The sequence below is a fragment of the Bos mutus genome, chromosome 15 (genome assembly GCF_027580195.1).
Source record: "Bos mutus isolate GX-2022 chromosome 15, NWIPB_WYAK_1.1, whole genome shotgun sequence".
Taxonomy (NCBI): Eukaryota; Metazoa; Chordata; class Mammalia; order Artiodactyla; family Bovidae; genus Bos; species Bos mutus.
Genome location: NC_091631.1, coordinates 79081043 through 79153131, shown reverse-complemented (window position 1 = coordinate 79153131; position 72089 = coordinate 79081043). Strand labels below are relative to the sequence as shown.

At 38.0% G+C, this 72089-nt stretch overlaps 2 protein-coding genes and 2 pseudogenes across 2 annotated transcripts; all 4 read left to right on the top strand.

Moving 5' to 3' along the window:
• The first annotated feature begins 7325 nt into the window (after positions 1 to 7325).
• On the top strand, positions 7326 to 8252 carry LOC102283837 (olfactory receptor 4C3D). The gene has a single exon (XM_005909096.1). The coding sequence runs from the start codon at positions 7326 to 7328 to the stop codon at positions 8250 to 8252; it is 927 nt and encodes a 308-aa protein (XP_005909158.1).
• A 27748-nt stretch (positions 8253 to 36000) lies between these two features.
• On the top strand, positions 36001 to 36888 carry LOC102283554 (olfactory receptor 4C13). The gene has a single exon (XM_005909095.2). It carries the CDS (start codon positions 36001 to 36003, stop codon positions 36886 to 36888), a length of 888 nt encoding a protein of 295 aa, XP_005909157.2.
• Positions 36889 to 54889: 18001 nt separating this feature from the next.
• Positions 54890 to 55786, top strand: LOC102283272 (olfactory receptor 4C13-like; annotated as a pseudogene).
• A 15580-nt stretch (positions 55787 to 71366) lies between these two features.
• The window catches only part of LOC102282986 (olfactory receptor 4C46-like), a 911-nt pseudogene continuing 188 nt past the window's right edge, over positions 71367 to 72089 (top strand).

Sequence of the window (72089 nt, the reverse complement as noted above, 5' to 3'; positions counted from 1 at the left end):
CAAGTAATCTATCCAATTTCAGAGACAAAATCAGTATTCAGATCTGCATCCTTCTAAATCCAAATTTTATTCTTTTCAACCATTTAAAAGGGTATCAGAGAAGTGATAGAATTCTAGCAGGACCTCTCTTGTTTTGTAGTAAGTAAAAAGTTTTCCATAGTAATTACATACTTTCATAATGTGCATTTATATAGAAGCAATTGGTTCTCAGAAAGTTATATGGCCTACTATATAAGATGATATCTAAGATGGTGTGGAATATAAAATAGAAAGAAGACACTTATCAATATCCTCTTAATGTATTTTTAGCACAACTGATATTGAAAATTATATTGGATTTCTTAGTCTCTTGGGAAACATTAGAGATTATAAAAATTATCAAATTTATGGGGAAAAAATTGAGATGTTTTCAAATGGTCACAACATTACAAAATTAAAGTTTAGTGTTCTTATTTACAGAAAAGACATCAGTTCAGAAAGGTTATATAATTAAATCATAGAATATGGAAGTCAGCATAGGATCCAAAATTTTAATTCCACATCTTCGGATCTTTCATTATACAGAATTCCTGGGACTTGGTATATAATTATGATTTAGTATATAAAAATCCTTTTAATTACATGACATAGGAAGTGACCCTTCATTAAGTCAACAATTATTTGCAAAATTAAATGCAAGATTTCTCTAAAGCACACAGTAAAATATATTTTTAAAACAGTTTTGTTATAGAAAGATAGCTTTATACTTAGTTCCTTGAATCTGAAATCCTCTTTGAAATCTGCTTTAGAATATTATAAGGAATACACATATTAAAAAAATATCATGCTACATTTAATCAAAGAAAGTACTTCTTGACTAAACAATTTACCTATGTTATATGACTTTATTGCAATTAATTTAAAATCTTTTCAAAAATAAATTCTATCAAAATTTAAATGCATAAATATTTCACAGATATGTTTATAATCTCCTTTTTGTTAGAAAAATCCAGCCTCCTACTACGTGGGTACCACAAACTTAATTGAATAAATCAATATACATCATGATGTGAAAATATTTAACAAGAGTATCATGGTAAGGAAAACATGATGGTGAATAACAGAACTAGTGTTAGGATCAGGAGCCATGAGCTTTATTTCTCACTGTGCCATCATATTCTTCCTTAACCTTGAATAGTTTTCCCCATTTCTATGAGTAGTTTACCGAGGTAAATTGCAATGATGTTCCAAAATTTTGTTGTCCTGGCAAAACCAATACACTTACTAACATAAATATTGTTATATTTTCTCCTACTTCAATTTGAGTTAAAACTGGAAGGCTTATGAGACCACAGTCCACCTCCCAAAATCTTTCCATTCCTGGTAAACAACTTAAGAGGTGTCCTTCTGGAATGAAAATTTCCTTGGATTAGATTAATACAATATGAGGTCTGCCCTTGAGTGCTTTGTTATTTTGAGAACATATTTCTCTACATATTGGAATGTATGGAGCTGTCATAAGAACACGTTGACAGGTACCTGGTTCTTGTTAAATTTATTCATGAATCTATCAAATGTCTAACTACATCTCATCTACTTTCTTATCAGCAGTGGTAAGATCCAGTATAAATTTTCCTGCTTCCATTCTAGTTAACTCTTCAAGTTTGAGAATCTGTGTGGCTGTCTCTTCAGGGTTCTAAAAAACTTTCTCTTGGGATTTATATTTTGGAAACAAATTTTTCTGGTATGGAGCCAGGAACTCCTCTTTTGAGAAATTATTTTCATATACATCCCTTACCTAAATCTGTTCTGCTTCCATTCCGTGCTTCTGTAGGCACTCAGGAGTTTGGCTAGACAGGTGTAGAAATTCTAAAGCAATCTCTCTGCCCAGCATGTAGCTATTTAAGTAGAGGTTGCCCAACAATCAATGGGCCATTGCGAATGGATTTCAATCATTATGAGGTTGTGAATGATGACTGTGTCAGTACATGCTAAATCTCTGATCTGATTCTGTCTTTCATTCCAGAGCTGGAAAAAATGTTCAAGACATTTTCACAGTGACACTTCAGAGAAATCCATATCATTTATAGTTCTTTAGAGAGTTTCAGACTCTCATTCATGCTGTCTTTGGAATCTGAATCACAAATAGCATTAAAGCACTCTAATATTGGAGTGTCCATTTAAGCTAGGGTTGTCCATGTGATTTCCGTTCTTTTAAATCTCTTTTTCATGACACATGCTGCTCACAGTCACATATTCTCTGGAGTTAATCAAGAGTTATGTACAATTTATTTTCCTTCTTATTAACACAGAAATATTTGAACATGGTGTGTGAATGTGGCTCTACATAGGAATACTTCTGAGTTGGACTGAATTACATTTATTTACCAAATAATTTCAAATACTGGTATTTATTTCCTTCAGTAGATAGTTGAATTGGGCCTTACAGTGGTGGTAACATAATGTGTCAAGCCACTTAAAATAATAACTTTAAGATAAGGGTCATCACCCAGAATTTAATGGCTTGGCCTCTTATTTCTTCTTGGCAGATCACATTTTTATTCCCAGTCTTGTATTTTCTTGTTATAAATTGTGAATATTATTGCCTAATTTTTCTATTTCATATGAATATTAAGGTTAATTTTAAATGAGTGAAAGAAATGTATTTTCCCATCTCTAAGTATAATTAAATAATAGAATCATTTTCATCATTATCATGTTAATCTAATTCCAGAACTCACACAAGAAACAACTATTTTGAAGAGGTACTGAAAACTTCACCTGAAGTGCCAATATTATAATAGTGTTCATAGTTAACACTTAAGATATAATTAAAAACAACATTTTATAATGATTTGAATAATGGGTAGATTAAAAAAACAAATTATTATAATAGAATTTAAATATCAGATTTATCCACTTGAATGTTTAATTTGTACACTACTAAATATTCAGTCTTATTATTAAGCTCATATATTTCAAATACCTAAATTCATAAATGGTCAACAGTTGTTTTTTTTTTTTTCTGTCTCGTCATATTATTTTGTCCTCATGTAGACTCAAAGAGGAGTTCAAAATTAAATATAAGTCACATAAAACAGTTCTTCTCTGTTCAGTTTACCTCATGACAAAATTGAATTGTTGGAAAGGTCTGCTACTGATGATGAAATACCCTTGAGGTCCTATTAGCCATAGATAAGAAACTTTACAGAAATGCCCACAATAGGATATGTGGTCATGCTTTTAAGGTTCATCAAAAGGAACCATTTATAAACCAACAAAGACACTCATTATAGCTGGGATAGTTGGCATTTTCAAATCTTGCAAGTTATTTCTTTGTGAGCTAACAGAAGTTGAGCATGGACTTATATCAGACACACACATAGGTAAGACTTTTTTCCCAAGGAAATCACATAATCAGAGACTTTCAGATTTAAATTGATCTTACAAATCATATTATCACTCATATCCTCACCTGACATTAAACTGTGTCTTTCTCAGCATAGAGTACATCAAGAAAGATATATTCAAGAACAATGCTACTAATTTATGTGGTGGTGGTTTAGTCACTAAGTTGTGTCCAACTTTTGTGACCCCATGGATTATAGCCTGCCAGGCTCCTCTGTCCATGGGATTTTCCAGGCAAGAATACTGGATTGGGTTGCCATTTGTAGAAATATTTTGAAGTCTTTTCTTCTTTACTGATATTTATTTAATGCTATGAGAACAGCTGCCTCCTTGGGAAAGACCCTGATGATGGGAAAGACTGAAGGTAAAGGAGAAAAGGGCAGTAAGAGAATGAAATAGTTGGATGGCATCACTCACTCAATGGATATGAATTTGGGCAAACTCCAGGAGTTAGTGAGGCACAGGAAGGCCTGACTTGCTGTGGTCCATGGGATTGCACAGTTGGACTCGACTCAGCGACTGAACAACAAAAACATATATTTAAATTAGTAAAAAGAGTAGAAATATTAATTAGAAGTAAATTAGAATAATTAAACAATTCATATTTGCATCCAAAATTGTCTCCACTTTATTTTACAATTTAAAAATGTTTCTATGATACTGCACATTTTTTTAAAATTTCTTGAAAAACACATATTATTGAAGCAGATACACTATATTCCAATTATACATTTTTTTTTTACACTATTGAGCATTCCATGGTGGTGGTGGTGGTTTAGTCGCTAAGTCATGTCTGACTCTTGCAATCCCGTGGACTGTAGCCTGTCAGGTTCCTCTGTCCATGGGATTGTCCAGGCAAGAATACTGGAGTGGGTTGCCATTTCCTTCTCCAGGGGATCTTTCCAACCCAAGAATTGACCTCAGGTTTCCTGCATTGCAGGAAGATGATTTACCAACTGAACTATGAACATTCCATGCTGTTTCTACATTTTCCACAGTTCTTAATAATTGTGCTGAGCATATGTGTGAATAAAGATTTTTCTTCTTTAAAAATATTTTCCATTAGTAGTTATTTATAAAGGAGTATTGTGAAATTAAAGAAAATTGAAAAAGTAATTTGTATTTCTTCATAGTACTTTTAAAACACTTTTACTATATTAATTACATCTAACTCTTAATTCATGTCCACTATATCCTTTTCTGATCTGTTGAGGTATCCCACTTCAGAATAAGGGAATACAATGAAGTTACTGCATTTTGGTTCCTCATAAGCATAATATCTGGCTTTTAAACAACTTTTATTGGAGTAGATTTGATTTACAACATTGTATTATTTTTGGATAATTAAAAAGCTCTTTAGGGAAAGACATACTGTTAGCAGAATATATTTTATTGTATTTATGTTTTGTCTTATCTTTTATTTGGGAAATATATTTCTCCCAATTTCTCATTCTGTTAGTAATGCAATATCTTGTAATCAAGAATGATGGGATAATCCAATGGAAAGATAGGGGAAGTAGCTATGAGAATGCAAGTAAGAAAAATATGAAAATTGAGAAGATCATAGCTGTCATGAATGGATGACTGTGGCTGTTTGGTTATGAAATTAAAAGTATTAAGGGCATTTAACAGGGAAACTGCATAAATTTGTGAATAGATGTGCATTTATACACTTAGTAAGTGTTTAATAAATATTTGTTGAATGAGTATACTGTAATAGGTACTTATCTTTTAAAATTTTTTTAATTTATTTTTAATTGGAGGATAATTTCTTTACAACATTGTGTTGGTTTCTGCCATATATCTACATGAATCAGCTGTAGGTATATGTCTGGACATACCTCAAGGGGAGGTAGGTCCCCTCTCTTTTGAACCTCCCTCCCACATCTCACCCTGTCCCACCTCTCCAGATTATCACAGAGCAGGACATTCGAGCTCCCTAGGTCATACAGTAAACTCCTGCTGGCTATCTAATTTTACACGTGGTAATGTGTATGTTTCAATGCTACTGTCTCTATTCATCCCGTCTGCTCCTTCCAGCCTGTATCCACATGTCTGTTCTCCATGTCTGTGTCTCCATTGCTGCCCTGAGAACAGGTGCTTACTTTAAGCAATAGATTTTATCTGTGTTGTGTTAATCTGTGCATATATTTATGTATGTATAGTGCATTGTCTATCTTACTGGCAGATGCTTTCTGTTCTCCACATCAGTTTGTACTTTTAGAACTTTGACAATAAGGACTTGCTCTACTTGAAAGATTCTTTTTACTGAAAATATGTTCAAGAGTTTCTTTTTTTAATTCAAGTCTATTAGAATTTGTAAATTTACTGAATATGACTATGTTAAATTCAATGGGAAATGGAATTTTAAAAATAAAAAATCAATTAACAAAAATTATAATTATCTTTAAAGTAAAAAGACCCAGTAACATACTTTTTCATAGAAGCAATTCAATATTTTCACTTTTACCCAATATGCTGTGTCAGAAACTATTAAACTAGAGTGCAGTTTCCTTTCAAATGTTTATTTTTGTTTCTCATAAAATATAGAGTAATGATAAACAGAGTAATAAATAAAGAACACTTGAATTCCTCCTAGATTTATGGTCTGGCGATTCAGGCATATTCTTACCTATTAGCTGTTAGCAGTGGCGTAGGTGCTCAATCGTGTTCAACTCTTTGTGACCCCATGGACTGTTGCCCTCCAGGCTCCTCTTTCCATGTAATTATACAAGCAAGAATACTAGAGTGGGTTGCCATGCCCTTCTCCAAGGGATCTTCCTGACCCAGGGATCAAACCCAGGTCTCCTGCATTACAGGTTGATTCTTTACAATCAGCATCTAATAGATTTCAGACACTGCCAATGTCATGCTGCTACTATAGTAAGTCAGGAACCACAGTTAAATAGTTTATGTGTTCTCATTGGTGCCAGGTAGAATGTATTATCAGTTACTTACATATATTTTCCTAAAACCTCTGCTTAGATTCGGCTTCTCTGGTGGCTCACGTGGTAAAGAATCTGTGAATCTGCCCACAATATGGGAGACCCAGGTTCAATCCCTGGGTAAAGAAGATCCCCTGGTGAAGGGAATGGCAACCCACTCCAGTATTCTTTCCTGGAGAATTTCGTGGATAGAGGAGTCTGGCAGGGTTACAGTCCATGGGGTCACAAATGAGCCAGACAGAACTGAGCAGATAACATTTTTCTGCTTAGATATTTGTTGACCACCTCTTTCTTTCCACAGTGAGAGCTGTGGGTTCAGATGTAAATTCTCATGGATGAGGGAATAACTGTTACCTGTGTAGATGCATATAAGTATTACATACCATGTGTAATCTCACAGACACAGAGGAAAGCTTGGGAGCACGTGACACTGAGATGACTTAGCAGAGTCACAGGCAGTTAGAACAAGAATGAGAATCCTGACCCCTTGTAGACAGCTCACTGTTTCCTCAATAAAGCACACATCAAATGCTGTCCTATAGCTGTTCTACAGGTGACAGATACTTGATATCTGAAGAGATGACAAGCATAATTTTTTCATCAGTAAGAAAGAATTAAAACAAATACTGGGACTAAACTGTGGGCTTGCTCCACAGTTACAGGGACTGTTCTATTTCTTTTTTTTTTTTTCCCCCACAGGTAAGACTATTTTAGTTTTATTTTATTTAACTTTACAATATTGTATTGGTTTTGCCATATATCAAAATGAATCTGCCACAGGTATACATGTGTTCCCCACCCTGAACCCTCCTCCGTCCTCCCTCCCCATACCATCCCTCTGGGTTGTCCCAGTGCACCAGCCCCAAGCATCCAATATCATGCATCAAACCTGGACTATTACAGAAATTCTAACTATTATTACTTCATGATTAATATGTATCGATCTTTATTCTTTTGTAGGTAACTTAGGCTCAGCAGTTTGTAAGTTCCCAAATGAATCTCTGGATACCTCCCAACAATGTGACTGAATTTGTTCTCTTGGGACTCACACAGAATCCACACTTGCAGAAAATACTCTTTGTTGTCCTTTTACTTGTTTTCCTATTCACGGTGCTGGCCAACCTGCTCATTGTCATCACTATCTCCCTCAGCCCCACACTTTCTACTCCCATGTACTTCTTTCTCATGCACTTGTCCTTCATAGATGCCTCCTTCACATCCGTCACCACCCCCAAAATGGTCATTGACCTGCTGTACCAGAAGAGAACCATCTGTTGGGATGGTTGCCTGACCCAGCTCTTTGTGGGACACTTACTGGGAGGGTCAGAGACCATCGTCCTCACTGTCATGGCCTATGACCGCTACGTGGCCATCTGCAAGCCTCTGCACTACACAGCCATCATGAGACAGGGGCTCTGCCAGCTCCTGGTGGTGGTGACCTGGACCGGGGGCATTCTGCATGCCACTGTGCAGATTCTTTTCACCATGGACTTGACCTTCTGTGGTCCCAACGTCATTGATCACTTCATGTGTGAGTTCTTCTCACTGTTGGAACTTTCCTGCAGCGACACCTACAGGCTTGGAATCGTGGTGGCAGCTAATACAGGGGGCATGTGCTTGCTTATTTTTTTCATGCTGCTCATCTCCTATATAGTCATCCTGAGCTCCCTGAAATCCCATGGCTCTGAAGGACGACACAAAGCCTTCTCTACATGCGGTGCCCACTTTACAGTAGTGGTGCTCTTTTTTGTCCCTTGTATATTCACCTACCTGCGTCCTGTGGCCACTTATCCTGTGGACAAGTTGGTGACTGTGTTCTTTGCAATCCTCTGTCCCATGTTAAATCCTATCATTTACACAGTGAGAAACACAGAGGTGAAAAATGCCATGAGGAGTTTACTGAAGAGGAGAGTAACTTAGGCTGTTCCCGATGACAAAAAAAGTGATTTATACCACATAGGTAGGGTTGTACCTGCTACCAAAAAAAAAGTAATAATAAATTTTGCAGATCATTACCATAAAAAAGAGCCTCAAAATTAAAATTTGTTGAGTATTTAATTTTTGATAGACATATTTTAGGCATTTTTGATATTATTTGATATACATTCCAGAGACTTCAACATCGGTGTTTTAGCTTCATATTAGGCAATGAGGAGAACAACTATAAAGCCCAGGACTGATGATTGTAGAATATGTCTTTCCTAGAGTCTTACATCTACTTTATTAAAATTTTCATATATGTTACTTATATGAAATCTTTTCATGAGACATTAATCTCAGAACTTCTGTTTTTGCTTGGGCTGTATTAAAGAGATGAGGTATAGAAATTCTTAGATAAACAAATAGTAAAGGGACAATTGAGCAAGGAAATAACATCTGAGCAATTATTTTTTAATATAAATCTAACACAAGAAGAGAGGCATGCACAAAAGGAGCAAATAATAATTCAGTCTAAGTGCTTCCTTGGCACAAAAAATAAGGCAGAAATGTTGAAGTTAGTCTTCATTTACTCTATTTACTTAAATTGTAAATAGTTGTGTGTGGTACATTCAAGTATATAGACAATAAAATTATCTGCAGTCTTAATGACTCATTTGTCTTTGCAGTAGTTGGTGTCAACATGTTGCAGCCTGTCTCATGTGTAACAGTATATTTCAGCACTACAATTTTTTGTCTTCTTTTCGAAAGTTCAAATTATGCTATTTCATTTACAAAAGCAGCAACATTAGTACATTAGGAGAATTTTTTTTGAAGACAAAATCTTCTCCAGAATTCTTCCTATTAGTGAAAACCAGTACTATGGTTGATCTTTATAAAATTGAAATGTCTAAGATGAACTTTTAGGAAAGTTAGAGATACTGACAATCTCCTCTCTGTACCTAGAGGGCATTGGTTTATCTTACATTAAAATATTACTCTTTATAAATCTTGAACTGCAACACTCTAACTGGTGTTTCTTCTCACCAGTTTGAGAAATGTCACTCTCTCAAACTCAGTGGTCAACTGGAGTGATTTCCTCCATAATTTGACCACAAGCAATGCTAAAACATGGTATTGCTGTAACTCTGTTTACTAAGTTGCAAAAGCCTGTCTCCTAGATGCAAGAATATACACTGGGAAAAAAGGGTGCCTCTTCAACCACATTCCTTTACCCCATATACAAGAATACCCCTCAAATGGATTTAAGACCTAAATGTAAAATTGGATACTATAAAACTCATAGAGGGAAAACCTAGAAAAAACGTAATTTGTGCCACTCTATCATAACTTGCAGCCCGTTTGTTTGTTTGTTTGTTTTGTTTTGTTTTTTTTGTCTCCTGGATATGCCTTTGTTTTGTGGAAGTAAAAGTGTAAAAATCTCTTTGTGATCTCAAATGAAAGTCTTTTAAATCTCAAAGTCCTCTTCATGTTAAGCTTAATTTCCTTAGACTTTATCAATTCAGAATTTGTAATAGTTTGGACAGCATGAAAATAGAGAAACAGATGAGAAAGAATTGTTGGACCATTTTGCTTCAAAACAAATTTTAAAGGAGATTTATGCAGACTAATTATAAAAAATAAATCCAACAAATATAAAACAGAAAATATATAATGAACTAATACATAAAGTACTGTAGCCTATGAGGCTCCTTGGTCCATGGAATTTTCCAGGCAAGAGTACTGGAGTGGATTGCCATTTCCTTCTCCAGGGGATCTTTCCAATTGAGGGATTGAACCCGGGTCTCCTGCACTGCAGGCAGACACTTTACCGTCTGACCCACCAGGGAAGTAATACATAAAGTAAGGATATCTAAATATTTATGAGTCTTTTAATTCTATAGTGGTCATTACTGAAGCGAATTAGCATCAGCAGAGGAAAAAGATGGTAACAATAACCCTGTGTACGAGACAGCAAAAGAGACACTGATGTATAGAACAGTCTTTTGGACTCTGTGGGAGAGGGAGAGGGTGGGGAGATTTGGAAGAATGGCATTGAAACATGTATAATATCATGTATGAAACGAGTCGCCAGTCCAGGTTTGATGCACGATACTGGATGCTTGGGGCTGGTGCACTGGGACGGCCCAGAGGGAGGGTATGGGGAGGGAAGAGGGAGGAGGGCTCAGGATGGGGAGCATGGGTATACCTGTGGCGGATTCATTTCAATGTTTGGCAAAACTAATACAATATTGTAAAGTTTAAAAATAAAATAAAATTTTAAAAAAATTTAAAAAAAGTGAAATGATGACCTTCACAAAATATAAAATGAGCACATGACAAATATTTAATTTAGTTCATGGTTTGGAGAGAACTAGAAAATATTACTAATCACTCAGAAGGAAAATCCAGTGTACCGGTTTTAACAATGTTCAATCAGGGAACTGCAAAACTTGCTTAATCTTTCATGGTCAAAGAAATTATTTAAACTTCCATTTGACACTATTTGCATTTCTATGGACAAGAATTCAGTTCAGTTCAGCTGCTCAGTCATGTTCTACTATTTGCAACTCCATGAACTACAGCACCCCAGGCTTCCCTGTCCATCACCAATTCCCAGAGCTTGCTCAAACTCATGTCCATCAAGTCGGTGATGCCATCCAATCATCTCATCCTCTGTTGTCCCCATCACCTCCTGCCTTCAGTCTTTCCCAGCATCAAGGTATTTTTCAGTGTGTCAGTTCTTTGCATCAGGTGGCCAAAATATCGGAGCTTCAGCTTCAGCATCAATCCTTTCAATGAATGTTCAGGACTCATTTCCTTTAGGATGGACTGGTTGGATCTCTATGCAGTCGAAGGGACTCTCAAGAGACGTTTCCAACACCACAGATCAAAAGCATCAATTCTTTAGCAGTCAACTTTCTTTATAGTCCAAATCTCACATCCATAAGTGACTACTGGAAAAACTATAGCTTTAATTAGATATACCTTTGTTGGCAAAGTAATGTTTCTGCTTTTTAATACACTGTCTAGGTTGATCATAGCTTTTCTTCCAAGGAGCAAGTGTCTTTTGATTTCATGGTTGCAGTCACCATCTGCAGTGATTTTGAAGCCCAAGAATGTAAAGTCTGTGACTGTTTTCATTGTTTCCTCATCTATTTGCCATGAAGTGATAGGACTGTATGCCTTGATACTTGTTTTTTGAATGTTGAGTTTTAAGCCAACTTTTTCACTCTCCACTTTCACTTTAATTCCTCTTCACTTTCTGCCATCAGAGTGGTGTCATCTGCATATCTGAGGTTACAGATATTTCTCCCAGGGAACATGTGTACACCTGTGGCGGATTCATGTTGATGTATGGCAAAACCAATACAATATTGTAAAGTATTAGCCTCTAATTAAAATAAATAAATTTAAAAAAAGAAAATAATAAAAAGGAAATACTTGCATTATTTTCAATTCTCTACTACTTAAATAATTATAAAACAGCTTAAGTTAATAAAAGGCATAAATCCCATGGAATTATCACTCCAAAAGGAGTACTATCTTTTAACATGAGGATCTTTATTTTTTTTACAAGCCTTGGAGTTTAACAAGAAATGGCATATTTAAAAAGGAGATTACAATATAATAGATCCATATATGATAAACTCACAGCAAATATTATCCTTAATGGTGAAAAATGGAAAGCATTTCCCCTAGAGTCAGGAACAAAACACGGATGCCCACTCTTGCCACTACTATTCAACATAGTTTTGGTAGTTTTAGCCACAGCAATCAGAGAAGAAAAAGAAATAAAAGTAATCCAGATTGGAAAAGAAGAAGTAAAACTCTCACTGCTTGCAGATGACATGATGTGCATAGAAAATGATGCTTTCCACCAGAAAATTATTAGGGCTAATCAATGAATATAGTAAAGTTGCAGGATATAAAATTAATACACAGAAATCCCTTGCATTCCTATATACTAACAATGAGAAAACAGAAAGAGAAATTAAGGAAACAATTCCATTCACTATGCAATGAAAAGAATAAAATACTTAGGAATAAATCTACCTAAAGAAACAAAAGACCTATATATAGAAACCTATAAAACACTGGTGAAAGAAATCAAAGAAGACACAAATAGATGGAGAAATATACCAAGTTCATGGGTCAGAAGAATCAATATTGTGAAAATAAGTATACTACCCAAAGCAATCTATAGATTCAATGCAATCCCTATCAGGCTACCAATGGCATTCTTCAGAAAACTAGAAAATTTCACAATTTGTATGGAAATACAAAAAACCTCAAATAGCCAAATCAATCTTGAGAAAGAAGAATTAAACGGAGAAATCAACTTGCCTGACTTCAGGCTATACTACAATGCAATAGTCATCAAGACAGTATGGTATGGGCACAAAGACAGAAACATAGATCAATGGAACAAAATAGAAAGCCCAGAGATAAATCCACAGGCCTATGGACAACTTATCTTTGACAAAGAAGGCAAGAATATACAATAGAGAAAAGACAATCTCTTTAACAAGTGGTGCTGGGAAAACTGGTCAACCACTTGTAAAAGAATGAAACTAGAACACTTTCAAACACCATACACAAAAGTAAACTCAAAATGGATTAAAGATCTAAATGTAAAACCAGAAACTATAAAACTCCTAGAGGAAAACATAGGCAAAACACTCTGACGTAAATCACAGGAAGACCCTTTATGACCCACCTCCCAGAGTAATGGAAATAAAAGCAAAATTAACAAATAGGACCTAATTAAACTTAAAAGCTTCTGCACAACAGAGGAAACTCTAAGCAAGCTGAAAAGACAGCCTTCAGAATGTGATAAAATAATAGCAAATGAAGCAACTGACAAAGAACTAATCTCAAAAATATGCAAGCAACACCTTCAGCTCAATTCCAGAAAAATAAGCGACCCAATCAAAAAATAGGCTGAAGAACTAAACATACATTTCTCCAAAGAAGACATACAGATGGCTAACAAACACATGAAAAGATGCTCAACATCACTCATTATCAGAGAAATGCAAATCAAAATCACAATTACATACCATCTCACGCCAGTCAGAATGGCTGCTATCAAAAAGTCTACAAACAAGAAATGCTAGAGAGGGTGCAGAGAAAAGGGAATCCTCTTACACTGTTTGTGGGAATGCAAACTAGTACAGCCACTATGGAGAACAGTGTGGAGATTAATTTAAAAAACTGGAAATAGAACTGCCATATGATCCAGCAATCCCACTGCTGGGCATACAAACCGAGGAAACCAGAATTGAAAGACACATGTGCACCCCAATGCTCATTGCAGCACTGTTTACAATAGCTAGGACATAGAAGCAACCTAGATGTGCATTGGCAGATGAACAAATAAGAAAGCCTTGGTACATATACACAATGGAATATTACTCAGCTATGAAAAAGAATGCATTTAAATCAATTCTAATGAGGTGGATGAAACTGGAGCCTATTATACAGTGAAGTAAATCAGAAAGAAAAACACCAATATAGTGTGTATATATATATGTGTATATATATATATATATATATATATATATATATATGGAATTTAGAAAGATGGTAACAATGGCCCTATATGCGAGACAGCAAAAGAGACACAGATGTAAAGAACAGTCTTTTGGACTCTGTGGAAGAAGGCGAGGGTGGGATGATTTTAGAGAATAGCATTGAAACATGTATATTATTATATGTGTAATAGATTGCTGGTCCAGGTTCAATGAATGAGACAGGGTGCTCAGGGCTGGTGCACTGGGATGACCCTGACGGATGGGATGGGGAAGGAGGTGGGTGGGGGTGGGTCAGGATGGGGAACACAGGTACACCCATGGCTGATTCATGTCAGTGTATGGCAAAACCCACCACAATATTGTAAAGTAATTAGCCTCCAATTAAAATAAATTAAAAATAATAATAAATAAAATAGGAGTTAGCAAGAGTTATTAAGCATATTAATGTTTACTTGTCAAACAATGGAAAGAGTTAGGGAAACTAATAACAGATGATACAGAACCCAGAAGCTAGTACCTGTAGGCAGCCATTACCACAATAGGACCTGGGAGATCAGGGGAGATAATGGTCTCAGAAACACAGAAGGACCATCTAAAAGCTAGCACTACCTCTCAGCCAGAAGACAAGGCAGCTGATTGAAGCAGACCAGAGAAGATAGCAGCTCAGGATGGAGAGATCTCAATAGGTAAAAGGAGTATATATTTAAACACCCAACCATTTATTCATTTTTCTTTTCCCCTGAAAAGAGTAAGCACTATTTTTGGATTTAGCTTGAAAAAAGGAAAACACTGAGGAAATGAGAGTCTTCCAACTTATTTATTCACTTAATTTTATCAAACACCAGTATAGTCAGACCACTAGTACCACCTCAGAAGCCAATGCAAGAGACACAAGAGATGCAGGTTTGATCCCTGGGTTGGAAAGATCCCCTGGAGGTGGGCATAGCAACCCATTTCAGGACTCTTGCCTGGAGAATCTCATGGGCACCTGGACAGAGGAGTATGGTGGGCTACAGTCCATAGGGTTGCAAACAGTTGGACACAACTAAAGCGACTTAACATGTACATATGCACATAGTCAGACCCTGAAACAGGTGTTGGTAATAAAGAGGTAAATAGAATTAGAGTCTTTGTCTCTTAGACTTCTGAAGTGGCTTTTAAATGGTAAAAGAAGGTGAGTTAGATCAAATTTATGTATCAACAGAATTGATAGTTGCATAAGTATTTTCTTTAATGTGTCAGGAAGTGTTTTTAACATTTATTATTAACTGAGAAGGTATTAGGCTTATTGCATGGTGATCTCCCTGACCCTTGGTGTCCTCCAGCAAAGACCCAGGAACCAGTTGCCAGAGGTGTGGAAGAAGGATTTGAGCACCCTTGTAATAAATTGAATAGAACATCTTCAAAAGTTCACATTTTTCATAAAATAGAAAATGTAGCATGTTTCTTCTCCTGCACACAATGGGAAAAAAATAAGTTTGTATTAATAAAATGTCTTGAGCATGTCTGAAAGCCCAAAATATGAACTTCTCATCACCTGATAGTAAAAATATTATCTTATTTAATTATGTTAATTTCCTGACTTTGAATTCATCATCAGCACTGAAATGTAAGAAGACATGATAAATGTGACTGGATTCATTCTCATGGGATTTACACAGAATCCTCAGATGCAGAAAATTCTATTTTTGGCTTTACTTATTACCTATAGTAGGCTTCCCTGGTGGCTCAGGTGGTAAAGAACCTGCCTGAAGTATGGGAGACCTGAGTTTGACCTCTGGATTGAGAAGATTCCCAGGAGGAGGGCATCGAAACCCACTCTAGTATTCTTGCAAGGAGAATCCCCATGGATAGAGGAGTCCAACAGGCTACAGTCTATGGGGTTGCAAAGAGTTGGACATGACTGAGCAACTAAGCACAGCACAGCAAATCACCTATAGTGGGCTTCCCAGGTGGCACTAATGTTAAAGAACCCGCCTGCCAATGTGAGACGCATAAGAAACGTGAGTTCAGTCCTTGCACCAGGAAGATCCCTGGAGGAGGGCATTACTACACACTCCAGTATTCTTGCCTGGAGAATTCCCATGGACAGAGGAGACTATGGAGAGTGCTACAGTCCATAGGGTCGCAAAGAGCTGGACATGACTGAAGCAACTTAGAATTCATGCATACATCACCTATAGTGTCACTGTCAAGGAAAACCTGTTCATTCTTACTATAATCATTAGCCAGACTTTGAAGTCCCTGATGTATTTCTTCCTGGCCTTCATGTTCATGATAGACACATGTTAATCTTCTTCCATAATGCCCAAAATGCTATCTGATTGGCCCTGTGATTCAAAAGCTGTCTAATTCAATGGCTAAAGGAAGCTACTGAACATTCCTTGGTAGCTTCAGAGGTGGTCCTCCTTGTGGTCATGCCTTTGACTTCTCTGTGGCCATCTCTAGACCTCCGCAGTATGTGCCCATCATGGACCCCCACATATGCTGCTTCCTGGCGGGGGTATGCTGAGCAGTGGGTGTTCTCCACTCTGTTGAACAGAGTCTAGTCACTTTCTTTTTCCCATTTTGTGACTCCAGCATCAAGGATCACTTCATGTATGATGTTTTCCCCGGATACAATTTATCTGCACTGACACTTGACGGTCTGTTGGTTGCTGCCAGTGGTGGGATAACCTCTGTGATCACTTTTGTAATGTGATTGGTATTCTGTGTGGTCATCCTATGCTCTTGGAGACCCATTGCTCTGCAGGGAGGAAATAACAACAACAACAACAAAAAGCCCTGTCTACCTGTAGCTCCCCCATCACAGTTGCTGTCTTCTTTTTTTGGTTCCCTGTATCAAGTTCATGTTCAGTTGTGAGTGATTCTTTGAGATCCTTTGGACTGTAGTCTACTAGGCTCGTCCATCTACGGGATTTTTCAGGCTAGAATATTGGAATGGGTCACCATTTCCTCCTCTAGGGGATCTCCCCAACCAAGGGATAGAACCCATGTTTCCTGCATTGCAGGTAGATTCTTTATCTGCTGAGCCATCAGGGAAGACTGTTCAGTTCAGTTCAGTTCAGTCACTCAGTGGTGTCCAACTCTTTGCGACCCCATGGACTGCAGGAGGCCAGGCTTCCCTGTCCATCACCAACTCCTGGAGTTTACCCAAACTTATGTCCATCAAGTCAATGATACCATCCAACCATCACATCCTCTGTCATCACCCCTTTTTCCTTTTGCCTTCAGTCTTTCCCAGTCTCAGGGTCTTTTACAATGAGTCAGTTCTCTTGATATGCATAATATTTAAAATTATGTTGGATTTCTTCTTCTGTTGGGTAAAAATTGGCAATGATTATTTTAAAAAATTAATTGCACACTATTTAAACTGATGTGAAAATTTTAAAAAGTTCTCAGATTCTGGTCAGGGGCTTCCCTTATGGCTTAGCTGATAAAGAATCTGCCTGCAATGTGGGAGACCTGGGTTTGATCCCTGGGCTGGGAAGATCTCCTGGAGAAGGGAAAGGCTACCCACTCCAGTATTCTGGCCTGGAGAATTCCATGGACTGTATAGTCCATGGAGTCACAAAAAATCAGACATGACTAACTTTCACTTTTAGACGGTCAAAGCTATATTATAAAATTAAAGTTTTTTGTCTATTTTACAGAAGAAAATAGAGAATCAAAAAGGTTAAATAATTCAGTCCTTGAACATGTAAGTCAGCTTTGTCCCAAATACTCTTATTTCACATCCTGTGATCTTTACATTACACAAAATCCTTTGGGCATGGTATTTGATTATGGTTTGATTCATAAAAATATTTTTGATTTTATGCCATAGGATATGACACTTCATTAGGTTAACAATTATTAGTAGCAATTCACTGCAGTTTGTCTGTTTGTTTGGAAAAGCATACTATAAAATGTACTTCTACAACAATTTCACTAGTAGACATAGGCTGTACACTTAGTTCCTTGAATCTGGATCCACTTTAAAAATTGCTCTAGGAGATTATTTATAAGGAATATATAGATTTTTAAAAATCTAAAACCAAAAATCATTATTCTGCATTAGACTAAGGAAGTACTTCTCTACTCAATAATTTCCTTATTTTTAAGATTTTCTTGAAATTAACTTTTCCTCTTCATCTAAAACAAAGTCTGCTACCAAAATATGAACATATGTGTGTTTAATGGATGGGTTTATAGTCTCCACCTTGTCAGAAAAATCCAGTCTCCCATTCCATTGGTACCATATATTTCAATGAATAAATCAATGGATATATTGATGTAACAATATTTGGCAAGCATACTGTGCTTATAAAATTGTGATGGGGAAAAAGAGCACTAGCTTCAGCATCATGAGACATTAATCTTCTTTTACATTGTGCCGGTATCTTCTCTAACTGTAAACAGTCTTCCTTATTTCTACAAATGGCTTACCTATGTAAATTGCAAAGTGTTTTGAAGCTCTCTGGTTCTGCCCAAGTCAATGTGTTTGTTGCCATAAATATTGTTGCATTTGCTTCTACTTCAATTAATAGTAACATTAAAGACTTATGAGAACACAGTCCAACTCTCAAAGCATTTTCTTTTCTGGTAAACAACATAAGAGATGTCCTTCTGGGGTGAACGTCTTTGGATTGGGCTACAACAACATGAACTACACTTTTTGAGTCTTTGTTACATGGAGAATATGTTTTTCTACTTAATGAAGTACATGAAACTTCCATAAGAACACTTTGACAGGTACATGGGTGTTGTGAAATTAGTCCCTGAATCTATCAAAGGTTAAACCACATGTCAGCTAGTTTCTGATCAGTTGTGATATGCTACATATATAATTCCTCCTGCTTTAATTCTAGTTTACCCTTGATAACTTATGGTGAATGGTGTTGGATTCAAGATTTCTGAAGAAGAAGATTTAGTTTGGGGACCAGGGACCAGTCTTTAATCACTCAAGAGCTTTTATGTAGCAGTTTTATTAAAGCGAAAAAGGACAGAGAAACCTCCTGACATAGACATCAGAAAGGGGAAGGAGAGTGCCCCCCTCGCTAGTTTAAGCAAGGGAGTCATCAGTTCAGTTCAGTCTCTCAGTTGTGTCCGATTCTTTGTGACCCTATGAGTCACGGCACACCAGGTCTCCCTGTCCATCTTCAACCCCCGGAGTTCACTCAAACTCACGTCCATCGAATCAGTGATGCCATCCAGTCATCTCATCCTCTATCATCCACTTCTGCTCCTGCCTCCAATAGCTCCCATCATCAGGGTCTTTTCCAATGAGTCAACTCGTCGCATCAGGTGGCCAAAGTATTGGACTTTTGGCTTCAGCATCAGTCCTTCCAATGAACAACCAGGACTGATCTCCTTTAGAATGGACTGGTTGGATCTCCTTACAGTCCAAGGGACTCTCAAGAGTCTTCTCCAACACCACAGTTCAAAAGCATCAATTCTTCAGCGCTCAGCCTTCTTCACAGTCCAACTCTCACATCCACACATGACCACTGGAAAAACCATAGCTTTGACTAGACGGACCTTTGTTGGCAAAGTAATATCTCTGCTTTTCAATATGCTATGCAGGTTGGTCATAACTTTCCTTCCAAGGAGTGTCTTTTAATTTCATGGCCGCAATGACCATCTGCAGTGATTTTGGAGCCCAAAAATATAAAGTCAGCTATTGTTTCCACTGTTTCCCCATCTATTTGCCATGAAGTGATGGGACCAGATGCCATGATCTTACTTTTCTGAAAGTTAAGCTTTAAGCCAACTTTTTCACTCTCATCTTTCACTTTCATCAAGAGGCTTTTTAGTTCCTCTTCAATTTCTGCAATAAGGGTAGTGTAATCTGTATATATGAGGTTATTAATATTTCTCCCAGCAATCTTGATTCCAGCGTGTGCTTCTTCCAGCCCAGCATTTCTCATGATGTACTCTGCATAGAAGTTAAATAAACAGGGTGATAATATACAGCCTTGATGCACTTCTTTTTCTATTTGGAACCAGTCTGTTGTTCCATGTCCAGTTCTAACTGTTACTTCCTGACCTGCATACCGGTTTCTCAAGAGGCAGGTCAGGTGGTTTGGTTTTCCCATCTCTTTCAGAATTTTCCACAGTTTATTGTAATCCACACAGTTAAAGGCTTTGGCATAGTCAATAAAGCAGAAATAGATGTTTTTCTGGAACTCTCTTGCTTTTTGATGATCCAGCAGATGTTGGCAATTTGATCTCTGGTTCCTCTGCCTTTTCTAAAACCATGTTGAACATCTTAAAGTTCACAGTTCACGTATTGCTGAAGCCTCACTTGGAGAATTTTGAGCATTACTTTACTCACGTATGAGATTTGGCATTGCCTTTCTTTGGAATTGCAATGAAAACTGACTTTTTCCAGTCCTGTGGTCACTGCTGAGTTTTCCAAATTTGCTGGCATATTGAGTGCAGCACTTTTACAGCATCATCTTTCAGGATTTGAAGTAGTACTGGTATTCCATCACCTCCACTAGCTTTGTTCATAGTTATGCTTTCTAAGGCCCACTTGACGTCACATTCCAGGATGTCTAACTCTAGGTGAGTGATCACACCATCGTGATTATCTTGGTTATGAAGCTCTTTTTTGTACAGTTCTTCTGTGTATTCTTGCCACCTCTTCTTAGTATCTTCTGCATTGGAAAAGACTCTTATGCTGGGAGGGATTGGGGGCAAGAGGAGAAAGGGATGACAGAGGATGAGATGGTTGTATGGCATCACTGACTCGATGGACGTGAGTCTCAGTGAACTCTGGGAGTTGGTGATGCACAGGGAGGCCTGGCGTGCTGCGATTCATGGGGTCGCAAAGAGTCGGACCCGACTGAGCTGCTGATCTGATCTGATCTGTTAGGTCCATACCATTTCTGTCCTTTATTGAGCCCATCTTTGCATGAAATGTTCCCTTGGTATCTCTAATTTTCTTGAAGAGATCTCTAGTCTTTCCCATTCTGTTGTTTTCCTCTATTTCTTTGCATTGGTCACTGAGGAAGGCTTTCGTATCTCTCCTTGCTATTCTTTGGAACTCTGCATTCAGATGTTTATATCTTTCCTTTTCTCCTTTGCTTTTGGCTTCTCTTCTTTTCACAGCTATTTGTAAGGCCTCCTCAGACAGCCATTTTGCTTTTATGCATTTCTTTTCCATGGGGATGGTCTTGATCCCTGTCTCCTGTACAATGTCATGAACCTCCGTCCATAGTTCATCAGGCACTCTGTCTATCAGATCTAGTCCCTTAATTCTATTTCTCACTTTCACTGTATAATCATAAGGGATTTGATTTAGGTCATACCCGAATGGTCTAATGGTTTTCCCCACTTTCTTCAATTTAAGTCTGAATTTTGCAATAAAGAGTTCATGATCTGAGCCACATTTAGGTCCTGGTCTTGTTTTTGCTGACTGTATAAAGCTTTTCCATCTTTGGCTGAAAAGAATATAATCAATCTGATTTCGGTATTGACCATCTGGTGATGTCCATGTGTAGTCTTCTCTTGTGTTGTTGGAAGAGACTGTTTGTTATGACCAGCGTGTTCTCTTGGCAAAATTCTATTAGCCTTTGCCCCACTTCATTCCTTACTCCATAGCCAAATTTGCCTGTTACTGCAGGTGTTTCTTGACTTCCTACTTTTGCATTCCAGTCCCCTATAATGAAAAGGACATCTTTTTGAGTGTTAGTTCTAAAAGGTCTTGTAGGCCTTCATAGAACCGTTCAACTTCAGCTTCTTCAATGTTACTGGTTGGGGTATAGGCTTGGATTACCGTGATATTGAATGGTTTGCCTTGGAAACGAACAGAGATCATTCTGTCATTTTTGAAATTGCATCCAAGTATTGCATTTCGGACTCTTTTGTTGACCATGATGGCTACTCCATTTATTCTAAAGGATTCCTGCCCACAGTAGTCGATATAATGGTCATCTGAGTTAAATTCACCAATTCCAGTTCATTTTAGTTCACTGATTCCTAGAATGTTGATGTTCACTCTGGCCGTCTCCTGTTTGACCACTTCCAATTTGCCTTGATTCATGGACCTAACATTCCAGGTTCCTATGCAATATTGCTCTTTACAGCATCAGACCTTGCTTCTATCACCAGTACATCCACAACTGGGTTGTTTTTGCTTTGGCTCCAAATAGGAGATAATAGGATTAGCCATTATGTTTTCAGGAAGAAGAAACTGTCCTCAAGCAGGATGCATTGTTGTTATATAATCCTTACTAAGGAATGTAGGGGGAAAAAAGTTTGTCTCTTCTTCCTCCTTGAGAATTCCAGACCTCTTTCTCTTCTCTGAGAGCCCCAGACTCCTTTCCCCTCTTCAGGAACCCTAGACTTCTTATCAAGCTGCCTAGGAATTGACTTTCTCATTCCCCCGTTTTCTTTTAGGAGAATTATGTTGCCAAGGGAAAGGAGCCTCATTTTCATTCTATAACTACTTCCTGCTGTTGTGTGGTGTCATCCTTAAATTGTTGAGGCAACTTATTCTTCGAACCCTCATACTGAGTGTCACTGATCCAGGGGCTCCAAGTAATAGTTGGAAGAGGCTGTGGTACTCATAGGAGCCTGGACAACCATTTGTAGCTTAAAAGCTTTCAGACAGTTAAAAACAAACTCAGTTTAAACAGTTTCAGATGTCAGGCAAAATACTCAGTAAACAAAGTTTATGTTTTATTATGTTTTATAAAACATAGTATTATGTCTTATAAAACATAGTATTATGTTTTATAATACTTTGTTAAAGTATTATATTTTGTGTTTTATAAAACATAGTATTATGTTTTATAATACTTTGTTAAAACAAAGTTAGGATTGTTAGATGTCATCAGATCAAGAAGAAGTATTGCATATGTTTATTGTTGGTGAAGGTATTTGTAGAGCTAAAGAAAGTCCTTTCCTTGAAGCGGAGAAACCCACTATGGGAAGCTTTCAATTGATGAGGTGGTTGAAAAGCTGAAAACTGAGTCAAATAGTTAGTTAATTCCAAGGTTTCAGGATATATGGCAATCAGATCATATCAGATCAGTTGCTCAGTCTTGTCCGACTCTTTGCGACCCCATGAATCGCAGCATGCCAGGCCTCCCTGTCCATCACCAACTCCCGGAGCTCACCCAGATTCACGTCCATCGAGTCAGTGATGCCATCCAGCCATCTCATCCTCTGTCGTCCCCTTCTCCTCTTGCCCCCAATCCTTCCCATCATCAGAGTCTTTTCCATTGAGTCAACACTTCGCATGAGGTGGCCAAAGTACTGGAGTTTCAGCTTTAACATCATTCCTTCCAAAGCAATCCCAGGGCTGATCTCCTTCAGAATGGACTGGTTGGATCTCCTTGCAGTCCAAGGGATGCTCAAGAGTCTTCTCCAACACCACAGTTCAAAAGCATCAATTCTTTGGCGCTCAGTCTTCTTCACAGTCCAACTCTCACATCCATACATGACCACTGGAAAAACGATAGCCTTGACTAGACGAACCTTTGTTGGCAAAGTAATGTCTGTGTTTTTGAATATGCTATCTAGGTTGGTCAAAACTTTCCTTCCAAGGAGTAAGCATCTTTTAATTTCATGGCTGCAGTCACCATCTGCAGTGATTTTGGAGCCCAGAAAAATAAAGTCTGACACTGTTTCCACTGTTTCCCCATCTATTTCCCATTAAGTGATGGGACCGGATGCCATGATATTCGATTTCTGAATGTTGAGCTTTAAGTCAACTTTTTCTCTCTCCTCTTTCACTTTCATCAAGAGGTTTTTTAGTTCCTCTTCACTTTCTGCCATAAGGGTGGTGTCATCTGCGTATCTGAGGTTATTGATATTTCCCCCGGCAATCTTGATTCCAGCCTGTGTTTCTTCCAGTCCAGCGTTTCTCATGATGTACTCTGCATATAAGTTAAATAAGCAGGGTGACAATATACAGCCTTGACGTACTCCTTTTCCTATTTGGAACCAGTCTGTTTTTCCATGTCCAGTTCTAACTGTTGCTTCCTGGTATTCCTGCATACAAATTTCTCAAAAGGCAGATCAAGTGGTCTGGTATTCCCATCTCTTTCAAAATTTTCCACAGTTTATTGTGATCCACACACTCAAAGGCTTTGGCATAGTCAATAAAGCAGAAATAGATGTTTTTCTGGAACTCTTTTGCTTTTTCCATGATCCAGCGGATGTTGACAATTTGATCTCTGGTTCCTCTGCCTTTTCTAAAGCCAGCTTGAACATCAGGAAGTTCATGGCTCGCATATTGCTGAAGTCTGGCTTGGAGAATTTTGAGCATTACTTTACTAGTGTGTGAGATGAGTGCAATTGTGCGGTAGTTTGAGCATTCTTTGGCATTGCCTTTCTTTGAAACTGGAATGAAAACTGACCTTTTCCAGTCCTGTGGCCACTGCTGAGTTTTCCAAATTTGCTGGCATATTGAGTGCAGCACTTTCACAGCATCATCTTTCAGGATTTGAAATAGCTCAACTGGAATTCCATCACCTCCACTAGCTTTGTTTGTAGTGATGCTTTCTCAGGCCCACTTGACTTCACATTCCAGGATGTCTGGCTCTATGTCAGTGATCACACCATCACGATTATCTAGGTAGTGAAGATCTTTTTTGTACAGTTCTTCTGTGTATTCTTGCCATCTCTTCTTAATATCTTCTGCTTCTGTTAGGTCCATACCATTTCTGTCCTTTATCGAGCCCATCTTTGCATGAAATGTTCCTTTGGTATATCTGATTTTCTTGAAAAGATCTCTAGTCTTTCCCATTCTGTTGTTTTCCTCTATTTCTTTGCATTGATTGCTGAAGAAGGCTTTCTTATCTCTTCTTGCTATTCTTTGGAACTCTGCATTCAGATGCTTATATCTTTCCTTTGCTCCTTTGCTTTTTGCTTCTCTTCTTTTCACAGCTATTTGTAAGGCCTCCCCAGACAGCCATTTTGCTTTTATGCATTTCTTTTCCATGGGGATGGTCTTGATCCCTGTCTCCTGTACAATGTCATGAACCTCCGTCCATAGCTCATCAGGCACTCTATCTATCAGATCTAGGCCCTTAAATCTATTTCTCACTTCCACTGTATAATCATAAGGGATTTGATTTAGGTCATACCTGAATGGTCTAGTGGTTTTCCCTACTTTCTTCAATTTAAGTCTGAATTTGGCAATAAGCAGTTCATGGTCTGAGCCACAGTCAGCTGCTGGTCTTGTTTTTGCTGACTGTATAGAGCTTCTCCATCTTTGGCTGCAAAGAATATAATCAATCTGATTTTGGTGTTGACCATCTGGTGATATCCATGTATAGTCTCCTATCCACGTGCAAAAATGGTCTGTGATAGAGACAGTCCCTTCTTTCTAGGGTCAATTCAAGCCGTCATTAAAACTATGGGTAAAACTTTAAACCAACTCTCTTATGTTTCCTGAGTTAATTTACACGGATGTCTCTTAATAATGTCATTAGCCTTTTCAACTTTTGTTGCAGATTGGGGTCTCCAGGAACAGTGTAAGTGATATTCTCTTCCTAGAGCTTTCAACACACCTTGAGTTGCAGTGGTTTTAAAGATGGAGTCAATTTCACTCTGAACTTTAATTTAAGATCCTGCTTACATCAAGAGAAGTCAGTACAGTAAGATTTTGCCCGTTAGTAAACTTTTGAGCTTTAGGCATTAGCAAAACAATAGTAGTAATTCAGTTCAGTTCAGTTCAGTCACTCAATCGTGTCTGACTCTTTGTGACCCCATGGACTGAAGCATGCCAGGCCTCCCTGTCTATCACCAACTCCCAGATTCCACCCAAATCCATGTCCATTGAGTCAGTGATGCCATACAACCATCTCATCCTATGTTGTCCCCTTCTCCTCCTGCTGTCAATCTTTCCCAGCATCAGGGTCTTTTCAACAGAGTCAGCTCTTTGCATCAGGTGACCAAAGTATTGGAGTTTCAGCTTCAACATCAGTCCTTCCAATGAATATTCAGGATTGGTCTCCTTTAGGATGGACTGGTTGGATCTCCTTGCAGTCCAAGGGACTCTCAAGAGTCTTCCCCAACACCACAGTTCAAAAGCATCAATTCTTCAATGCTCAGCTTTCTTTATAGTCCAACTCTCACATCCATACAGGACTATTGGAAAAACCATAGCCTTGACTAGAGGGACCTTTGTTAGCAAAGTAATATGCTGTCTAGGTTGGTAATATCTTTTTTCCAAGGAGCAAGCATCTTTTAATTTCATGGGTGCAATCACCATCTGCAGTGATTTTGGAGCCCCAAATATAAAGTCTTCCACTGTTTCCCCATCTATTTGCCATGAAGTGATGGGACTGGATTCCATGATCTTCGTTTTCTAAATGTTAAGCTTTAAGCCAACTTTTTACTCTCCTCCCATAGACTTTTTTTTTTACAGTAACAAATGAACTCTAATCCTTTGGGCAAACTCAAAATCGGAGCCTGCAAGAGAGCAGTTTGAAGAGACTCAAAAGTCTTTTCAGCCACTGGGGACCAAACCAGCTTGTTGGTTTGGGCCTGCTGAGTTTAAGTTATAAGTTTTTTATAAAGGCAGGGCAAGTTCTTCATAACACAGAATCCAAATGCAGCAATAGCTTATAATTCCCAAGAATCTTTTCAATTGTCTTAAAGTCATATTTGGCTCATTTAAGAATTTCAGACAATAAAGTATAAGGATTGGGTACATAGTATTCATACATCTAAAACAAGTCTCCATTTATCACTTCAAAATTTTTACCTTCAAAATAGGAGTGTTGCATGTACTACTACAGGAAATTAATAGCCCCTGATCCTTTAAATTCTCAATGATGAGTTTTAACCCTTCCTTAACCTTGGGACTTAGTGGGTACTGCTTTTGATGTGAAAATAGGTGAGGGTCATTGAGCTTGATAACCACAGAAACAGTGTTTGGTGATCGACCCAGTTTTTACATCAGCTCACACCTTAGGATTTACATTTTGCTCAGTTAAAACAGCAGATTCCATATTCATGAGAACAGAGGCCTCGACCTTGCTCAGTATATCCCAAGAAGGCGTAAGGGAGACTCTGGCATGATTAGAAACTCGAGAAAATAGCAGAGAGCCCTAGTTGACCCTTGAATTCAGTTCAGTTCAGTCACTCAGTCGTGTACGACTCTTTGCAACCCCATGAATCGCAGCACGCCAAGCCTCCCTGTCCATCACCAAATCCCGGAGTTCACCCAGACTCACGTCCATCGAGTCAGTGATGCCATACAACCATCTCATCCTCTGTCATCCTCTTCTCCTCCTGCCCTCAATCCTTCCCAGCATCAGAGTTTTTTCCAATGAGTCAACACTTTGCATGAGGTGGCCAAAGTACTGGAGTTTCAGCTTTAGCATCATTCCTTCCAAAGAAATCCCAGGGCTGATCTCCTTCAGAATGGACTGGTTGGATCTCCTTGCAGTCCAAGGGATGCTTAAGAGTCTTCTCCAACATCACAATTCAAAAGCATCAATTCTTTGGCACTCATCCTTCTTCACAGTCCAACTCTCACATCCATACATGACCACTGGAAAAACCATAGCTTTGACTACACGAACCTTTGTCGGCAAAGTAATGTCTCTGCTTTTGAATATGCTATCTAGGTTGGTTATAACTTTCCTTCCAAGGAGTAAGCGTCTTTTAATTTCATGGCTAGAGTCACCATCTACAGTGATTTTGGAGCTCCCCAAAAATAAAGTCTGACACTGTTTCCACTGTTTTCCCATCTATTTCCCATGAAGTTATGGGACCGGATGCCATGATCTTCATTTTCTGAATGTTGAGTTTTAAGCCAACTTTTTCACTCTCCACTTTCACTTTCATCAAGAGGCTTTTGAGTTCCTCTTCACTTTCTGCCATAAGGGTGGTGTCATCTGCATATCTGAGGTTATTGATATTTCTCCCAGCAATCTTGATTCCAGCTTGTGCTTCTTCCAGTCCAGCGTTTCTCATGATGTACTCTGCATATAAGTTAAATAAGCAGGCTGACAGTACTTGACGTACTTCTTTTCCTATTTGGAACCAGTCTGTTGTTCCATGTCCAGTTCTAACTGTTGCTTCCTGACCTGCATACAGATTTCTCAAGATGCAGATCAGGTGGTCTGGTATTCCCATCTCTTTCAGAATTTTCCACAGTTTATTGTGATCCACACAGTCAAAGGCTTTGACATAGTCAATAAAGCAGAAATAGATGTTTTTCTGGAACTCTCTTGCTTTTTCCATGATCCAGCGGATGTTGACAATTTGATCTCTGGTTCCTCTGCCTTTTGTAAAACCAGCTTGAACATCAGGAAGTTCACGGTTCACATATGCTGAAGCCTGGCTTGGATAATTTTGTTGCCCCTTAAAGGGTGACAAATAATATCATTTGGCTTGTCTAGACAGCCCCATTACAATAGTGGATTGGGAGGAAAGCAGACCACAGGTTTCAGTGAGCACAGAGAAATTTACCCCAATGTCCAAAAGAAATCAAATGATTGGCCCTTTACAGTTATTGGTACCCAGGGTTTCTCAAGTGTAATTAGGACGAGAGCTCTTGTGGGGACCCCTGGGCACCTTCGGTCCTGATTTTCTCAAGAGCCCAATCTTTGGGGCCTACACCACAGAGGGCAGTCTCTCCTCCAGTATGGTCCTTTGCAGACCAGACATGGAGCCGGGGGTGGCTTAGATACCTGAGGGCAATCCTGCTTGAGATGCCCCTCCTTTCCACAGTAATAACGAGCTCATCCCTTTTAACCTGGGTCCCTCTGGGCATTTTTCTCAAGCCATTTTAGAGCAGGTCTAACAGCCATACTGGGTCTTCAGTCTTTTGTCTGTTTCTTTTTTGCTCTTATTTTTCTCCTCATATTCTCTACCTTAATATAGGGTCTGAACCAACTGCAACAGTTTTTCTAAAGACTGATTTGTTCTGAACACCTGTTTTAATAACTTATGGCAGATATCTGGAGCTAACTGTGTGGGAAATCTATCTTTTAAGATTTTTTCTCCTTCTGAACTTTCAGGATCAATGTCAGTAATCTTGCAGAGAGCCTGCCATAGTCTAGGAATTTACCAGGAGTTTCCTTCTCTCCCTGTTCTATCAGCCAACTTAGCATAAAGTGTTTGTGTGTGCTTGCTTGAGCACTTCAAGAATACATCTGATAAAGTGGCTGTTATGAGAACTGCTTGGCTCCCAGAAGGCAGGGGGTGCTATTTCATGTTCCCTCTTTTCCCTTATCTCACATTCAAGCTATTTATCTCCAAAAGTAGTAGCTTACCCCAAAATTCAAGTTTTTGAGTCAGGGGGTCATTGTCTGTCCCAAGACATATAACCTCTAAATAGTCTAGCGAGACTGAGGCAACCCATCCTAGAAGGGTGCCCCTGATTCTCAGCCTGTTCAGTTGGGAGCCCCAGATACAAGGGCAAAGTAAGAGGACAGGAGGGAGCTGAAGGTTTCACACCCAAATCTTCACCTTTAGGACATAAGTCTGGCATATCTTACAGAGAGATAAAGAGCAACATATATGTCACTTCTACCCATTTCTTATTTTCTACAGAACTGGTCTAGTTGTAAAACAGTGTCATAATTAAGAGACGCTTCAACAGGCCAGCGTCTCCCATCTTCCAAACGATACTATGGCCATTCGGTATCAAAGAAGAAGATCAAGCATATCTTTTTTAAATTCTGGGGTCAAACTTGTCCCAGTTTTTATTTATTTATTTTAATTGCGTATTGATTGCTTTTATTTTTTTTTTTCATTTCATATATATTATCCATGTTTCAATGCCATTCTCCCAAATCATCCCACCCTCTCCCTCTCCTGTCCCAGTTTTTATAGTACATTGTAATGAAGTGGTTCTGGAACTGAGAGCTCCCATCTGTAAGAGAGAAAAAAGTGGCATCCACAGCCATGGCTATTTTACACCAGAAGTGTCCTTGCCTACTGTAGATGGGGGTATAGACAGACTTTCCATTGAAGCTTTCCTTCCCTGTCAGACTTTGTCCCCTACCAACGCAGGCATCTTACTCATTCTTCCCAGTTCTACCACTGAGGCAGGGTGGAATGCACCAGGAGTAGACCTGATGGCATCCCAGATCGATTTTCAGTTCCTTACCACCAAGACCTTTGTTTGATTTGCTCTTGTCTCTGGTGCCATCCAGAGTGTAACAGAGTAGCTTTCCAGAATCTTTCCAAAGCTAGGACTACTTGGGGAAGCATCTGTCTTTCATGTCCCTATGCACATTTCTGAATACAGTCCTGACTGCAGTAGAAACGGTGAGTCATAAAGGGATGAAGGACAAGGAAGATTCCCTTATGAGTGTCATCACACCAGTATAGCAAAAAAGGTGGTGGAGGGTTGGCCAGGGAAGAAAAAGTGATTTTTGTCCTCAAGCTACTAGGGCCAATCCTTCCAGTTCATTCCCACAGGTTCCACAAAAGGAATATCTAGGGAGCTGAGACAAAAGCCACCAGAGTGCCTCCTCTGGTCCACTAAGAGCTAGCGCTACCAAAGGAAGAAGCCCATTGTACTTCCAATCTAACCAGATGCTGCAGTTCCTGATCTGTGTCCTCCAAAACCTCATGGTCACCAGTACTGCTTCTATCCACATAGATCAGAGGCACAGCCATGACAAAGACTCACTTTTTGCTGGCTCCTGAGGCAGGCAGACAGGAGAGTGCTCTCTAGCCTGAGAGATGGTCCTGCAGCTAGAGCTCCGCCTCACTCCCAAACATGCTCCTGTAACTTTCGGCTCCTAGCAAGGCTATGCGCTTCCATACTTAGGGTCTAAGTAACAGTACATAGTAACAGCATGAATCACAATTCCCTTGAATGTCAGTAATCTGATAGATTAAGTTAGTAGTTCTAATTTCCCACACAATTATGAAATGGTCAAAGAGATCAGGAAAGGGTGACTGAGAAAGGAAAGTTCGGTCCACACGCTTTGCCCATCTCTGGCCGCTCCCCTGGGAGGGAGGTTGGGTGTCTCTTAGCATTGGCAGATCAGTATAAACCCTCGACAAGGTTCCCCTTTTTGGAGCTGCCTTCAGTCATTACAAGGCACTGCGAATCCACAGAGCAGGGCTCATCATTTCATCAGGGTGTGTCATTCATTCACACAAGCATACCACAGAGTTAGTAAGTAAAGCAGAAAATATGTATAGTGAGAATGCAGAGAGGCTAGAGCTCTGAGTGTTCTTACCTTGTCGTGAAGATCCTGGACTAACCTTATGGTGAAAGGTGTCAGATTTATGATCTCCAAAGAAGATTTAGCTTCAGAGCCAGGAACCAGGCTTGATCATTCAAGAGCATTTATGTAGCTGAGTTTATTAAAGTGAAAAAGGACAGAGAAATCTTCTGTCATAGACATCAGAAGGGGGACGGAGTGTGCTCCCCTCAGTAGCCTAAGCAAGGGAGTCATACACTTTTTAAATTACTTATTACAATAAGTCAAAGTAATGTCTCAAGGTTGTATAGATCTTACTAGACCCACTTCCATAATTTATATTTTAAGATAAAAGGATTAGCCAGAAGGTTTTCAGGAAGGAGAAGTCGTTCTCAAGAAGGATACTTTGCTGTTATATAATCCTTACTAAGGAATGTAGGAAAAAAAAAATTGTCCTTTCCTCCTCCTTGAGAATTCCAGCCCTCTATCTCCTCTTTGAGAGCCCTAGGCCCTTTTCTCCTCCTCATGGCCCCCTGACTTCTTATCAACCTGCCAAGGAATTGATTCTCTCACCCCTGAGTTTGAGAATCTGTATTGCTGTCTCTCTATGACTCAAACCACGTTGTCCTTGGATTTGTATTCTGGAAACAGACTTTCATGGTATAGCTCCAGGAACTCCTCTTTTGAAAACTTATTTTCATATACAGACTTCATTGATTTAGACCTATAGCTAGCTCCACTCTTTCCCTTTAATGCTACTCTAGCATTTGGGAGTTGGATGAGACAGGTGTATAGGTTATAAAGCAATCTCTCTACCCAACACTGTAAATATTTAAGAAGAAGCTGGATTACCACTCAATGGGCCATCATGAATGGACTTCAATCTTTTATAAGGTTGAGAATGATAACCATGTCAGTATATACTAATTATCTGATTTGATTCTGGCTTTCATTTTAGAGTTGGTAGAAGAGTTCTAGACTTTTTTTATGAAAATACTTTAGCAAAATCCATATCTCCTATAGTTCTTTATATAGTTTAAAATCCTCTTTCAGACTGTCTTTGGCATTTTCCACCACGAATAGCATTATAGAACTCTAAAATCGAAGATCATGGCATCTGGTCCCAGCACTTCATGGCATATAAATTGTGAAAAAACAGAAATAATGAGAGACTATTTTCTTGGGCTCCAAAATCACTGCAGATGGTGAATACAGCCATGAAATTAAGATTCTTGCTCTTTGGGAAAAAAAAGAAAAACAACTATGACAAACCTAGACAGTGTATTAAAAAGCAGAGACAATACTTTGCCAAAAAAGGTCAATATAGTCAAAGCTATGATATGAGACTTAGATCATAAAGAAGGCTGGGAGCCAAAGAATCGATGCTTTCAAGCTGTGGTACTGGAGAAGACTCTTAGAGTCCCTTGGATAGCAAGGAGATCAAATCAACCAATCCTAAAGGAAATCAACCCTGAATATTCATTGGAAGGACTGATGCTGAAGCTGAAGCTCCAATAGTTCGGCCAACTGACATGAAGAGTCGATGCACTTGAAAAGACCCAGATGGTGGGAAAGATTGTGGGCGAGCAATAGAAGATGAGATGGGTGGATGGCATCATTGAGTCACTGGACATGAGTTTGAGCAAACTCAGGGATATAGTGAAGGACAGGGAAGGCTGGTGTGCTGCAGCCATCACAAAGAGTTTGATGCAACTGAACAACTGAACAACAACAATATTTGAGTTTCTGGTTAAGCTAGGTTTGGCCACGTGATTTCATTTTTCTTAATATATTTTCTTTCATAACACATGATGCTCACAGTGACCATATTCTCTGGAGTCAATCTAGAGGTAAGTACAAGTTATTTTTATTCTTATTATTGAAAGCATATCTGAACATGATGTGATGAGTATGGTTTATATAAGAGCATTTCTGAGACTAATTGAATTATTTTTACAAAATAATTTCAAATATTGAAATTTATTCCTCTCAGTAATTTTTATAAATCTTACAGTTTGTAGCAGCATAAATGTTTCATGTCACTTTAGCTACAAATCTGTAATTTAACCTAAGGTTCCTGGTCCAGTATTTATTGTCCTAGCTTCTTATTTACATTTGGCAAATGGCTTTCTCATTCCCTGTCTTACATTTACATGCTATAAGTTGTGAATGTTTTATTTCTATTCTATATGGATATTATACAATGAAATTCAAATGACTGTAATGTATTTTCACATCTCTGGTATAATTGAATAATGTATTTATTTTCATCATTATCATGTTAAGCTCATTCCAGAATTGGCACAAAAGCTACTTTGAAGAAGTACTGTCAAATTCATGTGGTGTGAAGTGCCAATATTATAATTGCATCCATAATTATCACTTAATATATATTTGAAAGGACTTGTGAGGTGGTGCTAGTGGTAAAGAACTAACCTTCCAAAGTAGGACATGTAAGAGATGGGTTTGATTCCTGGGGCAGGGAGATCTGGAGGTGAACATGGCAACTCATTCCAGTATTCTTGCCTGGAGAATTCCATGGATAGAGGAGCCTGCCGGGCTATGGTCCATAGAGTCACAAAGAGTAGGGCATGACCAAAGCGACTTATGACATATATTTGAAAATAATATGTTAAAATTCTGATTTGAGTAAAGAGTAGACTAGAATGCAAATTATTTTCATAAAATTTAAATGTCTGATAGTTATCCACATAGATGTTTAATTTACACAGTACTAAATATTCAGACTCCATAATAAGCCCATATGTTTTCAAATATTTAAATTCATTAGTGGTCAACTATTTTGTTGTTGTTGTTGTTTATTTTCCTCCTGTCATAGGGCTTTGCCTTCATGCAAACTTAGGGAAAAATTTGAAATTAAAAGTGAAGGCTCTAAAAATTCTTCTCTGCTGTTCAGTTAATTTTAGGAAACAATTGGGTTATTGGCAAGACCTGCTAATGATGATGAAATACCCTTGAGATCCCATTAGCTAAAAAGCTTTTCATATTTCTCCACAAATAGAATACATGGTTCTACTTTTAAAGTTCATGCAAAGGAGTCATTTTATAAGCCAACAAAGACACTTATCACAACTGAGCCAATTGGCATTTTAAAATCTTGCATTTGCTTCTTTCTTGATGAACAGCTACTTGAGGAACTAATATGGACCTATATCAGACCCATTCATAGGTGAGATTTTTTTTTCCTCCCAGGAAATCATAGACTGTTTATCATACACTCACAGGTAGAAATGGATGTTGTAACATATTATCACCACTCACACTCAACTATTTAACATTAAAATGTGATTTCAGCATACAGACCATTAAGGAATATAGATTCAAGTACCATACTACTAATTTAGAAGTAGAGATACTTTGGTGTTTTTTTTAATTGTTATATATTTAAATTAGTAAGACAATAATAAAATCACTTAGATTAAATTAGAATAAATGATTCAAATTTTCATCCAAAATTTTCTCCACTTTGTGTTACAAATGAAGTCTATTCCAGTGATGCTGAAAATTTTTTTGAAATATCTCTGTTAAAAAGTGCATTGTTAAGACATGCACTATATTTCAATTAACCATTCCTCCAGTGTTGAGCATTCTATACAGTTTTAAATTTTCCATAGTTACGAATAATTGTGTTGAGCATATTTGTAAAGAATAAGTTTTCTACTTTAAAAAGGTTTCCACTAGGGCTTACTCCTCAAAAGAGTGTTGGGCACCAAAGAAAAATTAAAATGCAAATTATTTATTCAGAGATACTTCTAAAAATTTTATTACATTAATTATATCTAACTCTTACTATTTGTACCCTATACCCTTTTCTGATCTGTTGGGGGATTCTATATCAGAATAAGAAATTGCAATGAAGCTGTTACACTTTGTTTCCTTATAATTTTCAGTTTTGGAATTAGTGTTTAATGGTTGATTTACAACGTTGTGTTTATTCTTTAAAGATTTTTTGAAGTGGGCAATTTTTAAAGTCTTTATTGAATTTTTTACAATATCCCTTTTGTTTTTATTTGTTTTGGACTTTTGGCCACGAAGCATGGGGATATTAGCTCCCCAACAAGGGACTGAATCAGTACCCCAGAACTGGAAGCCTCAGTCTTAACCACTAGAACAGCAGGAAAGTTCCTGTTGTGTTCATCGTGGACAATTAAAAAATAAAGCTCTTTATCCATTTATCTTTGAAGGGAAAGTGTATTTGCTAAATATACTTTACTGTATTTCTGTTTCTGCTTTTCTTTGGGAAATTTATGACTCCAAATTTCTCACTCTATTATTTATGCAGTAGTCTGTAACCAATTTCTTATGGGAAGATGGGAGAAAGCACGAGAATGCATGTAGCTTATGCATTCTGGCTTGGTACCAAGTAGAGTTGGTCATTAGTGGCATATGCATATTCTCTAAACTGTCTGCTTATGATAAGTATTTATTGACCATGTCTTTCTTTCCACAGTAAGAGCTAGGGTTCAGATGCAAATTTTCATGGTGAAGGTAATAACTCTTAGCAGTGTGTAGCACATCTTACAAGATGCATCTAAGAATGACAATTTGCAACCTCACAGACACAGAGGAACCTGCAGAAGGAAATGACAACCCACTGCAGTAGTCTTGCCTGGGAAATCCCATGGAGCCTGGTCTGCTACAGTCCATGGGGTAGCAAATAGCCATATATGAGTTAGTGAGTGAACAACAATAAGACAAAAAGGAGGGCATGGAAACACGGGACACAGATAACTCAGCAGAGTCACGTGGAGTGGGACAATGGAGAAGAATCCAGATCTTATGTAAATATCCTAGTGTTTTCTGTAAATTACACAGCAAATGTTGTCCTATAGATATTTTACAGGGGGCAGGCACTAGGTGTCTGAAGACATGATGTGCATCACCAAGGAAGTAAGAAAAAAAATGAAGCAGGTCATGGGGCAAAACTGCCAAAGATATGCTCTAGGGTCATGCAACTGCTCAGTCTTCTCTCTGAGAAATGCAGACTATAATTCTCTCATGATTAAAACCTATCATTTTTTATTATTTTGTAGCTAATTCAGGCCCCAGGAATGCATTAGTTCTTAAACGGATCCCATGCCTCCTCACAACGTGACCAAATTTGTTCTCCTGGGACTCACACAGAATCCACACTTGCAGAAAATACTCTTCATTGTTTTGCCCATTTTCCTATTCACGGTGCTGGCCAAGCTGCTCATGGTCATCACCATCTCCCTCAGCCCCACACTTTCTGCCCCCATGTACTTCTTCCTCAATCACTTGTCCTTCCTAGATGCCTCTTTGACCTCTGTCACCACCCCCAAATTCATCATTTACCTGCTGTACCAAAGGACAACCATCTCCTGGGGTGCCTGCCTGACTCAGCTCTTTATGGAGGTCATCATCCTCACTGTCATGGCCTATGACCACTATGTGGCCATCTGCAAGCCTCTGCACTACACGGCCATCATGCAACAGGGGCTCTGCCAGCTCCAGGTGGTGGTCTGGACTGCGGGGATCCTGCGTGCCACTGTACAGGTTCTTTTCACCATGAACTTGACCTTCTGTGGTCCCAACATCATTGATCACTTCATGTGTGATTTCTTCTCACTGTTGGAACTTGCCTGCAGCGACACCTACAGTCTGGGAATGGTGGTGGCAGCTAACACAGGGGGGATGTGTTTGCTTATTTTTTCCATGCTCCTCATCTCCTACATAGTCATCCTGATCTCCCTGAAATCCCATGGCTCTGAAGGACGACGCAAAGCCCTTTCTACATGTGGTGCCCACTTCACCGTAGTGGTAATGTCTTTTGTCTCTTGTATATTCACTTACACACGTCCTGTGGCTGTTTACCCTGCAGACAAGTGGGTGGCTGTGTTCTTTGCAATCCTCACTCCTATGTTTAATCCTATTATTTACACAGTGAGAAACATAGAGGTGAAAAATGCCATAAGGAGTTTATTGAAGAGGGGAGTAATTTAGGCTTGTCACAATGCCAATAAAGTGATGGTTTATATACACAGGTAGAATTGTACCTGTTGTAAATTGTGGGAGTAAAAAGTTCTGAGGATCATTGACAGAAAAAAAAAATCCCAGAAACTATTTGTTGATTATTTAACATAGACACATTTTAGGTATTTTGATAAGTTTTAATATATGTTCTAGAGTCTTCAATGTTCATGTTCATAGTTTCAGATTAGGCAAAGGAAAGAACTATACTCTCCTAGTTTCATGATTTTAGAGTATGTTTTACTCCAGAGTCTTCCATTTACTTTACTAAATTCTGCATACATGTTACTTGGGGAAAAAAAATCAGTTTTTTTATGGGACATTGACTCAGATCTTCTATTTTTCCATAGCCTATGGTAAAGCAAATAAGGGATAGAATTTTTTTCAATAGATCCATTGAGAAGGAGCAATTGAGTGAAGGAATTGCAGCTGATTTTTTTTTCCCCTATGAATTTACCAAAAGTCAAAAGTGAGGCACCAACAAAATGAGGAAGGAAAAATGCAAAATCTAACTGCTTCCTTGCCATTAAAAATAAGCCAGAAATTTTAGAATTACTCATTTGTTCTATTTTTTATTCATAATTTTATTTTTAATTAAAGAGTAATTAGTCTATAATATGGTGATGGTTTTTGTCATTCAACGACATGAATCCCTCCCTCCTGAACCCCCCTCCCACCTCAGTCCCCATCCCACCCCTCTAGGTTGGCACAGAGCACTGGCTTTGGGTTCCCTGGGTCATACAGCAAACTCCCACTGTCTATCCATTTTACATATGGTAATGTGTACATTTCCATGCTACTCTCTCAAATCATCCCACCCTCCCCTTCCCCCACTGTATCCACAAGTCTGTTGTTTATATCTGTGTCTCCTTTGCTGCCTTGCAAATAGGATCATCAGTACTATCTTTCTAGATTCCATATATATCTGTTAATATACTATATTTGAATTTCTTTTTCTTACTTAAATCAGTGTAATAGGCTCTATGTTTATCCACCTCAATGAAACTGACTCAAATGCATTTATTTTTAAAGCTAAGTAATATTCCATTGTGTGTATGTACAACAACTTCCTTATCCATTCATCTATCAATGGACATCTACGATGCTTCTATGTGCTAGCTATTATGCATAGTGTTTCAGTGAACACTGGAGTGCATGTGTTTTTTTTCAGTTATGGTTTTCTTAGGGCATATGCCCAATAGTGGGATTGTTGTGTCATATGATAGTTTTGTTCTTAGCTTTTAAAGGAATCTCCATACTTTTCTCTATAATGGCTGTGTAAATTTGCATTCCCACCAACAGTGTGTAAGAGGGTTCCCTTTTCTCCATGCATTCTCCAGCATTTATTGCTTGTAGACTTTTTGATGATGGCCATCTATGTTCTTGAATAGCCTTAGTTTTCTGTGGCTTGTGTAGGTCTACAGATAAGAAAATTATCTGAAGTCTTAATGATTCAATTTGTCCCTTGGAAGTTGATGTCAAACATGTTGTAGTCTTGTCTGACCTGCAGCACTATATTTCAGCACTACAAGCTTTTTCTTTTTTGAAGTTTTCAGTTATGTCACTTCACTTTTACAAAAGCACAATAGTATGGTAACAGAGTTGTTTTTTTGTTTTGTTTTTTGTTTGTTTGTTTGTTTTTTTAAAGCAAAAATCCTCTTCCTTTTTCTTATTCATAAAAGTGAAGTGGTTAATGTGAACTTTCTGGATAGTTGGGGATACTTGCAATGCTCCTCACTGCACCTAGAGGACATCAGGTCATCTTATGTTATTACATCACTCTTTATTAATCAGGGCTTCTCTGATGGTCTAAGCAGACCGAAGTGCTATATGTTCAGTCATGTCTGATTCTGTGACCCTATGGATGGTAGCGTGCCAGACTCCTCTGGACTTTTCCAGGCAAGAATACTGGAGTGGGTTGCCATTTCCTCCTCCAGGGAATCTCCTTGACCCAGGGATCAAACTTTACTGTCTCATGTCTCCTGAATTGCAGGAGGATTCTTTACATGCTGAGTCAACTTCTCAGACTACAACATGCCATGTTTCTTTTAACAAATGTTGGTTGGTCAAACTCTGGTCAACTGGAGTTATTTCTTTCATGATTTGACCACACAGCAATGCCAGAGCATGGTACTGGGTGACTGTATTTACTAAGTTGTTCAAGACTGTCTCCAGGAGACAGGAATATACAGTGGAAAAAAGGTTCCCTCTTCAACTGTCTTCCCTTACATCATATATAAAATACACCTAAAGTAGATTAAAGACCTAAATTTAGACTGGCCACTATAATACTCCTAGAGAAAAACCTATCAGGAACACTCTTTGACATAAATTGCAACAATATTGTTTTTGGAATTGTCTCCTAGAGGTGTTTTTGTTTTGTTTTGTGGAAATAAAACAGTAAAAAGCACTTTGTGGTCTCAAATGAAGGCTTCTTTATTTTCAAAGTCCTCCTCTTCTTGTGCTTAACTTCTTTAGTATTTTATCATCTCAGAACTTATAATAGTTTTGACAATGTGAAAATGGGCAAAATGAGAAAGAGTTATTGGACCCTTTTATTTCACTTCTAAATAGGTTTTAAAGGAGATTCCTACAAATAGGTTATATACAGATAAATCCCAGACAAAATAAAACAGAAAAAATTTAGTTAAATAATACACAGGGGGATGTCCCTGGACATATAATGGTTAAGAGTTTGACTAACAAAGTAGGGGACACAGGTTCAATCCCAGGTCGGGAAGGACTCCACATATCCTGAAGCAACTAAGCCCACATGCCACAATCACTGAGCCCAGTTGTTCAACCACTGAAGCCACAAGCCTAAGTCAGTGCTCCACAACAAGAGACGCCAAAGCAAGGCGACCCCATCACACTGCAAAGAAGAGTAGTCCCTGCTTGCCATGGCTAGAGAAAGCCTGAGTGCAGCAAGCAAGACCTGGGGCAGTGGAAAATACATAAATAAATAAGCCACACAGGGTAAGAATATCTATACTTTTATGAGTCTTAGCTTTTCTCTCTAAAAACAAAAGGATTTTACTATCCAGGAATTTTTTTTTTAATTTAAATGAGGAGCTTCACAAAATATAAATTAAATACAAGAAAAATATTGTGTTTAGTTCACTGATTAAGGGGAGAACTAGGAAGATAATATTAATCAGTCAAAAGGAAACTCTGACGTACCATTTTTAACATTGCCTAATTAAGAATGTGTAATGAACTTATTTGTTGTTATTGTTCAGACGCTCAGTAGTGTCCGGTTTTTTGTGGCCCCATGGGCTGCAGCACAACAGGCTTCCCTGTCCATCACCAGCTCCTGGAGCCTACTCAAAGTCATGTCCATCGAGTCGGTGATGCCATCCAACCATCTCATCCTCTGTCATCCCCTTTTCCTCCTGCCTTCAGTCCTTCCCAGCATCAGAGTCTTCTCCAGTGAGTCAGTTCTTCACATTCTTCACATCACATCTTTACTTTTTCATATTTTATTGCTATAAAGCTGTTCCTGTATTTCTTACTGACACTAACAACAATTCTTCAAGGTAGATATAATTATCATTATTCCATTTCACTGATGATGAGGAATAAAGTTCAAAAGAGCTAAATAATCTACATATTATTAGAGGCAGAGCTTGTATTCAGATCATCATTCTTCTAAATTCAAATTTTATTCTTCCCCAGTGATTTCAAAGAATCTCAGAAAAAAGAGAGCATGTCATTTGAATGTCTCTTGTTTTCTAGTAATTAGAAAACATTCTATAGTATTTACATACCTCTATAGTGAGCCTACATATAGAAGCAGTTGGTTCTCAGAAAGCTATATGCCTTACTAGTGGAATATAAATTAGGAAGAAGATAACTAATATTTAAAATTATATTGAATTTCTTCTTCTCTTGGGAAAAATTATCAGTGATTATGAAAATTAGTTGTACAGTATTTAAGCTGTTGTGAACATTTTGAAGTGATATCAAATAGTCACAATGACATCATAAAATTAAAATTTAGCTTTCTTAACATACCAAAAAGACAGAGGACCAGAAAGATCATATAATATGTAAATCAGCTTTGATTTACCCTTCAAGTTTGAGAATTTGTGTTACTGTCTCTCCAATGTTTTAAACCACTCTGTCCTTGGAGTTGTATTCTGGAAACACATTTTAACAGTATAGTTCCAGGAACTCCTTGATTGAAAAACTATTTTTATGATCAGCCTTCCTTGAGTTAGGCCTAACTCCATTCTCTTTCCATTGTATGCTTCTCCAATGCTTGGGAAGTTGGACTAGATAGGTGTAGGGGAAAGGTGTAGGGGACAGGGGATAGATGAAGGGGAGAGGTGTAGGGGAAATGTGCTGGGAAAGATTGAAGGCAGGAGGAAAAGGAGACAACAAAGTATGAGATGGTTAGATGGCATCACCGACTCAATGGTCACGAGTTTGAGTAATATCCCGGAGTTGGTGATGGACAGGGAGGCCTGGCGTGCTGTGGTCCATGGGGTAGCAGAGTCAGACATGATTGAGCAATTGAACTGAACTGAGGGGTTCTAAAGCAACCTCTCAAGAAGCAGTTTGGAAGATGGTGGAGGAATAGGATGGGGAGATCACTTTCTCTCCCACAAATTCATCAAAAGAACATTTAAACGCTGAGTAAATTCCACAAAACAACTTCTGAATGCTGGCAGAGGACATCAGGAACCCAGAAAAGCAGCCCATTGTCTTTGAAAGGAGGTAGGAAAAAATATAAAAGACAAAAAATAGAGACAAAAGAGATAGGGACAGAGCTCCATCCCGGGAAGGGGGTCTTAAAAAGAGAGAAGTTTCCAAACACCAGGAAACACTCTCACTGCCAAGTCTGTGGCAAGCCTTGGAAGCAGAGGGCAACATAACAGGGAGGAAAAATAAATAAATAGTTAAAACCCACAGATTACCAGCCCAATGGCAACTCCCCCAGTGGAGAAGCAGCACAGACACCTGCACCTGCCACTAGTAAGCGGGGGCTGGGCAGGGAGGCGCGGGCTGCATGGCTTAGAGTAAGGACAGGGCCTGAATGCCCCAAGGACAATCTGAGGGAATTAACTTGGGCTAGCAAACCAGACTGTGGGATAGCTACCACGCGCAAAGCCAGCCCTAACTTAAGACACCGCTAGGCCCGCGCACAGAACAAAGGACTGAACAGAGCTAGCCAGCTGCAGACCATCCCCCTTCAGCGACAGGCAGCCAGAGCCGGAAGGGGGCAATTGCAGCCCCAGAGAGACATTATCTACCAAACTGCAAGCAGGCTTCTTTGCTAACTAAGACTTCTTGGGGTTCTGGACAGTCATCATCTGCCTGAGAAGGTGCGCCAGTTGTACACCCAGAAAACTGAGCAGCAGGGACAGGAGAGGCGATAAGTCACAGCGACCACGCTTGCCAAACACCTCATCACCTGAGCTGCTCGGACCTGGGAAGGGCACAAAATGCAGGCCCAACTGAGTCTGTGCCTTTGAGGCCTACCCGAGTGCCTGAACATGAGCAGCTTAGACCTGGGAGGTGCATGCAACCCAGGGCCAGCCTCAGATAGTTCCCAGCAGAGCAACCTAGAGCCTGAGCAGTGTGGACAGGGAGGGCACACGTGCTGTGAGCAGAGGCAGGCCCAGTGTAGCTGAGACACTGCGAGCACATGCCAGTGTTATTCGTTTGCAGCGTCCATCCCTCCCTCCCCATAGCATGACTGAACGAGTGAGCCTAAAATAAAGTGTCCACCACCGCCCGCTTTGTGTCAGAGCAAAAATCAGACACTGAAGAGACCAGCAAACAGAAGAAGCTAAAACGGAGGGAACCGCCTTGGAAGTGACAGGAGCAATAGATTAAAACCCTGTCATTAGTACTGACTACATGGGAAGGGGCCTATAGATCTTGAGAAATATAAACCAGACCAAGGAACTATCTGAAAATGAACTGACCCGACAATACCCACAACAACACTAGAGAAAGTCCTAGATATATTTTTACTATCATTCTTTTTTTTTTTATTTTTTAAAAAAATTTTAAGTCCTCCATTACTCCTTTAATTTTCACTTTTATAACCTACTATTACTTTGCAAAACAAAAAACAAAACCAAAAAACCCTATTTTTTAAAAAGCAAACTTCATATATATATATATATATATATATATATATATATATATATTTTTATAATTTTTGGGACTTTTTTATTTTTCTCCTCACTTTCTTTTTTTTCTTCTTCTCTTTTCTTTAATACTGTAGTTTTGAAATTCCAAACTCTGATCTAAATTTTTAATCTGTGCTTTTTAGTATTTATTATCAATTTTTTACCTTTAAGAACCCAGTCTTCCCTACCCATTTTTACTTGGGAGTGAGATTACCAGCTTGACTGCTCTCTCCCCCTTTGGACTCTCCTTTCTCTGCACCAGGTCGCCTCTGTCTCCTCCCTACCCACTCTCTTCTCTACCCAACTTAGTGAGTCTCTGTGTGTTCCAGACGGTTGAGAAGACTTAGGGAACTGATTACTGGCTGGATCTGTCTTTCTCCTTTTGATTCCCCCCCTTTTATCCTCCTGGCCACCTCTGTCTCCTTCCTCCTTCTTCTCTTCTCTGTATAACTCCAAAAACATCTCTAAATGGTCCAGATTGTGGAGTGCACATAAGGAAGTGATTACTGGCTAGCTTGCTCTCTCTTCTTTTGATTCCACCTCATCTCATTCGGGTCACCTCTAACTCCCTCCTCCCTCTTCTCTTCTCCATGTAACTCTGTGAACCTCTCTGGGTGTCCCTCACTGTGGAAAAACTTTTCATTTTTAACCTAGATGTTTTATCAATGGTGCTGTATAGAAGAAGAAGTCTTGAGACTACTGTAAAAATAAGACTGAAAACCAGAAGCAGGAGGCATAAGTCCAAACCCTGAGAACACCAGAGAACTCCTGACTCCAGGGAACATTAATTGATAGGAGCTCATCAAATGCCTCCATACCTACACTGAAACCAAGCATCACCGAAGGGCCAACAAGTTCCAAAGCAAAACATACCACACAAATTCTCCAGCAACACAGGAACACAGCCCTGATCTCCAATATACAGGCTGCCCAAAGTTACTCCTAAACCACTGACATCTCATAACGCATTACTGGATACTTCATTGCACTTCAGAGAAAAGAAATCCAGCTCCACCCACCAGAACACCGACACAAGCTTCCCTAACCAAGAAACCTTGACAAGCCACTGGTACAACCCCACCCACAGTGAGCAAACTCCACAATAAAGAGAACTACACAAACTGCCAGAATACAGGACGGCCACCCAAAACTTAGCAATTTAAACAAGATGAAGAGACAGAGGAATACCCAGCAGGTAAAGGAACAGGATAAATGCCCACCAAACCAAATAAAATAGGAAGAGGTAGGGAATCTACCTGATAAAGAATTCCGAATAATGATAGTGAAATTGATCCAAAATCTTGAAATCAAAATGGAATCACAGATAAATAGCCTGGAGACAAGGATTGAGAAAATGCAAGAAAGGTGTAACAAGGACCTAGAAGAAATAAAAAGAGTCCATATATAATGAATAATGCAATAAATGAGATCAAAAACACTCTGGAAGCAACAAAGAGTAGAATAACAGAGGCAGAAGATAGGATTAGTGAATTAGAAGATAGAATGATAGAAGTAAATGAATCAGAGAGGAAAAAAGAAAAATGAATTAAAAGAAATAAGGACAATCTCAGAGACCTCCAGGACAGTGTTAAATGCTACAACATTTGAATCATAGGAGTCCCAGAAGAAGAAGACAAAAAGAAAGACCATGAGAAAATACTTGAGGAGATAATCACTGAAAACTTCCCTAAAATGGGAAGGAAATAATCACTCAAGCCCAAGAAACCCAGAGAGTCCCAAACAAGATAAACCCAAGATGAAACACCCCAAAACACATATTAATCAAATTAACAAAGATCAAACACAAAGAACAAATATTAAAAGCAGCAAGGGAAAAACAGCAAATAACACACAAGGGGATTCCCATAAGGATAACAGCTGATCTTTCAATAGAAACTCTTCAGGCCAGAAGGGAATGACTAGACATACTTATAGTGATGAAAGAAAATAACCTACAGCCCAGATTACTGTACCCAGGAAGGATCTCATTCAAATATGAAGGAGAAATCAAAAGCTTTACAGACAAGCAAAAGCTGAGAGAATTCTGCACCACAAAACCAGCTCTCCAACAAATGCTAAAGGATATTCTCTAGACAGGAAACACAAAAAGGGTATATAAACTCGAACCCAAAACAATAAAGTAAATGGCAACGGGATCATACTTATCAGTAATTACCTTAAACGTAAATGGGTTGAATACCCCAACCAAAAGACAAAGACTGGCTGAATGGATACAAAAACAAGACCCCTATATATGTTGTCTACAAGAGACGCACCTCAAAACAGGGGACACATACAGACTGAAAGTGAAGGGCTAGAAAAAGATTTTCCATGCAAATAGGGACCAAAAGAAAGCAGGAGTAGCAATACTCATATCAGATAAAATAGACCTTAAAACAAAGGCTGTGAAAAGAGACAAAGAAGGATACTGCATAATGATCAAAGGATCAGTCCAAGAAGAAGATATAACAATTATAAATATATGTGCACCCAACATAGGAGCACCGTAATATGTAAGACAAATCCTAAAAAGCATGAAAGGGGAAATTAACAGTGACACAATAATACTGGGATATTTTAATACCCCACTCACACCTATGGATAGATCAACTGAACAGAAAATTAATAAGGAAACACAAACTAAATGATAAAATGGACCAGTTAAACCTAATTGATATCTATAGGACATTTCACCCCAAAACAATGAATTTCACCTTTTTTCTCAAGTGCACACAGAACCTTCTCCAGGATAGATCACATCCTGGATGATAAATCTAGCCTTGATAAATTCAAAAAACTTGATATCATTCCAAGCCTCTTTTCTGACCACAATGCAGTAAGATTAGATCTCAATTACAGGAGAAAAACTATTAAAAATTCCAACATATGGAGGCTGAACAACACACTGCTGAATCACCAACAAATCACAGAAGAAATCAAAAAAGAAATCAAAATATGCATAGAAATGAATGAAAATGAAAACAAAACAACCCCAAACCTGTGGGACACTGTAAAAGCAGTGCTAAGGGGAAAGTTCATAGCAATACAGGCATACCTCAAGAAACAAGAAAAAAGTCAAATAAATAATCTAACTCTACACCTAAAGCAACTAGAAAAGGAAGAAATGAAGAACCCCAGGGTTAGTAGAAGGAAATAAATCTTAAAAATTAGGGCAGAAATAAATGCAAAAGAAACAAAAGAGACCATAGCAAAAATCAACAAAGCCAAAAGCTGGTTCTTTGATAAGATAAATAAAATTGACAAACCATTAGCCAGACTCATCAAGAAACAAAGGGAGAAAAATCAAATCAATAAAATTAGAAATGAAAAGGGAGAGATCACAACAGACAACACAGAAATACAAAGGATCATAAGAGACTTCTATCAGCAATGATATGCCAATAAAATGGACAACATGGAAGAAATGGACAAATTCTTAGAAAAGTACAACTTTCCAAAACTGAACCAGGAAGAAATAGAAAATCTTAACACACCCATCACAAGCACGGAAATTGAAACTGTAATCAGAAATCTTCCAGCAAACAAAAGCCCAGGTCCAGACGGCTTCACAGCTGAATTCTACCAAAAATTTAGAGAAGAGCTAACACCTATCCTACTCAAACTCTTCCAGAAAATTGCAGAGGAAGGTAAACTTCCAAACTCATTCTATGAGGCCACCATCACCCTAATACCAAAACCTGACAAAGATCCCACAAAAAAAGAAAACTACAGGCCAATATCACTGATGAACATAGATGCAAAAATCCTAAACAAAATTCTTGCAATCAGAATCCAACAACACATTAAAAAGATCATACACCATGACCAAGTGGGCTTTATCCCAGGGATGCAAGGATTCTTCAATATCTGCAAATCAATCAATGTAATACACTACATTAACAAATTGAAAAAAAAAAGCCATATGATTATCTCAGTAGTTGCAGAGAAAGCCTTTGACAAAATTCAACATCCATTTATGATAAAAACTCTCCAGAAAGCAGGAATAGAAGGAACATACCTCAACATAATAAAAGCTATATATGACAAACCCACAGTAAACATTATCCTCAATGGTGAAAAATTCAAAGCATTTCCCCTAAAGTCAGGAACAAGACAAGGGTGCCCACTTTCACCATTACTATTCAACATAGTTTTGGCAACAGCAATCAGAGCAGAAAAAGAAATGAAAGGAATCCAAATTGGAAAAGAAGAAGTAAAACTCTCACTGTTTGCAGATGACATGATCTTTTACATAGAAAACCCTAAAGATTCTACCAGAAAATTACTAGAACTAATCAATGAATATAGTAAAGTTGCAGGATATAAAATCAAGACACAGAAATCCCTTGCATTCCTATACACTAATAATGAGAAAATAGAGAAATTAAGGAAACAATTCTATTCACCATTGCAACGAAAAGAATAAAATCCTTAGGAATATATCTACCTAAAGAAACTAAAGACCTATATATAGAAAACTATAAAACACTAGTGAAAGAAATCAAAGAGGACACTAATAGATGGAGAAATATACCATGTTCATGGATTGGAAGAATCAATATAGTGAAAATGAGTATACTACCTAAAGCAATCTATAGATTGAATGCAATTCCTTTCAAACTACCAACGGTATTTTTCACAGAGCTAGAACTAATAATTTCACAATTTGTATGGAAATACAAAAAACCGCGAATAGGCAAAGCAATCTTGAGAAAGATGAGTGGAACTGGAGGAATCAACCTGCCTGCCATTGGCTCTACTACAAGGCCTCAGTCATCAAAACAGTATGGTACTGGCACAAAAACAGAAATATAGATCAATGGAACAAAATAGAAAACCCAGAGATAAATCGATGCACCTATGGACACCTTATCTTTGACAAAGGAGGTAAGAATATACAATGGATTAAGGACAATCTCTTTAACAATGGTGCTGGAAAAACTGGTCAACCACTTGTAAAAGAATGAAACTAGAACACTTTCAAACACCATACACAAAAATAAACTCAAAATGGATTAAAGATCTAAACATAAGACCAGAAACTATAAAACTCCTAGAGGCGAACATATGCAAAACACTCTCTGACATAAATCACAGCAGGATCTTCTATGACCCACCTCCCAGAATATTGGAAATAAAAGCAAAAATAAACAAATGGGACCTAATTAAACTTAAAAGCTTCTGCATAACAAAGGAGACTCTAAGCAAGGTGAAAAGACAGCTTTCAGAATGTCAGAAAATAATAGCAAATGAAGCAACTGACAAACAACTAATCTCAAAAATATACAAGCAACTCCTGCAGCTCAATTTCAGAAAAATAAACGACCCAATCAAAAAATGGGCCAAAGAACTAAATAGACATTTCTCCAAAGAAGACATACAGATGGCTAACAAACAGATGAAAAGACGCTCAACATCACTCATTATCAGAGAAATGCAAATCAAAACCACAGTGAGCTACCATTTCACGCCAGTCAGAATGGCTGTGATCCAAACGTCTACAAGCAATAAATGCTGGAGAGGGTGTGGAGAAAAGGGAACCCTCTTACACTGTTGGTGGGAATGCAAACTAGTACATCCACTATGGAGAAAGTGTGGAGATTCCTTAAAAAACTGGAAATAGAACTGCCATACGACCCAGCAATCCCATTGCTGGGTATACACTCGGAGGAAACCAGAATCGAAAGAGACACGTGTACCCCAGTGTTCATCACAGCACTGTTTATAATAGCCATGACATGGAAGCAACCTAGATGTCCATGAGCAGATGAATGGATAAGAAAGCTGTGGTATATATACACAATGGAGTATTACTCAGCCATTAAAAAGAATACATTTGAATCAGTTCTAATGAGGTGGATGAAACTGGAGCCTATTATACAGAGTGAAGTAAGCCAGAAAGAAAAACACCAATACAGTATACTAATGCATATATGTGGAATTTAGGAAGATGGTAACAATAACCCTGTATGCAAGACAACAAAAGAGACGCATATGTATAGAACAGTCTTTTGGACTCTGCGGTAGAGGGAAAGGGTGGGATGACTTGGGAGAATGACATTGAAACATGTATAATATCATATATGAAACAAATCGCCAGTCCAAGTTCGATGCATGATACTGGTTGCTTGAGGCTGGTGCACTGGGATGACCCAGAGGGATGGTACAGGGAGGGAAGAGGGAGGGGGGTTCGGTATGGGGAACTCGTGTATACCTGTGGTGGATTCATGTTGATGTATGGCAAAACCAATACAATATTGTAAAGTAATTAACCTCCAATTAAAATAAATAAATTTATATTTAAAAAAGAAAAACAATCATTGTTTAATTTAATTTTATTCTCTAGCTTAATAAAAATTTTCATGACAATTTGCAGATAATAAAAAGTATCCAAGGTTGCAAAAATAAATAAATAAATAAAGCAACCTCTCTACTCAGCACTGTAGTTAATTAGATAGATATTTGATGACCACTCAATGAGTCATTGTAAATGGATTTCTATCTTTTATGAAGTTGAGAATGATAAATTTGTCAGTCCACACTAATTCTGTGATCTGACACTAGCTTTCAACCCAGTAATGATACTTCAACAAAATTTGTATCTCTTATAAATCTTTGTGTTTGTGCTCAGGTGCTCAGTTGTGTCTGCAGTTTTGAGACTCCATGGACTATAGCCTGCCAGGCTTCTCTGTCCATGGGATTATCCCGGCAGGAATACTGGAGTGGGTAGGCATTTCTTCCTCCAGGGCATCTTCCTGACTCAGGGATAAAAAAAGCTCTGCTGTCTCCTGCAGTTCCTGCATTGAAGGAAGATTCTTTATGACGGAGACACCTGGGAAGCCTTCAGTTCAGTTCAGTCCAGTCGCTCAGTCATGTCCGACTCTTTGCAACCCCATGAATCACAGCATGCCAGGCCTCCCTGTACACCACCAACTCCCGGAGTTCACTCAGACTCACGTCCATCGAGTCAGTGATGCCATACAACCTTCTCATCTTCTGTCATCTCCTTTTCCTCCTGCCCCCAATCCCTCCCAGCATCAGAGTCATTTCCAATGAGTCAACACTTCGCATGAGGTGACCAAAGTACTGGAGTTTCAGCTTTAGCATCATTCCTTCCAAAGAAATCCCAGGGCTGATCTCCTTAAGAATGGACTGGTTGGATCTCCTTGCAGTCCAAGGGACTCTCAAGAGTCTTCTCCAACACCACAGTTCAAAAGCATCAATTCTTCAGCGCTCAGCTTTCTTCACAGTCCAACTCTCACATCCATACATGACCACTGGAAAAACCATAGTCTTGACTACACGAACCTTTGTCAGCAAAGTAATGTCTCTGCTTTTCAATATGCTATCTATGTTGGTCATAACTTTCCTTCCAAGGAGTAAGCATCATTTAATTTCATGGCTGCAATAACCATCTGCAGTGATTTTGGAGTCCAAAAAACTAAAGTCTGACACTGTTTCCACTGTTTCCCCATGTATTTCCCAAGAAGTGATGGGACCAGATGCCATGATCTTCGTTTTCTGAATGTTGAGCTTTAGGCCAATTTTTTCACTCTCCTCTTTCACTTTCATAATTTTAATTTTTAATTCAGACTATCTGAACATGGTGTGTGAGTGTGGTTCTATATAGGAATATTTCTGAGTTGAATTGAATTACATTTATTTATCAAATACTTTCAATATTGATATTTATTTATTTTAGTAGGTAATTGTAATGGTCTTTACAGTTGGTGACAATATATGTGTCATTCTTCTTTAGTTGCAAAACAATAACTTAAAGATCAGTTCCTGGCCTAGGATATAGTGGCCTGGCTTCTTCTCCTTAGCAAATGACATTCTGATTCCATTTTTTAAAATTTTCTTGTTATAAATTGTGAATAATATTGTCTTTTTTTTAATTCCATATGAATATTATTCAATGAAAGTGGCTGAACTAAGTGCATTTACCATCTCTATGTACAGGCAAATAATGTAATTGCTTTCATAATTATCATGTTTATCTAATTCTAGAACTTTCATAATAAACAACTACTTTAAGAAGTACTGTGAATTTCATCTTGTTTGAAGTGCCATTATTATAATAAGACTCATAGTTACCACTTAATGTTTATGAAAGTAATATGTTAAAATCATGATTTGCATATGTAAGTTAAACCACAAATAACTATAATAAAGTTTAAATATCAATTCGTTATCCACCTAAATATTTAGTTTGCACAATACTAAATACTCAGACATCATAATAAATTCATGTATTTTCAAATACGTAAATTCATAAAAAATCAATATTTCTTTATTTTTTTTTCTCCCTCTTTTCATAGTGTTGGTCTTCATGTAAACTCAAGAAGGAAGTCAAAATTAAAGATGCATGACAAAGAAAGTTCTCCTCTGCTGTTCAGGTAATTTCAGGAAACAACTGATTTGCTGGCAAAGTCTGCTAATGTGGTGAAATACCCCTGAGGTTTTATTAGCCGCAACTGAGACGCTTTAGAGAATGTGCCAACAAACAGGACATGTGGTTATTTTAAGGTTCCTCCAAAGGTACCACTTAAAAGTCAACAAAGACATTCACTGTAACTGAGCTAGATGGCAGGTCTAAATCTTACATTGTTGCCTCTTTCTTGGTGAACTAACGGCTGCCTGGGGCCTTGGCCATGGACCTATGTCAGGCATGTCATAGGTGAGATTGAAATCGTATAATCACAGACTCTCAGCTTTCAATGGATCTTACAAGTCATAACATCATCTTTCATCCTTATCTTTCCTATATTAATTTGTATCTTTTTCAGCATATATAACATTTAAGAAAGATGGATTCAAGTAAATATCATCAATTTAGAAGTAGAAATATTTTGGAGACTTTTTTTCCTTTTTGATATATATTTAAATTACTGAGAAGAAAAATAATATTAGTTAGAATTATATCATAATAATTAAAGAATTCAAAGTTTCATCCAAATTTGCTACAATTTATATTACAGCCTAAGAAGGTTCTTTGATATTGCACAATTGTTAAAAATATCTCTGTTAAAAATTACACATTACTTAAGGAGATGCCTGTATTCCAATGATAAATTTCTTTAGTGTTCAACATTCCATATTGTTTCTAAATTTTCCACAGCTCTTAATAATTATGTTGGACATATTTGTAAATAACAATTTTTCTCCTTTAAAAATATTTTCCATTAGAGCTTATTTCTAGAAACAGTAGTATGGAACCAAAGAAAAATGAAAAGAGGAATTTCTATTTCTTCAGTTATTTCTAAAATAATGTTATTACATAACTTATGTCCAACTCTTACCTTATGTACACCATACCCTTGTCTGATCTGTTGGTATATCATATATCAGAATAAGAAAATGCAATAAAGCTGTTGCACTTTGTTTCCTCATAACTGCAATTTCCAGTTTTGAAATCAATTTTTATTGGAGTATAGTTGACTTACAATGTTGTGGTTATTTTGTGTAACTAAAAACTAAGCTCTATCCATTTATCTTTTTAAAACTTTTTTATTCTTTATTATTATTATTTTTTACTTTAAAATATTGTATTGGTTTTGCCATACATCAATATGAATCCGCCACGGGTGTACGTGTGTTCCCCATCCTGAACCCCCCTCCCACCTCCCTCCTCATCCCATCCCTCTGGGTCATCATCCCAGTGTACCAGCCCCAAGAACCCTGTCTCATACATCGAACCTAGTCTGGCGATTCATTTCACATATGATAATTTACATGTTTCAATGCCATTCTCCCATATCTTCCCATCCTTGCCCTCTCCCACAGAGTCCAAAAGACTGTTCTATACATCTGTGTCTCTTTTGCTGTCTCGCATACAGGGTTATCGTTACCATCTTTCTAAATTTCATATATATGCATTAGTATACTGTATTAGCGTTTTTCTTTCTGGCTTACTTCATTCTGTATAATAGACTCCAGTTTCATCCACCTTATTAGAACTGATTCAAATGTATTCTTTTTAATGGCTGAGTAATACTCCATTGTGTATATGTACCACAGCTTTCTTATCCATTTGTCTGCTGATGGACATCTAGGTTGCTTCCATGTCCTGGCTATTATAAATACTGCTGCAATGAACATTGGGGTACATGTATCTCTTTCAATTCTGGTTTCCTCAGTGTGTATGCCCAGCAGTGAGATTGCCGGGTCATATGGCAGTTCTATTTTCAGTTTTTTAAAGGAAAGAAATATTTTTGGCAGAATATATTTTATTATATTTATGCTTAGTCTTCCATTTTCTTTTGGAAATTTATGTCCCAAATTTCTCATTGTCTTAGTAATCCAATCGGCTGTAACCAGGATTTATGAAAGATGGATGCTATGGGGAAATTGGAGAAGGCTTGAGAATGCATGCAGCAGACACATGAAAGAGTGGAAAGATTCCTTCGTGGATGGATGCCTTGCTGCTGTTTGGGAATGAAGTTTCCATTCTTAAGGGTATTTAATAGGGGCACTCTTCCTGACTTGTGTGCACAGATGCACATTCATATATCAGGTAAGTGTCCAATAAATATTTTTGAATGAGTAAAATTGTAATAGGTAACTAACTTAACAACAGATTTTATCTGTGCTTGTGTTAGTCTGTGTACATATTAAACGTATAGTTACCTGTCTCTGTACATTACCTTAAAGACTCTTTCTGTTCTCCACATTAAATTTCCATTTTTAGAACTTTGAAAATAAGGATTTCCTCTACTTGAAATATCTTTGTTTACTGAAAACCTGTGCAATAGTTATGTTTTATCCAATTTTTTGGAAGCTGTATGTTAATTGAATACATCTATGTTGAATTCAATGTGAAACATAGTTTTGAAGAATAATAAATATCAATTAACAAACACTATAATTATCTTGAAAGTAAAAACAACCAGTAACATAGTTTTTCCTAAAGGCAATTAAATATTTTCATATTTACCTGATAAGGTCCATCAGAAACTGTTAAACTTTTCAACTTCCCTTTCAAATCTTTATTTTGTCTCTTATAAAGTAGAGAGCAATAATAAACAGAGCAGAAGAAAAGAACACATGAATTTCTCCTAGGTTTATGGTCTGGGGAATCAGGCATATTCTTACCCATATTAAATGACAATTTGCCAAGCTTTCACTCATCATCTAATAGATTTCAGACACTGCAGACATCGTGTCAGGCACCATGGTTAGTGAGAAAACACAATTGAATAGTTTATGTATTTTGGTTGCTACCAGGTGGAGTGTGTCATCAGTGAATTCTGCATATTTCCCAAAACCCTCTGCTTGCAATAAATTTTATTGACCATGTCTTCCTTTCCAGTTAGAGCTGAGGGTTCAAATGTAAATTCTCATGAAAAAATAAGTAACTCTTACCTGTGTGTGGCACCTGTCACCTTACAAGATACAAGATGCACACCTAAGAATTAAATACAAGTTGTAACCTGACAGAGGAGGGCTTAGAAACACGGGGCACTGAGATACTAAGTAGAGGTACATGGAGCTGGAACCAGAATGAGAATCCAGGTCTCATGGAGATAGCCCAGTGTTTTCACAGTAAACTACAGATCATGTGTTGCCCTATAGGTAATTTACAGGTTACAAGTACAAGGTGTCTGAAGAGATGGACAGCATCACGGAGAAAATAAGAAAGACATAAAACAAGTACTGGAGCAAAGTGCCAAGGACATTTCCACAGCTACAGTGACTGCTCTGTCTGTGTTCTAAGAAATTCAGACTATCATGCTATCATGATTAATAGGTACAATTCTCAATTCCTTTGTAGGTAATTCAGGACCCAAGAACATATTGCTTCTTAAATGGAGCTTCTCACATCTCCCAACATGACTAAATTTCTTCTCTTGGGATTCACACAGAATCTACAACTGCAGAAAATACTCTTTGTTGTCCTTTTGCCCATGTTTCTATTCACTGTGCTCGCCAACCTGCTCATCGTCATCACCATCTCCCTCAGCCCCACACTTTCAGTTCCCATGTACTTTTTCTCACTCACTTGTCCTTCATAGATGCCATCTTCACCTCTGTCAGCACCCCGAAATTGATCACCGACCTGCTGTACCAGAGGAGAACCATCTCCAGGGGTGGCTCCCTGACTCATCTCTTTCTAGAGCACTTCCTGGGAGGAGTAGAGGTTATTGTCCTCAGTGTCATGGCCTATGATCGCTACGTGGCCATCTGCAAGCCTCTGCACTACACGACCATCATGTGACAGGGGCTCTGCCAGCTCCTGGTGGTGGTGGCCTGGGTTGGGGGGATCCTGCATGCCACTTTGCAGATTCTTTTCATGGTAGACATGACCTTCTGTGGCTCAAATGTCATTGATCACTTTATATGTGATTTCATCTCATTATTAAAACTTGCCTATACCCACACCTACATGCTTGGAATCATGGTGGCAGCTAACACTGGGGCCATGTGCTTGCTCATTTTTTCCTGCTCCTCATTTCCTACACAGTCATCCTGAGCTCCCTGAAATCACATGGCTCTGAAGGACAGCACAAGGCCCTCTCTACATGTGGCTCACACTTTACAGTAGTGGTTCTCTCTTTGCCCCTTGTATATTCACCTACATGTGTCCTGTGGCCACCTATCCTGTGGACAAGTGGGTGGCTGTATTCTTTGCAGTCCTCACTCCCATGCTAAATCCTATCATTTACACAGTGAGAAACACAGAGGTGAAAATTGCCATGAGAAATTTTCTGAAGAGAAGAGTAACTTAGGCTGTTTGTGAAGCCAAGAAAGAAATGATTTGTATACATAGGGAGGGTTGTACCAGTTGTGAATTATTATAGAAAGTAAGAAATTTTGCTGATTATTGACAGATAAAAAGGCCCAGAAACTATATGTTGAGGCACACTATATGTTGAGGCACCCTAGTGAGGCACATTTTAGGCATTTTGTTAACTTTTAATGTACTATTTGAAAACTTCAAGGTTCATGTTTATAACTTCAGATTAGGCAATGGAAACAACTATAAACCCCAGGTTTGATGATTGTAGAGTATGTTTTTCTTCACTGTCCTACATCTGCTTCACTAAATTCTTCATATATGTCTTTTGGATGAAATTGGCTTTTCTTTAGGATATTGATCTAAGAACTTTGTCTATTTTTGTTTAAAGTAAATTAGGAATAGAAATTCTTTGCCAGATGCACTGGGAAGTAATAGTTAAGTGAAAGAATCAGAGCTATTATTTTTTTTGTACTATGAATAATCATAAAAGCAAGAGTCAACTGCATAGAGAGGAAAGAATAATTCACAATCTGAATGTTTTCTTGGCACAAGGAATAAGCCATAGATTTTTGAAATTATTCTTCATTTCCTCCATTTTTAAATATCCTTATGGCTCATCTACTTTTTTTAATATATGAAAAATCTTTGATAGCAAGAATTGAGAGTCATTTGATACAAGGGTTGCCATCTTTTATTATGTCTCAACAAAAAAACATGATTATGTTTCAAAGTTACTGCTCTGGAGAACCTTGAAAATAAGAAATTCATCTACTTTAAATATCCTTGTGTACTGAAAACCTGTGTAAAAAGTTTGTTTGTGTGTTTTTGTTATTTTTAACCCAGGTCTCTGAAGCTGTTACATAAATTTACATTAAATTAGCACTTCATTATCTACAGCATATTCACTTCAGTTGATTTATCCATTTACTAAACTGTTAGCTTCACTAACAGGTATACAGATTTTATTGTCATTGTTTAGTCCCTAATTTGTGTCAGGCTCTTTGCAAATCATCTGTCTATGGGATTTTTAGGCAAAAATACTGGAATGGGTTGCCATTTCTTTCTCCAGGTGATCTTCCCTATCCAGGAATTGAGCCCATGTCTCCAGCATTGGCAAGTGTTTTTTGTTTGTCTGTTTGTTTTTAATTCACCAGGGAGGCAATACTAGTTTTACAAAGAAGCAAATTAAAGCCAAAGTGGATTACTAATTTACTTGCCTGGCCTGATACATGTTTACCCCATTAGTGTGTCAGGAACTATTACTGAAATTCAGCTCTCTCTAAAATATTTCAGCTAGAAACTTCCCATTCAAGTCTTAAAACTCAGTTTTACTTTCTTTCAAGTAAACAGAGTTGTCTGTGGTATGTTTAGGTCTACTAATGAGAAAATCATCTGCTGTCTAAATGATTCACTTTATCCTTCAAGAAGATGGTGTCAAATGCTATAGCCTTGTCTCAAATGTAGGAATACATTTCAGCACTACAAGATTCTTATTCTTTTTGAAAGTTCAATTTACTTCAATTATAAAAATGTATAATATCATATATGAAATGAGTCGCCAGTCCAGGTTCTATGCACGATACTGGATGCTTGGGGCTGGTGCACTGGGATGACCCAGAGGGATGGTACGGGGAGGGAGGAGGGAGGAGGGTTCAGGATGGGGAACACATGTATACCTGTGGTGGATTCATTTTTATATATGGCAAAACCAATAAAATATTGTAAAGTTAAAAAATAAAATAAAATAATAGAAAAAATGTCCAACATTACTACGGTAATGGAATTTTTTTTAAGCAAAAATCTTCACATTTCTTTTATTTTTTTATTTTTTATACGATTTTTTAAATTTTATTTTATTTAACTTTACAATATTGTATTGGTTTTGCCATATATCAAAATGAATCTGCCACAGGTATACATGTGTTCCCCATCCTGAACGCTCCTCCCTCCTCCCTCCCCATACCATCCCTCTGGGTTGTCCCATGGAGTATTACTCAGCCATTAAAAAGAATATATTTGAATCAGTTCTAATGAGGTGGATGAAACTGGAGCCTATTATACAGAGTGAAGTAAGCCAGAAAGGAAAACACCAGTACAGTATACTAAAACATATATATGGAATTTAGAAAGATGATAACAATAACCCTGTATATGAGACAGCAAAAGAGCCACTGATGTATAGAACAATCTTTTGGACTCTGGGAGAGGGAGAGGGTGGGATGATTTGGGAGAATGGCATTGAAATATGTATAATATCACATTTATTTTCTATTAATGAAAACAAATACTAACATTGGTCTTCACAAAGCAAAGAGTCTAAGGTGAATTTTCAAAAATGAGGGGACACCTGTAATGATTCTCTATACCCATGGAAAATACCAGGTCATCCTACTTACTACAACACTGTTGATAAATCAGAGCTTCTCTGAATAAGATACTCCAACTCATGGTTTCTTCTCACAAATGTCACCTTCTCAAGTTCAGTGGTCAACTGGAGCTCTTTCTTTCATAATTTGACCACACAGCAATGTCCGAGCATGGTACTAGTCTGACTGTGTTTACTAAATGATGCAAGGCTGTCTCCACGAGGCGAGAATATACCATGAAGAAAAGAGTGTCTCTTAAACAGCATCTCTTATGCCATATACAAAATAAACTCTAAATGGATTAAAGACCTAAATGTAACAGCGGATACTGTAAAACTTCTGTAGGAAAACTCAGGTAGAATACTCTGACACAAACAGCGGCAACACTTTTTTTGGAACCATCTCTTAAATCTGACTTTGTTTTATGGCTATAAAGAGTAGAAAGCTTTTTGTAATCCAAATTAGAGCCTGGTTGTTTCCAAATTTCTCTTCTTTTTTTGGCAGGATTTGAATCCCATTTATTGTCCCAAAAGAAAAGCATTTGTAGGAATTTCCACTAAGTCTTTTCTGTGTAGTTTTTAGAATTGGCCCATATCTTTAGTGAAAAGAGCACCTAAAATTCAGGGTTTAGTTCCTGGCTTTTCAAAATATTGGTTCCACAAAACACTGAGTATTTGGTATTTCTCTAATGCTTTAAAACACATACATTTTATATCTTCTTTGCTCTTCTGGTATATCACATTGAAATACTTATTGCAAGACCACCATTCATTCTTCTCTAGGTCACAAATACTATCACTTCATTTCAAGTTTGAGAATAGTTGTGGCTTATATGGAATTACTACGAATTATTACATATTTTTAGGCCCTATGTCAGCTATGTATTGAAAACATATTGAACATACAAATTTTGTTCCTGGGCTTTTGAAGATACCACAAATCTAGTGACTTATTTTACTTCATTCAGATAAGCAGAAAAAATGAGTTGTTCCTTGCATTCAGGTGGAAGGGTTATAGAGACTTTTACCTGTAAGCATTTTAGTTCTCTATCAATGAGTCATAATTTAGTCTACAGAACAGAGATTAGCTCAAGATTGTGGAGCAGAGGAAGTGAGTTCACCCCTTCTCATGTAAACAATAAAATCACAGCCAGCAGCTGAACAACCATATACCACCCTCCCCCCAAAAAAATGCTGGAACCTACCAAAATAGATACCCTACATCCAAAGGCAAAGAAGAAGCCACAATAAGATTGTAGGAGAAGCACAGTCATGATTAAATCAAATTCTATACCCACCTGGTGGGCAACCTACAAATTAGAAAGCAATTTTACTACAGAATTTCTGCCACAAGGAGTGAAAATCTTGAGCCCTCTGTCAGGCTCACCAGGCTGGATGTCCAGCACAAGAGTAGGAGCCCCTAGAGGATCTGTCTTTGAAGGCAAGCAGTGTTTAATCACAGAAATTCCACAATGACGAAGGTAGCAGAAACCACACTCTTGGAGGGTACACACATGGTTGTGTACATATTAAGATTTGGGGAGAAAAAGAAACAATGGCATTCCAAGAGACGGGGCCAGACCTACTTTCTAGTATTGAAAACTGCAGAAGCAGAGTATTTCTTCAGCTCATGGTAGGGACAAAGATGATGGCAGTGGCAAATCTGGAGACCACTCATTGGTATGAACCTTTCTGGAAGCCACCATTAGACCCACTCTCCACCTATAGACTCCTTTGCTGGATACCTCAAGAAAGCAACCAACAGGATGGGAATACAGATCCACTCAATATCAGACAGGCTTCTCATAGAAGTCCAGAGCACAACCCTGTCCACCAGAGTGAAAAGACCCAGCTCACCCATCAGTATACAAGAACCAGTCCCTCCCATCAGGAAGCCTACATAAGCCACTTAAGACAGCCTCATCCACCCGAAGGCAAAGGGGCAGAAATAAGAACTACAGACTGCAGCCTGTGGAACTGAAACAAAATTCACAGAAAGTTAGAGAGCATGAGAGCACATGGCCCAGATGAAAGAACAAGATGAAATCCAAAAATAACAACTAATTCAGTTCAGTTGCTTAGGTATGTCTGACCCTATGCGACCCCATGAACTGCAGCATACCAGGCCTCCCTGTCTATCACCAACTCCCAGAGTCCACCCAAATCCATGCCCATTGAGTTGGTGATGCCATTGAACCATCTTATCCTCTGCCGTCCTCTTCTCCTTCTGCCCGCAAGCTTTCCCAGCATCAGGGTCTTTTCAAATGAGTCAGCTCTTCGCATCAGGTGGCCAAAGTATTGCAGTTTCAGCTTCAACATCAGTCCTTCCAAGGAACACCCAGGACTGATCTCCTTCAGAATGGACTGGTTGGATCGCCTTGCAGACCAAGGAACTCTCAAAGATCTTCTGCAACACCACAGTTCAAAAGCATCACTTCTTAGGTGCTCAGCTTTCTTTATACTCCAACTCTTATATCCATACATGACCACTGGAAAAAACATAGCCTTTACTAGATGGGCCTTTGTTGACAAAGTAATATCTCTGCTTTTTAATATGCTATCTATCTTGGTCATAACTTTCCTTCCAAGGAGTAAGGGTCTTTTAATTTCATGGCTGCAGTCACCATCTGCAATGATTTTGGAGCCCCCAAAAATAAAGTCAGCCACTGTTTCCCCATCTATCTACCATGAAGTGATGGGACCGGATGCCATGATCTTAGTTTTCTGAATGTTGAGTTTTAAGCCAAATTTTTCATTCTCCTCTTTCATTTTCATCAAGAGGCTTTTTAGCTTCTCCTCACTTTCAGCCATAAGGGTGGTGTCATCTGCATATCTGAGGTTATTGATATTTCTCTGGGCAATCTTGATTCTAGCTTGTGCTTCTTCCAGCACAGCATTTCTCATGATGTACTCTGCATATAAGTTAAATAAGCAGGGTGACAATATACAGCCTTGACATACTCCTTTTCCTCTTTGAAACCAGTCTGTTGTTCCAAATCCAGTTCTAACTGTTGCTTCCTGACCTGCATACAGGTTTCTCAAGAGGCAGGTCAGATGGTCTGGTATTCCCATCTCTTTAAGAACTTTCCACAGTTTATTGTGATCCACACAGTCAAAGGCTTTGGCATAGTCAATAAAGCAGAAATAGATGTTTTTCTGGAACTCTCTTGCTGTTTGATGATCCAGCAGATGTTGGCAATTTGGTCTCTGGTTCCTCTGCCTTTTCTAAAACCAGCTTGAACATCTGGAAATTCATGGTTCATGTATTGTTGAAGCCTGGCTTGGAGAATTTTGAGCATTACTTTACTAGCATGTGTGATGAGTGCAATTGTGCAGTAGTTTGAGCATTCTTTGCCATTGCCTCTCTTTGGGATTGGAATGAAAATCGATGTTTTCCAGTCCTGTGGTCACTGCTGAGTTTTCCAGATTTGCTGGCATATTTACTGCAGCACTTTCACAACATCATCTTTTAGGATTTTAAATAGCTCAACTGGAATTCCATCACCTGTACTGACTTTGTTCATAGCGATGCTTTCTAAGGCCCACTTGACTTCACTTTCCAGTATGTCTGGCTCTAGATGAGTGATCACACCACCGAGATTATCTGGATTGTGCAGATATCTGCACAGTTCTTCTGTACCACCTCTTCTTAACATCTTCTGCTTCTGTTAGGTCCAAACATTTCTGTCCTTTATTGAGCCCATCTTAGTATGAAATATTCCCTTTGTATCTCTAATTTTCTTGAAGAGATCTCTAGTCTTTCCCATTCTATTGTTTTCCTCTATTTCTTTGCATTGATCGCTAAGAAAATCTTTCTTATCTCTCCTTGCTATTTTTTGGAACTCTGCATTCAAATCGGTATATGTTTCCTTTTCTCCTTTGCTTTTCACTTCTCTTCTTTTCATGGCTATTTGTAAGGCCTCCTCATACAGCCATTTTGCCACTAAGTGCAGTGGAAATACGCAATTTATTGAAAAAATAAATCGTAGCAATGGTAGGGAAAGTGATCCTACATCTCAGAAAGAGAATGGAGGCATGAATTGAGAAGCCTGCAAGAAATATTTAATAAAGACATACAAGAACTAAAGAACAAAGAAACAGAGATGAACAATAACTGAAATGGCAAATATCTTAGAAGGAATCAATACCAGAATAATTGAGGCAGAATAGATAAATAACCTGGAAGACAGAATAGTGGAAATTAGTGCCATAAAATAAAGAAAAAAAAAAAACTGAGAATAAATCAAGACAGTCTAAGAAACATCTGGGACAACATTAAATGCACCAACATTTGCATTATAAGAGTCTCAGAAGAAGAGGACCTGAGAAAATGTTTGGAGAGATAATAACAACAATCTTTCCAAATATGTGAAAGAAATTTGAGTTGTTTTCACCTGTTGGCTGTTGTGAGTAATGCTGCTATTAACCCTGGTATCAAAGAAGGCAATGGCACCCCACTGCAGTACTCTTGCCTGGAAAATCCCATGGATGGAGGAGCCTGGTAGGCTGCAGTCCGTGGGGTCGCTAGGAGTCGGACACGACTGAGCAACTTCACTTTCACTTTTCACTTGCATGCATTGGAAAAGGAAATGGCAACCCACTCCAGTGTTCTTGCCTGGAGAATCCCTGGGACGGGGGAGCCTGGTGGGCTGCCGTCCTGGGGTAGCAGAGTTGGACATGGCTGAAGTAACTTAGCAGCAGCAGCAGCAACCCTGGTATATAAATATCTGTTAAAGATCTCTGCTTCTATTCTTCTGTGTATAAAATACCAAGAGTATAGTTATATTTAACTAACATCTCCTTTTTACAAAGGGAATTTCAAAAGTTACAATAATTATTATTAAATATATCTATTGTTCGGACAGACCCAAAAGATAGCAATGAAAATAGTGTAAAGCCAACTATAAACACCTAAGTGTTGTAAGTGGTCAACAGATCAGAAGGTTGAACTCTTTATACTGGACATTATCTCTTGAATGTTGAGGCAACAACTATGAACTGTGATTATTTATTTTCCATTACAAATGCACATATGTCTTCCTTATTGTGAGTGCAGATATTTAATTATATTTATTTGCTATTTTAAGCAGCTGTTTAACAGGAAACTCTTCTCAGCCGGAAGCCTTTTCCTTGTCACTATATCAAAGTTACAGCATAAGTAACCTTTAACCAAACACCCCATGCTTTACTCATTTTCAGCCCAAGCATACATTTCAAATATTTTAGCTTATAACAACAGCTTGGCTAACTGGTTGGTTCTTTCTGTAGATCAAAAAAGTTAGAAATGAAAAATAAGTAACAGATTATCAGATTTCTTTCCTAGGTTCCTTTTCAATAATTTCATAGTCAAACTGTGTGACCAAACTGTGAACAAGGTAACACCTACAAGAAGTCAGCAAGCCTGCATGCAGTGGGGGGTGTCAAGGAATCTGACTCTCTATCTCAATAATTAACTGATATTTCTTCCCTTCTTCCATTCAAAATGTTCATGGTTCAGCAGAATCTTTGGAGGTGGTTTTTGCCAACATGAAATCCATCATTTCTGTAGATTGCTGGCATTGTGGTTTAAGGCAGCTCTCCTATTTACCAAGTTTTATGTGTATTGATTTTTTTTTAAGTGACAAACAGCTTGGTCTGATTTAGGAACGATATTCTGTTTCTGACTACCCTTCTATATCACTATGATGATGTAAATATATAAAATCTATTTATCTACTATTTTATTTCTTAGCTGTTTATTTTGTTCAATTAACATATTTATCCATGAACCAATAGCATAGTGTTAAAATTACTGCAGTGTTTCAGATACCATTGCCATATAAAAATCACTCCCAAATTTAGTGGTTTTAAAAAACTGACTATCACTTTACTATTTCAGGTAATGATGATAGATCAAGAATTTGATTAATTCAGTTGGGTACTTAAGTTCAACATCTCTCATAAGCTTGCAGTCAGAAACTGCCTGAGGCTTCAGTCATGGAATCAGTTTCCTCACTCATATACCTATACAGGCTGGGAAGCCTTGAACAGTGGCAATTGAAACAGGCAGGACTCCATGAGATCATAGGGTGAAGCCTCATCCAATAGAACTGGTGTCCTAGTGAGATATGGAACATAAACCAGAGTCCACATGTTTGCTCAGAGGAAAGGCCCTGAGAGAATGGAGTGAGAAGGAGGCTGTCTGTAAGTGGGAAGAGAGGCCTTACCAGAAACCCACCCTGCTGTTACATTAATCTTGGACATCCAGCCTCGAGAACTGTGGAAAAAATGAATGACTTGTATTTAAGCTATGCAATCTGCATTATTTTGTTATGGAAGCCCAAGTCAATTAATATATGGTGGTATTGATAATGGATGGTGATGATAAAATACAGGTTGACTTTACTCAATAGAGGTCTGAATTGAATGACCAAGTTTCATTTTAGAAAAGAAAAAACATATTTCCTCATCCAATTGCCAGAAATAGATAATTTCCAATCCAGAGATTCTTTGACTAAAGAAGCTATCAGATATTTTTGAGTTATACCTGTCAGCACAAATAGGTGGTACAAATCTTCAACCTAATCTTTCTCTGAGAGATCTGTGACCATTTACTAAGGTAACTATACTCTAGCAAATAGAAATGCTCAAATCTTTCTGGAGATTACCTGAAATAGATTCTAACCCCCAGTCCTGGGTGGCATATTGCCACATCCTTCACTGGTCAGAAAGCTGATGGATAGTTGTTGACCTGAAACATATAGGATGCCAAATATTTCTCTAGCAAGTGCGAGTTAATTTGGGATCAGCAAGAATTGCAGTTTAGGGCCTGTACCCACGTGCAATTTCCCCACAGGCAAGGAAAGGTAAATGCTTTTATAGAAGGGAAAACAAAGTTGAGGGGGCACTAGTAAATAAAAAACACATGACGTTTCATTGGCTGAGACATTGCCAGGAAGAAAAAGAGTCTTTCTTCTTCTTGTTGAGCTCTGCTATGCTGCTATGCCTTCTGGTCTGCCAACTCTATTTCACTGGCTTTCTGTTTATTAATTTCTACAAGGCGAGAGAATACTCAATGCTCTCCTAGTGGGCCAGTTCTACATATCTAGTGAGCTATGTGTATTCTACAGAGGGCAAGCACTTCCATATCCGTTCCCTGATGGTGTAGAGAACTGAATAGAAGTATTTGAAATGAATCTATCTTTCCAAAATAATGAGCAAAAAGCACCGCATTTTTGTGCTACCAAGGATATTTGACAGATGCAGGAAGTTCTCTAGTCTTACTATTACAACTTAGTTTACTTTTGTGGGTTAAGAACAAAGTGAAGACACAGGCTAAACCGGTGTGGAAAAGGGAAGCTTAAAAAAACACTGTATAATAAGTCCTTACTTTGTGTATTTTCTATTTACATGAGAAAATCTTACAGTACTGAGTCAAAGGATGTATTTGGTTATGAGCTCTCAACATTCTTATTTCCCTAGGCAGTTCTCACTTGGGAAACAATGAAGCTCATTGAAATAATTACATGAAGAATTACACAAAGAAAACCATGTCTTTTGCTGAAACTACCTTATTTCAAGTGAGAATAGTGGCTAATCCCATAGGGAATAGATAAAACAAGTTGGCATTTAGAAAACCTGGATTCTTATCTTTAATCTGATAGTATCCAAATATGCACTTTTAGATATGACCCTTTCCTGCCCTGGGTTTCAGATTCTTTGTAAGCACATGAAAAAAGTGAATTAGATACTTTCTAATAAACTCCTAATTCTCAATGACTAATATTTCATTAATTGCTTATTTATTTGTGGACCTAATGCTGGTCTCTATACACTTGAATTCTCAAAATCCTTATTTATAATACAATATGAAATCCATGATAATTCTTCAGTTTATGGTGAAACATGTCCAACATTTCCCAGAAGCTTCTGATTTTGGAGAGCTCTTAAATTCAGCTTGGAACTGAAACAGCAGAAGCATGCTTTTAATTCTATTACTTACTGATTACCTCATCCTGAACAAGTGAAATAAATATTCCAATTCTCAGCTTTTCTATCTATGAGTTAGGAATTATGCATTTATCTCTGAGTTATTTTCAAATTAAGTATGAGTGATGATTACAAAAAATAAATGCTCAATGTAGGACAATTTTCTTTTTCTTTTTTTTTTTAAGGTAATTTATTTTTTTTTAATTTTATTTTATTTTTAAACTTTACATAATTGTATTAGTTTTGCCAAATATCAAAATGAATCCATCACAGGTATACATGTGCTCCCCATCCTGAACCCTCCTCCCTCCTCCCTCCCCATACCATCCCTCTGGGTCGTCCCAGTGCACTAGCCCCAAGCATCCAGTATCGTGCATTGAACCTGGACAATTTTCTAAAAAAAAGATATTTAAGGCAGATGATTTATGGGCAGGGTTGATTACATGTTATTTAACTGACTAAATAAATAAATATAATAATACATGTATAATTAGAAAGTTTCCTGAGAGAGAAGATGGACAATTCTCAGTGGAAGAAGTTGACATCTTTGAAATTCCCAAGGGTTTTTTGAATTCATTTTTTAATGTTTCCACAAATTAGGCTGAGAAATAGTCTTCTGAAAGCCTTTGTTGAAAGATGAATGTTAAAGAAGTCTCCTGCTAAATATTTGGTGAGTTCTTACATGGGAGGTAATGTGGGCTCAAGATCAAGATCAAGACTTGAGATCAGAGAGTTTTGAAATGTATTTTAAGGGTTGCTCCTCAGTAATTACATGTCCTAGAGTACAAGGCTGAACTTCTCCATGTTTCAGTTTTTCTATCTTCCAACCACGTATAATGTTCTCAAAAAAATCTTAAATAGGATAATTTATAAAATTCTTCACACAGTGCCTAGCATATATGAAGCAATATTAGGTTTTGATCATTACTTATATTAATAATTGCTAACATTCAGGAAGAACTTTGTAATTTACCCAATAATAACATCTCTCAAGAGGAAAATAGGCTTCATTTCCTTAGTCCTTTATCATCTCAGAGCTTGTAATATTTTGGATACCATGGAAATATACACAGAGATGAGAAAGAGTTGTTGGACCATTTTATTTCAAAGCAAGCTTTGAAGGAGATCTCTACAAACTGGCTATATAGAAATGAATGAAAAAGAAAATAAACCAGAAAATATATGGTGAAAAATATATTTTATATATATATATTTTTTGTGGTATATATATTTTACCACAAGGTAAAAATACATAGACTTTTATGAGTATTTTAGTTTATTTCTCTAAAATGTCATTATTATTGCTGAAAAAATTTGCATGTAAGTGTTGCTGGTAAGGTTTTGCTGCTAAGTCTCTTCAGTTGTGTCTGACTCTATGTGACCCCATAGATGGCAGCCCACCAGGCTCCCCTGTCCCTGGGATTTTCCAGGCAAGAACACTGGAGTGGGTTGCCATTTCCTTCTCCAAGTAAGGTTTTACTTGGGGCTAAATGAGGACTGCAGCCAAGGAGACAATGTTTCAGAGAGACCTGAGAAACTGCTCTGAGGAAGCAAGGGGAGGAGCCAGGCTCTCTAGGAGCTTTGCAACAAATGGCAGGTAGTTGGGATCATCAAAAGATTACTGTTAACTAAAGAAACAAGATATGTTACGGAATTTAGATCTGTCCTATATATGGGAAGGTGCAAGAGTCTGGATTCACTGAAATTACTCCTGTGATACACACCTCAGCTATCTGGGTCCAGTTATCTTGTTTTCACATCAGGAGCTTCTTTTACCTTAGGGAGTGGCTTGTCCTCTGAGGGTCCTAAAACGGTAGGCATTCTTTTCTTCCAGAATTTCATCAGGGCTCTCGTACTCACATGCTTGTTATTCAGCCTCTCAGTCCTGTCTGACTCTTTGTGACCCCATGGACTGCAGTATGCTCAGCCTACCTGTCCTTCACTATCTTCTGGTGTTTGCTCAGACTCATATCCACTGAGTTGGTGATGCTATCCAACCATCTCATTCTCTGTCGTCCCCTTCTCCTTCTACCCTCAGTCTTTCCCAGCATCAGGGGTTTTTCCATTGAGTCAGCTCTTCACATCAGGTGGCCAAAGTGTTAGAGCTTCAGCTTAAGCATCAGTCTTTATGATAAATATTAAGGATTGACTTCCTTTAGGGTTGATAGGTTGATCTCCTTGCAGTCCAAGAAATTCCCAAGAGTCTTCTCCAACACCACTGTGAAAAAGCATTAATTTTTCACTGCTTAGCCTTCTTAATGGTCCAACTCTCACATCTGTACACAACTACTGGAAAAACCATGGCTTTGACTATATGAATCATTGTCAATAAAGTGATATCTCTGTTTTTTAATACACTGTCTAGGTTTGTCTCAGCTTGTCTTCCAGGAGAAGCCATCTTTTAATTTTGTGGCTGTAGTTAATGACTACGGTGATTTTGGAGCCAAAGAAAATAAAGTCTGCCACTGTTTCCAGTTCTCCCCATCTATCTGCCATGAAGTGAAGGGACTGGATGCCATGATCTTAGTTTTTGGAATGCTGAGTTTTAAGCCAGCTTTATCACTCTCCTTTTTCACATTCATCAAGAGGCTTTTTAGTTCCTCTTCACTTTGCTTTCTCCCATTAGAGTGTTATCATCTGCATATCTGAGGTTGTTGATATTTCTCCTGGCAATCTTGATTTCAGCTTGTGATTCATCCAGTCTGGCATTTCATATGATGTACTTTGCATAGAATTTAAATAAGCAGGGTGACAATATACAGCCTTTTCATAGTTCTTTCCCAATTTTGAGCCAGTCCATTTTTACATATCTGGTTCTAACTGTTGCTTTTTGACCTGCATACAGGTTTCTAAGGAGGCAGGTCACATGGTCTGGTATTCCCATCTCTTCTAGAATTTCCCACAGTTTGTTGTGATCCACACAGTCAAAGGCTTTCATGTAATCCATAAAACAGAAGTAGATGCTTTTCTGATTATTCCCTTGCTTTCTCTATGATCCAACAGATGTTGGCAATTTGATCTCCAGTTCCTCTGTCTTTTCTAAATCCAGCTTGTATATCTGGAAGTTCTTGGTTCATGTACTTCTGAAGCCATCCTGAAGGATTTTGAGTGTTACCTTGCTAGCATGTGAAATGAGGACAACTGTATGGTACCTTGAGCACTATTTGCCATTACTTTTCTTTGGAATTGGAATGAAAGCTGACCTTCTCTGTCTCACATTGGAGGGCTGCAATTGCTGAGGGCTGTGACACCCTTGTTTCCTGATATGGCAGAAAATTTTCCATTTCTCATTATAATATCCAGAGGAAAAAGACTTTTTTGAAAAGTGAAATCAGTGTTTCATAAAACACGAAAAGAACACATAACAGAAATTTTATTTAGCTCATTGAGTAATGAGAGAATTAGTAGGATATAACCACAGTCAAAAGGAAAATTCAGCATACCATTTTGAACATTGCTCAATCAGAGATATGTAATGACTTTATAAATAAATGCAAGATTTGTTTGATCTCTAATGATCAGGGAAATCAATCAAACTTGCATCTGACAATATTTGTATATCTATGGAAAATAATTACTTCCATTCTTGTCAGTTGTCTGTTACCTTAATAACTGTAAAATAACTTACAGTCAGTAAAAGATACAATCCCATATAATTATGATTCCAAAGAGAATGCTACTGATAACACACACATTTTTATTTTTGTTACATATTAGTCTTTCACACTTCACTTTCACTTTTCACTTTCGTGCGTTGGAGAAGGAAATGACAACCCACTCCAGTGTTCTTGTCTGGAGAATCCCAGGGACGGGGGAACCTGGTGGGCTGCCGTCTATGGGGTCGCACAGAGTCAGACATGACTGAAGCAACTTAGCAGCAGCAGCAGTCTTTCACAATGTATTTTCTGAAAAAGTTAAATTTATTTATCAGCTTTATATAAAACAGGGACTGATGCCTTATGAATAAAATAGATTTATACAGAGAAAAATGTTTCACACATATTTTTGCACTTAAAAAAACATAAAATTTCCACATCCTTTGGAGTTTAACAAGAAACAACATACATAAAATGGGAGATTAAAACAAGTTGAACATATTGACTTTTCAAGGTATGGAGGGAGTTGAGGAAAATTAATAAGATGATAAAGTACCACCTGGACTAGTAATAGCAAGAAGCATCACTATAATAGGACCTGGAGAGCATGGAAGACAGAGATCTCAGGAACCCAGAAGGTCCATCCAAATGTATGCAGCCTTGGTTAAAGTCACCCAGCGTTGACAAACCGCAATTGGGAACCCAGACAGTGAACACCATGACATTTCTTCTTTTATTCTCCCCTGCGCTTCTTGGCCAGAAGGTAGGGGAGATGGTTGGTGCAGACGAGGGAAGAAAACTGCTCAGGGTGGAGAGAGTGAGAGATCTCACTGGGTGAAAGGAGTTTATCATTCCAACCGTTTTTCAGTTTTGTTGTTGTTGTTGTTAAGACAGTAGGTACTATTTTTGCAGTTGGCTTGACCAAAGAAAACACAAAACAAAAGCCAGATGAGAGTCTTCCAATGCATTTATTCACTTACTTTTGTGGAACACCCGTGTATCAGACACTGAACCAAGTAATGGCGGTGAAGAGGTGAAGAGACACCTCATTTTGATATTTGGCAAAACTAATACAATTATGTAAAGTTTAAAAATAAAATAAAATTAAAAAAAAAAAGAGGTGAAGAGACAAATGCAGACACTTTATTTTAGATTAATGGAAGTGGTTTTAAATGAAAGAGGGGATATATTATATTTAATCTATGTATCATCAGTGTACAGAACCAGAACCAATAATTGTACCAGTATATTTTTAACATTTAATAATATTTTTAACTTTCCTTATTGACTGAGAAGCAATAATATTTAATGCCTGGTAGCTCCCTCTGCCTGGATGTCCTCCAACAAAAACTCAAGGACCACTTGTCAGAAGGTGTGCAAGAAGGTTTTGAGCATCCTTGTAATAAAGTAAATTAAACAGCTTCAAAATGTTACTTTCATTATAAAACAGAAAATGTAACATGTTTCTTCTCCTGCACTATGGAAAAAAAAAAAAAAAAAGCTTCTATTATTAAAGCATTTTGGACTTACCTGAAAGCCTAAAATGTTAACTTTTCATCACATTGCTATGGATAATGTTGTTTTTGCAGGTTAATTCTCCACTTCTAAATTCATCTTCAGAATTACAATAAAAGAAAACGATGAATGTAACTGAATTCATTCTAATGGGACTTACACAGAATCCTCAGAATGCAGAGAATTCTATTTTTGCTGTTACTTATCACTTACATTGTGACTGTCACTGGCAACCTGTTCATTGTGGTTACTATAATCTGCAGCCAGACTTTGGACTCCCCGATGTATTTCTTCCTGGCCTTCTTGTCCTTCATAGATGCCTGCTATTCCTCATTCATAATTCCTAGCCGATTTGCTCTCTGAATCAAAGTCTGTCTCCTTCAGTGCCTGCATGATACAGCTCTTCATTGAACATATCTTGGGAGCTTCAGAGATTGTCCTCCTTATGGTCATGGCCTTTGACCGCTATGTGGCCATCTGCAGACCCCTGCACTATGTGACCATCATGGATCACCGCACATGCTGCCTCCTGGTGGGGGTTTCTTGGACAATGGGTTTTCTCCACTCAATTGGACAGATCCTAGTCACTTTCAGGCTCCCGTTCTGTGGTCCCAACATAATGGATCACTTCACGTGTGATATATTCCCCTTGATACAACTTGCCTGCACTGACACTTTCCTTGCTGGTCTCTTGGTTGCTGTCAATGGTGGGGTAATCCCTATGATTACTTTTGTAATGTTGTTGGTATCCTATGTGTTCATCCTTTGCTCCATGAGGACTCACAGCTCTGCAGGGAGGAAAAGAGCCCTATCTACCTGTAGCTCCCACATCACAGTTATTGTCTTCT

Excerpts from the sequence above, each read along its gene's own strand:
- LOC102283554 (XM_005909095.2), top strand. The coding sequence starts at position 36,001 with ATGCCTCCTCACAACGTGACCAAATTTGTTCTCCTGGGACTCACACAG.
- LOC102283837 (XM_005909096.1), top strand. The coding sequence starts at position 7,326 with ATGAATCTCTGGATACCTCCCAACAATGTGACTGAATTTGTTCTCTTG.